This window comes from Gymnoscopelus braueri (genome assembly GCF_963280865.1).
Source record: "Gymnoscopelus braueri genome assembly, chromosome: 10".
Lineage (NCBI taxonomy): Eukaryota > Metazoa > Chordata > Actinopteri > Myctophiformes > Myctophidae > Gymnoscopelus > Gymnoscopelus braueri.
Genome location: NC_137611.1, coordinates 15,951,942 through 16,024,030, shown reverse-complemented (window position 1 = coordinate 16,024,030; position 72,089 = coordinate 15,951,942). Strand labels below are relative to the sequence as shown.

The window sequence follows — 72,089 nt, the reverse complement described above, 5'->3', positions numbered from 1 at the left end:
TCCTGACTAAAACACTCCTCTTCTCCCTAGCTTTTGATCCACCCTAGATGTTCTCCATCCAGCCTGCACCCCCTATGCACCCCCCCCCCCTCCCCCATGCTCTTATCTTGTGGTCATTGTTTTTACTTTTGCTGTTTTGAAATGTTTTGCAATGCTGTTTATTTTTTAAGTTGTTTTTTATCATGCTGTACAGCACTTTGGTCAACCTGGTTGTTTTTAAACGTGCTTTATAAATAAATTTTACTTGACTTGACTTGGCTTGATATTGTCCTTCTATGTGTGAGGAGACCGTGTTTTTTCAATTACTTTTTTCATTAATTTCTTTATTTGTTTGGGAAAATGAAAACAAATGAATAAATAAAAGAATATAAAAGAAAAAAGTAATTGAAAAAACATAGTCTCCTCAGGCATTAGAAGGACAATATCAGTCACCAGAACCAAGAACGGGTGTTTTCAATGAATCTAACATGGTTAAAATGGAGTTTGAGGTTACAATAGGTTTGTATAGGAAGGGGGCGTGTCTGATAAAATGAATATCAAATCTAAATAAAAACTGTCTGGGGTGTTCACAAAAGTCCAAGTAGACATTAAAATTAACCCAACCATGTTTGAAAGTGAAATATCCCTTTAACTTACTTTTCTTTAATTTTCTTTACCATAAACTAATATTTTAAGCACTTACAAAAGTTTCCCAGTGCAACTTGCCAAGCTCAGAAAGTGGTAAAAATTGAGTCTTACCTTAACAGAAGCATATGTTGTATTTGGCATGTCGTATTTGGCACCTCTATTCCCTTAAAAATCTGTGGTACAATCAATTCTTAATACCTGCTATCTTTAATTCACCCTCTTTAAGCCTTCATTCAGGGTTTTATCCACCTAACTGTTTTTTGTAGTGGTTTTTTTTTCCATCCTGAAAATGCAGGTGCTCTCTTCCAAATTATAACTCCATTTTTAATATGTTAGATTAATCAAAAACACCCGTCCTTTGTTCTGGTGACTCATCCTGCCCTCCTAATACGTGAGGGGGCCGTGTTTTTTCGATTTCGATTACTATTTCTTTTAATTGTATTTAATTATTTCCATTTTTTTTTTAAGATAAAAAATAAATGAAAAAAGTAATTGAAAAAACACAGTCTCCTCACGTATTAGAAGGACAATATCACTCACCAGAACCAAGGACCGGTGTTTCCGATGAATCTAACATGGTTAAAATGGAGTTTGAAGTTACAATGGGTTTGTATGGGAATTGTATAGGAAGAAAAATAGTGTCTGATAAAATGAATATCAAATTTCTAAATACGGAATCAAGCAACTTAGAAACGGTGTGGGGTGATCCCAAAAGCCTGAGTAGACGATAAAATGACCCAATTTTGTTTTGAAAGTGAAATATCCCTTTAATGATCTATTTTAATATTAAAATGGTAAAAGTACAGAACCCACTGGAACTTACATTTTCTGGCAGCAATGACATCAGCTCCACATAAGGCAGCTATGACAGCTATGACAGATATGCACACCACAGATATGACAATAATATGTGACCTGTCATAGTTGCCAGAAAATTGGTTGAATTTACTATGAAACCGTGCTCGGGTTGTGTCTCTGTGTCTCTGTCTGTGTCTCTGTGTGCACTGCCTGCGTGCAGCTCCTCTGAGATAAGTAAATGTCCAATTTAGACGTACCATACATCAAATGAAAGGTCTTTGAAAACTGAACACACCTGTCAAGGTTGCGTTTAAGCCCGCCCCTTCCCCCGGAAGCCACGCCCCGGAGAAGGCTCCTAAAAACTCCCCATTGAAACCCCATGTTAAATGAAAAGTGCCCGAATCGCTCCGAAACTTTTTCTACCCCCCCTAAGTGGGGGTCTACGAACAAATACTTCGGGCTCGGATTTTGGCTCCGCCCCCCGGAAGTGGGTGAAACAGGCACTTCAAACACTTTGTTGAATTGTTAAAAAATATTCAAAGTTTTTATTTTGTGAATTTGTATTTTTCTAAAATGCTCCTTTTAACGCAGATTTGTTTTGTATTTTTTTGTATTTTTTTATTGGTTACTTGGTTATTTATTTAATTTTTTTTGCGTTCGCTTCCCGCGTTCGCGCGTCTTACTTGTATGTAAGTTATTCCATATTGAGTCACTATCTGGAGGTGGCAAATAACATTACTTTAATACTGTAGCTTCACACATATTTTTTATCAATTAATATTTGTAAAATAATATGTTTCATTGCGCAGGAAAAACAATAGCCTATCTATGAAATTGCCCTAACCCTCACCGTAACCCACTGAAAGAAATAAAATAAATAATGATAATAATAACTGGGGATAACACCAGGGCAGCAATTTCATAGAGGACATGCTGCCCCATGCCTCCGTCTCTTTCCTGTAGTTTCCACAGACTACATCCTGCTTCTGTAGAACAGGACGTGAACCGTTTGTGGTCAGAGAAGTACATATACTACAACTGAACTATAGGCCCTTACAAGAGCGTAGATTGACGAAAAGGTGACAAAAGGGATGATAAGCCAGTCATCTGCCAGGTGCAAAGGCAACTCAGGCAGTCTATGTGACTTTGTTCTGAGACACTGCATAGGTGAAGTTCCCGTTTGTATGCGAGAACTTCTGGGAACTCAGATTACCGTGTACGTGTCAAATAGAACATAGTGTACAGTATGTCACATGCACTAATATTGCACACGCTTTTGGGCCAGCTGCTATACAGGACATAAGGTCATCAGACTTCACACACACACACACACACACACACACACACACACACCACGCGGCGCGCGCACTGCACCCACCCACACACACCCACACACACCCACACACACACACACACACACACACACACACACACACACACACACACACACACACACACACACACACACACACACACACACACACACACACACACACACGCGCGCGCAAAGCAGTTATTACCTGACACCCTAGCAACAGGCTCTTGCGCATATTAGCCACTCTGATCATGAGGCAGGGCCGTCCTTCCTGTGTGGACACCACAGCATGCTGACTGAACTTCACCGTCTCACCTCGCTTCTTTGGACGAGCAACCTAGCCAAATAAATATACCCCAGTCAGTATGAGGCAAAACAATCAAATAAAATAGAAACAATTCAAACTAGAAAAAGTGCTCCTCGGAGCACAGGTCTCCGCCAGGTCAGGTAAGTTATTGTGGCCTCCTGGTGGCGCTATAATAGGCCAATGTGAAAAGGGTGGCATTTCTTCCTCGGCCTACTGGGAATGTGCGTGCAAATTTTCACGGAAATCGCACGCCACGTTCATGATTTCAGACATTTTGTTCAAAACGGACCAATCCTGCAAACTTTGGAAGTCAACCTTAGCCAATCAGGATGGAATATGAAATATCTGACAGATGCGTCTTGATCACATGACTATAGAGATACATTGTACCGATGTGCGTGATGTTTGGATAAAATCTGAAGGATTAATATCCAAAAATGTATTTGACATAAGTCGGCCTCCTGGTGGCGCTGTAAAAAGCAGATGTGAAAAATGCAGTGCAGATGTTTTTCCTTGGCCTCTAGGGAGTAGGCGTGCAAAGTTTCACGCAGATCGGTGCAGTTATAGTTAAAAATGCAAATCGGCCTGTTATAGCGCCACCATGAGGCTGATGTGAAAAGTTTTAAGTGCCATTTCTTCCTCGGCCTAGTGGGAATGTGCGTGTGCAATTTTATGGAAATGGCAAGCTGCGTTCATGATTTGAGGCAGTTTGTTCAAAACGGACCAATCCTGCAAACTTTGGATGGTAACCTTAGCCAATGAGGATGGAATATGGGAAATCGGACAGATCAGGGTTGATCACATGACTATAGAGATACTGTGTACCGATTTGCATGAGGTTTGGTTAAAAACTGTAGGAGTAATGGGGAAAAATGGGTTTTGCACAAATCGGCCTCCTGGTGGCGCTATGACAGGCCTATGTGAAAAATTTGAGGCAGAGGTTCTGAATTGGCATCCAGGGAGTGTGTGTGCACAGTTTCGCAGCGACCGGGCCAACGGTGCCTGAGATTTGGTGGTAACACACAGACAGGACACATGGACGGACGGACACACACACGGACACACGGACGGACGGACAGGGGCGAAAACATACTCTCTCGCCATGCCTTTCGGCCTGGCGGAGACAACTATCAGACAACTCATGTTGACCACATACGATATAGTGTATGTTTCAGCATCTTGGGTACTACAGCCCAACAGTTAGAGGGACTGGTTCATTCCCCTTCCACTAAAATATAAATGTAACCTATGCCAAAACAATAGAAGCTTTCGCTTAATATAAAATAGAAGATGAGTCCAACATTATGATGGTTCCTATTCATAAATATAACTATGAACATTGCATTTTATCTCCACCAGGTTTGTCCACCGGAGTGGCAGACATTCTACACAAACCTAATTGACATAACTAAACGAGGCATTTCAGACTAATTAAGAGCTGGGATATGAAATAAATACAGATCACCTATAGAATACTAGCAGCATTCAAGGTTCCTGGAACCGTAGTTGAATACTACTGAATACACTTAAAAGATGGGATAAAATACATTTCAGGGGTGTCACACCACAGCAGGATTGATTCTGCACACCTTGGCCAAGAAGGTCCCAGTGATGAAGATCTCCAGCAGCATGGTGATGACGAGCTGGATGATGAGGAGGATGATGGCAGCGGGACACTCCTCCGTGATGCAGCGGAAGCCGTAGCCGATGGTGGTCTGGGTCTCCAGGGAGAAGAGGAAGGCCCCTGTCAGGGTCTGCATCTGCATCACACATGGTGTGTGGTTGGAAGGAGGGTCGAACTCTGGGAGGACAGCAGAGTTAAGTTAAGTTAAGTTAAGTTAAGTTAAGTTAAGTTAAGTTAAGTTAAGTTAAGTTAAGTTAAGTTAAGTTAAGTTAAGTTAAGTTAAGTTAAGTTAAGTTAAGTTAAGGCACTATGTAACTTTCTTCTAATGAATAAAACATTTAAATGTTGTCCAATCTGTATGGTAGAGTATGTTAATACAATATAACTTATACAATTGGGGTGGTTGTATTTTGTCTCCCTGCTCTTCTATTGACACATTTAGATCGTGTCAAAGGTCATGTCTCACCTAGACACAGGATTTGGCACAAATTTTGACCTGAAGGTCAAGATTCAATTTATCCCCTGAGCAAACAGGCAGGCTCTATTAGCTCAATGGTAAAAAAAAATCAGCACTTGCCCAGGAAACCGGGTTGAAATCCGGGGTAGAAGAGGAAAGTTACATAGTGCAGCTTTAAGTTATAGGTCAATGTATGCTCAAACCTCGCATTGTGATCGGATGAGCCAGGTCACCGTGCGAGATTGGACAGGCTGGCATTGTGTTCAGAACTCAATATAGTCCAGACTTCCATGAAAATGCTTACATTGCAAACACAACAAACCAGCCCTTATTCATTCCTAGTACCAGAACATTAACACATGTTTGCCAGCAGTAAAGTCATGTCAACTTTAAAATAAGGCGCATAAAAATACCCTCCCACATACAATACACAGTGCTGTTGTGCAAACAACTTCAAAACACAATCAGAATAGGAGATCCAAACACATGAGAGCCAGTTAGGTAGATACTGTAGGTAGTTTTTTTTTTCACAAACAGCATCACTTCCTTCAGTTATACCACAAAGAACCATACTAATTTCACACCCACTTACTTTGTTTGGGTGGGTGTTTCCAGTGAAATTAAACAGAAAGGAGAGTGGGTTATGGGGAGGGGGGGGTATCATAAGCTACCGCAAAGACTCTCTCTCTGTGGCCACAGTGATTGGTTCCCCATGCCGTTTTGCCTTATGCCAGACCAGTTATACAGTCCTTGATGCAAATCTGTTGCAGACATGTATGTTAGGCACATTATGGGCTTATTATTAACCTAGGTATTAAAGAACAACAACAAGACCTGAGTGCAAAGTCTTCAGAGAAATAATAGTCCCTGGAACACACAACATATATTTAACAAGCTTTATTTTAAAAGTGCAGCCTTGTAGCCACTTTAAAATAAAGTATTTTTTAATAATAATAATAATGCCATTATTTTCTGAGTGCCTTGTTAGACCTACCTCATCTTGTTTGGAATTAATTAACGATCTTGTGTTTTACAGAGCAGAATCATCTTTGGGATCATCACATTTCTGTTAGATCTTTCATTATGTCTCATTATAATGGCTGGTGTTTAGTCTTGTCTGCAGAAATGGGTAAATGTTTTGTGGTCATAAAAGATAACACAACACCACGTTGATTTAACAATACACCAAATGCAACATTGCATTTACTGTAGTTAAGTGTATGTTATCTCATTCAAAAATGATTTGAAGTCATAATTTTTTTTTGCTCTTTTTAAAGAATAAGGAACTTTGAACCGTTAAAACCGGGATAGCATTTGAAAAATCTTGAAAGTGTGAGAACTACTGGTTTAGAAGGCATTTGTAGAATCGGCCTCAGGTCTTAATGGGTTAAAAACCCTCTGGGACATCCGGATGATGCAGGGGTGAAGCTCATGCCCACCACCACCACCATGGAGAACTGGTGTTTCCACAGGGCCTCCAGCTCACAGATATACAGGTATACTGCTGTAACTGTATAAGGCGGCTTTCCATATGCATGGCCTCACCCTACCCCACACCACACCGTCCACTTGTGCCTCGGTTTGCACTACAACGAAGTGGGTAGAGTGGTGTGTAAGTGGTACTAAACTGGTGCCTAAAAAGTACCCAGTCCTGGGTAGGTCTGAGCTAGGCCAAACGGTGCCAAACACTTCATAATGACTGATCACTCACCGACTTTTTATTTAGAACAGGATATAGTTGTAAAACATTGTAATACTTTATAGATTATTATATATATAGCCTATACTGTAGATACTGTGGCTCATTGGCCACTGCTGTTCATTGTAGCGACGCTTCAACAGCGCCACCATATGGGCAGGGACAATTTTGTCTTCTAATGCATGTATGATGACCCATGTGTGTCTCACTGTCGGATGAGAAGAAGTGGTTGACAGTGACAGGGACTATACACATGGGGTTTGGGAGATTGGGGGGGATTGTCATAAGGACAGGATTGGGAGAAAATGAAATGAAAGCAAAAATGAACAATAAAATCCCCTCTATCCTCTGTCTCTCACTTTGCCAACTTTTCTGCCACTTTTCAACCACGTTTCGATCCACAGTGGATCGAAACGTTGTCAGCTAATAAAGAAGTATCTTTTACCTGTTTTGGTGTGCGGGCTCTACCTTTTTGAACTGAAGCCTCTTTAGCCCAGCACCCACCAGTCGATGTGCGTTAGCTAAGTTCCCTTTCAAACCATCTAGGTATACAGTACCTGAAGAAAAGTCTAATTACCAAAATACAAATTCGCAGTAATTTGGAATAAATGTGCATGTTCTGATAATATTTTGTGACTGTGCATATGACAGTTGGACACCAAGTCCACTTAAATCTCTGAGGTCATGGAGCCCATGCAGCAATTCTAGCACTGTGACTACAGTAATTATGAGGAAGAAATGCGCACGATCTAGTGCTGATGGTGACAGTGGATGATGATTATCTGCCTATTCTCACAGCCTGTGGTCTGTTGCTGAGGAAGTTGTGAATCCGGTTGTAAGTAGGCTATAGCACTTTACCACGGTAATGCAGCAGGAAGTTCTTGCTTCAGAGGAAGGACTGCACATTCACTATGAATTGAGTACATAAAGGACCCCATTTGAAACAAGCCATTATGCTTTCATGGCCTTTTTAATCCTATTTTGCTGACCTTGTATTTAAACTGTACTTTCATGTGCTTTTTTTCTGCAAACTAAAACTAAAACATTGCCATAGCAACCAATGACATAGGCCTTTGGTCATAGATGTAAATAGTAGTGGAGTGGGTCACTGCCAGCTGTAGTGGTCTACATCTGATTATTTGACTCAGGTTCACTTGCACAACCTATCAGGCTGAGGACGTAAAGTTACTAATTTAGCTTGTAGCCTAGAATGAGCTAACTCTAACTCTCTACCCTCCAGGTGACAGGGAAACTGCTCCAGACAAACCTGACCAAGGAGGGGGAGACAGTGCGTCTGGATCAGAGGAACGTACCTTTCCAGGTGGACACGTCAAGTGACAGCCCCTTCCTCATTCTGCCCCTCACCTTCTACCACGTCATCGATGACACCAGTCCCCTACGAGCCTGGGCTGCTAAGGGTAAGGGTGGGTTTGGACATCGAGGCATGGCTCCTTAACTCTTCCCCTCTTTTTGAGGGAAGAAAGTCAGCAATATCAGACAGACAGACAGACAGACAGACAGACAGACAGACAGACAGACAGACAGACAGACAGACAGACTTGTCTTATGTTCTGTCCATCCTCCCCTCCCGTCTCTCCCAGGTGGCGGGTGGTCAGACCCAGAGCTGGCCGACTTTGAGCTGCTGGTGATCCTGAGCGCCACGGTGGAGCCCACCTCCGCCACCTGCCAGGTGCGCACCTCCTACCTGCCCGACGAGATCCTGTGGGGCTACGAGTTCCCGCCCGTCGTCTCCCTCTCGCTGTCGGGCAAGTACGTGGCCGACTTCGCCTTCTTCGACAAGGTGGTCAAGACCAGGACAACGCCTGTTTTCATAGCGTCCACCGGCGGCACTGCCCCCCAGCAGCACGGGTACCAGCAGCAGGGCAACGGCAGTGGGGTGACGCCCGACAGCGGAGACCCAGAGAAGATCCGCTTAGAGCAGAGCTACCGGGAGACCGGAGAGGAGCGTGGCCGTGCCAGAGACAGCAACCCGCTCAGTGTGCGCATCAGTAATGTGTGAAGGAGCAGGAGCTGACAGATAGATGCTCATACTGTACATTTTATAGTTTTTACCTTGTTTTGTCTGTATTATGACTCGTCAAGGGAATACTTCATTGCCTTTTGCCACTGTGTGTTTATGGGAGTGTGACTGCACACTATACAGTCAAAACACACACACACACACACACACACACACACACACACACACACACACACACACACACACACACACACACACACACACACACACACACACACACACACACACACACACACACACACACACACACACACACACACACAAGGTGCACAGACACACACACAAGGTGCACAGACAAATACACATGCACTGTACATTTTAATTATGTGCACATCACACATTGTACCGAGGTCAGTTTATCGCTACATGGCCTCAAAGACAGGAAGTGGGCCAACACGTGATGGAGTTTTCAGTTAAATAGGAGAAGCTCAACTTCCCGTCATTCGTCATGTGATATTTCTTTTTCTTCTTTTTTTTAATTATTGTTGTCTTACTCACCCACGCAAATGTAACATTGAGCTTTTAATGTGTATGGTACAACAAGGTACAACACTGTAATGTCTTAGCTAAAGCACTTTTGAGAAACTATCTAACACAGCACTGAATGAATTGTAGACATATTATGGATGGAATGTGCTGTATTCAAGGTGCTATGTGTATTTCCCAATAGTGTCAGTAAGCCTTGTTTTCTGTATGCACAGAGAAAAGTAGCACTTTACATGAGTACATTACCGTATGTACATTTGCACCTGAGGAAGTAGTAGCATTTATAACGGGGATTAGTATGTGAATGTATAATTTCTTTAATGCTACTAAAAGCACTTTAGTACATATAATATCTACTTTATGAAAACACTGAAACACTGAATTCCCCCAATGAACAAGAATCCTAATTGTCCTGCTGCGATGGCTTTAAGCAAATCATTTGATACAAGTGAGGTATTGTTTATGGATAATCACAAAGAGCCACTGTATGTATATGAATCAATGCTTGGATGGACGTGTGGGCATATCTAGTTGGTTATAAAGGGTTAAACCTACATTTTTACAGATGTATAGCCATTGTACACACACACACACACACACACGCGCGCGCGCGCACACACACACACACACACACACACACACACACACACACACACACACACACACACACACACACACACACACACACACACACACACACACACACACACACACACACACACACACACACACACACACACACACACACACACACACACACACACACACCAGTTGAAGCCCACTTCTGTGGGTGAGGATTGTGGAACTAACATAGAACAATGTTGGAGGATACATGAAAGGGCTTGAAAATGTTGCAATGGTTGGAGTTTTGAGTTTTAAGACCACGACAATGGTAAGGTATAAAAGATTATTGATGTTGTATATCATTAACAATATTTTCAATATGATATACAGTATCTTTTTTGATGGTGAATGAGCAAGTAAGGTTGATGATCAATTTGGATTATGTTGACATGGACTTGTACGGACTTGTAAATGTAATACTTTCTCCATTTAATGTCAAAACCCCACTAATAATTTTGTACTTATTGTTGGTAACCTCTAATGATGTGTGGTGGGCGAAATGTTTTGGGCTCTGGAAATAAATGATGATCTTATCAATCAGGATGTGGTCTCGCTCGTCAAATATGAGTGACGATTTCCTCATCGATTTCGCAAGACTCCGCGAACAGTACATACCATGGGGGACCCGTTCCTTTTGTGTGCGATTCTTCTACTAATTCTAAACCAAGGTAAAACTTACAAATTACTGTGTGGTTTAATATTTTTCATATTGTACTTGACACAAGTTAGTCAGAGATGAAGAAATCCGGATTTAAATACTAGATACAGTTGGTGAAGAGTCCAGGGTATTGGAAATGTAACCTGTTAAATGACTTGTTTTATGGTGAAAACAAAAAGCTTCAAAAATGTGTGTTGTTTGTATTTATTCAGATACAGTTGGGAATAAAAAAGAAAAAAAAAAGAATTGGCAGCTGAGCAACTTGCGACCAAATACGTAGATGACAGAGAATCCATCTGTGGAAAGTCTATCTTTACTATAACCAAAACACAAAATTAGAAATGTTCCACACTGAAAAAGTAAATGGAGTCTTTGATTCAATTAATTAATAGAATCAGAGTAAAGAAAAATACATAATTGGTTTCACATGGGTTGTTTTACATCACAAATATTTCAAGAGGAAGTAAATATTTTAAATATCATCACCTCAGATGAAAAATAATGATCTATATAAAAGATTTATAGAGTACTCCTGAAAACTAAGTTTAGGCTTTATAAAACTGAAGAAAAACGCACAATGACATATTCAAACTAGAAAAAGTGCTCCTCGGAGCACAGGTCTCCGCCAGGTCAGGTATGCTATTGTGGCCTCCTGGTGGCGCTATAATAGGCCAACGTGAAAAGGGTGCCATTTCTTCTTAGGCCTTGCACGACAATCGGACACTGACGGCATTCATGATTTGAGGCATTTTGTTAAAAACATGTGTTTCGCCAAATTAGACCTGTTGGTGGCGCTATAACAGGCCAATGTTAAAAGGGTGGCATTTGTTCCTCAACATAGTGTGAATGTGAGTGCAAAGTTTGAGCGCAATTGGACGGTGCGTTCATGATTTGCGGAATTTTGTTCAAAACAAGCCAATAATGCAAACTTTAGATGTCAATCTTAGCCAATCAGTATGGAATATGAAAAATTAAACACATCCGTCGTGATCACATGACTATAGAGATCATGTGTACCGATTTGCGTGAAATTTGGATAAAATTGGAAGGAGTAGTATAAAATAATGTGTTTTACATAAGTCGGCCTCCTGGTGGCGCTATAAAAGGCAGATGTGAAAAATGGAGGGCAAAGGTTTTTCCTTGACCTCTAGGGAGTGTGCATACAAAGTTTTACACAGATCGGTGCAATTATAGGTAAAAATATGAATCGGCCTGTTATAGCGCCACCATGAGGCTGATTTGAAAAATGTCAAATGGTACTTCTTCCTCGGCCTAATGGAAATGTGCGTGCAAAATTTCACGGAAATTGCATGCTGTGTTCATGATTTGAGGCATTTTGTTCAAAACGGAGCACTCCTGCAAACTTTGGAAGACATTTTTAGCCAATCAGGATGGAATATGAGAAATCTGAAAGAATCTTTTCGTTTAATGACTATAGAGATACTGTGTACCGATTTGCGTGATTTTTGGACAAAATCTGTAGGAGTACTGTCAAAAAATATGTTTTGCACAAATCGGCCTCCTGGTGGCGCTATAACAGGCCCATGTCAAAAACTTGGGCCAGAGGTTCTGAATTGGCATCCAGGGAGTGTGTGTGCACAGTTTCGCTGCGACCGGGCCAACGGTGCCGGAGATTAGCTGTTCAAAGACAGATGGACGGACGGACACACGGACACACGGACACACGGACGGACGGGGTGGAAAACATACTCTCTCGCCATGCCTTTCGGCCTGGCGGAGACAAATATGAATTGAAGTGTGAAATAAGAACATTAAAACTTTTAATTATGGATATTTTGGACTCTTCCTCTTGAAGATGGTCCCCCATATTCCACTTTTTGTGTGGTGCCTTAGAATAGTGAATAACAGCTATGTAACAGATGTTTTTTAGACCTCAAGCGGCATAAGACAAGGATAGCATTTCCTGTTCAGTACAATCTCACTTCCTTATTCAATGTGTCTAACACTTCCAGTTAGACATATGGAAGGGGTATCTCACTTTAAAAAACTTGTGTCATTTTATCATTTCCATGGTTATGGTGACTGATATTGTCCTTCTAAACCCTGAGTGGGACATGTTTTTTCAATTATGTTTTCCTCTTCATTTTATTTATTTTCCATAAAAAACAATCCCCCCCTCAAGCATTAGAAGGACAATATCAGTCACAAGAAGCAATAGTACAGTATGTGTGTATCCTATCCATGGTGTCAGTATCCTGGTGTCAGTATCCTGGTCAGTATCCTGGTGTCAGTATCCTGGTCAGTATCCTGGTGTCAGTATCCTGGTCAGTATCTTGGTGTCAGTATCCTGGTCAGTATCCTGGTCAGTATCCTGGTGTCAGTATCCTGGTGTCAGTATCCTGGTCAGTATCCTGGTGTCAGTATCCTGGTGTCAGTATCCTGGTCAGTATCCTGGTGTCAGTATCCTGGTCAGTATCTTGGCGTCAGTATCCTGGTCAGTATCTTGGTGTCAGTATCCTGGTCAGTATCCTGGTGTCAGTATCCTGGTGTCAGTATCCTGGTCAGTATCCTGGTGTCAGTATCCTGGTCAGTATCTTGGCGTCAGTATCCTGGTCAGTATCCTGGTGTCAGTATCCTGGTGTCGGTATCCTGGTCAGTATCCTGGTCAGTATCCTAGTCAGTATCCTGGTCAGTATCCTGGTCAGTATCCTGGTGTCAGTGTCCTGGTCAGTATCCTGGTGTCAGTATCCTGGTGTCAGTATCCTGGTCAGTATCCTGCTGTCAGTATCCTGGTGTCAGTATCCTGGTGTCAGTATCCTGGTGTCAGTATCCTGGTGTCGGTATCCTGGTCAGTATCCTGGTCAGTATCCTAGTCAGTATCCTAGTCAGTATCCTGGTGTCAGTATCCTGGTCAGTATCCTGGTGTCAGTATCCTGATCAATATTCTGACACATGCCATTAATGTAATATTTCGCAATAAATCTATGAATTGACTTATCAAGGTTACAAAGTGCTTTACATATAAAAGAGCAGCATAATAACCACACAGGTTAAAAGAACATACATAAAAGCAACACATAAAATCAATAGGTAACATAATCAAAACAATTAACAAAGAAGAAAGAACAATTAAAAACTGATAATATGAAACCCGAAAGCACAAGGCAAAACAGCTAAGAAAAGGCTTTAACATAGCATAGGATTTTAGAAGTGATTTAAAAGAAGACACAGATTTTGCTAGCCTCAGCTCTATGGGCAGGGCATTCCAAAGCGTGGGCGCCCGGAATGCGAAAGCCCGATCGCCCCGGGTGACGAAATTAGACGTAGGGACTGTAAGGAGAGCCTTACCCGTGGATCTAAGGCGGCGCCCAGGTTCATAGGGGGGCAGCAAGTCTTTGAGCTGGGGGCCAGTCCCTGCCGGGCTTTAAAAGTTATCAGTAAAATCTTAAAATTGATTCTGAATCTAACAGGTAACCAGTGAAGTGCAGCTAGGATGGGTGTAATGTGATCACGTTTCTTAGTGTTTGTTAGTAGTCTTGCAGCTGAATTCTGTACCAGTTGGAGGCGGGAAATGGCTTTTTTTACAGAGGCCAGAGTATAAAGAGTTACAAAAGTCCAAACGTGATGAAATGAATGCGTGAATTACCTTTTCAAGGTCTGCTGGTGATAAAAAGGGTTTAATTCTGGCTATGTTACGTAGCTGGAAATAACATGTCTGAACGACGCGTGTGACTTGCGGATTAAAAGAAAGGTCTGAATCAAAAATCACACCCAGGTTGCGGGCTGTATGCTTGACATTAGACAATACGCTACTAAGCTCTGACTGGAGTGAAGATGTGGAGTTAGGGGACCAAAAATGAATATTTCAGTTTTTGTCTGATTTAACTGGAGGAAATTTTGAGCCATCCATTCCTTAATCTCTGAGAGGCATGAAAGTAAGTTGCTCATATTGCCTGCAGTACCGGGTTTTAATGGTATATGAAGCTGCGTGTCATCTGCGTAACTGTGGGAATTAATATGGTATTTACGAATAATATTTCCAAGGGGGAGCATGTAAATTGAGAACAAAAGGAACAAAAGGGGACCCAGAATAGCGGCGAGCTGCAGCCTGATCCCCTCTATCTTGTCCACAAAGTGGAGAAGGAACTTTTCACACATCTCTGAGGTGGCCTCAATAGGTACACTGGGAGATGGGTTGATGGCAGCCTCGATAGCCTGAAACAGCACTCTGGGGTTGTGGGGTTGAGTAGCAATAAGATTAGAAAAATAAGAATTTCGGGCATTCTTTACAGCTGTCTGGTAGGCAGACATCAGATTTCTTAAAAACAGGTGAGAGGAGGTGAGCTTATCCTTTTTCCACTTTATTTCTGCTCCTCTGCATTGCTTCTTAATTTCCCTAGTATGGTCATTGAGCCAATGCAGGGCGTTTGATTTTGTATATTTAATTTTAAAGGGTGCTATGGAATCAAGGATTTCAGAGCAGGTTTTATTAAAAACACCAACTAGTTCGTCGACTGATTGCTGAGTGCCAGCCGGAATGTTGGAGGGGACAGCTAAAAAGGCCTGACGGAAATGGAGACTAGAGTTAGTTTTAAAAGCCCGAGAGCGGGAGGAAGAGCAGGGCTTGGGTGCAGGAGAGGGGAAGGAAGTCTGAAACAGGACAGCTTTGTGGTCAGAGACAGCAAATTCAATTATCTCCATGTTATTGAGAGAGACACCGGTGGAGAGCACAAGATCAAGAGTGTGACCCTGTGAGTGAGTAGGGCTAGTGACAGACTGTTCTAGATTAAAAGATTCATACAATGTTATAAAATCCCTGGCTATAACAGATGAAGATGGACAACAGATGTGAATGTTAAAATCCCCAGCCACAATAACCCTGTCATATTGGGCCATAATAACCGATAATAATTCTGAGAATTCTTCCAAAAACCCTGAGGACAATTTTGGAGGCCTGTAAATAATCACACATAAAAGGATAACTGAAATGAGGTTGGTGTGACTGGCTGTGAGGCTCACATTAGGGGAAAGTATATGTAATGGACAGGGACATTTTGGGGAGTCAGGAATATAACACACAGCAGCAGGACCCACCAAGTTAGGGCTAAAAACTGTGGGTGAGATCTGCTCCGGATCATGCCGCGGCTCATATCAGGGATTAAAAGCTATGAAATTAATACAATTGTCCCGCAGTACTTTAGTTCCCTTGCTGTTTAAGTGTACACCATCATTCTTATACAGGTTAGACATGCGCCAGAAATAATAGATAAATAAAAATGGTATCCCAAAGCATTGCAGAAATGCTTAAAGGGGAAATCCACCCATTTTCAATATTTAACTATGTCATTAATATAGCATAAAGGAGTTGTGTGGAAATAAGAAAAAATTAAAAAAAAAATTAACATTGCAAAAAAATGTAACATTGCAAAAAAATTAACATTGCAAATTACACTGTGATGACTCATCATGGTGTAATTTGCAATGTTAATTTTTTTGCAATGTTAATTTTTTTTGCAATGTTAATTTTTTTTTTAATTTTTTCTTATTTCCACACAACTCCTTTATGCTATATTAATGACATAGTTAAATATTGAAAATGGGTGGATTTCCCCTTTAAGCCACAGGTGGAAACTATAAAGCCTACTAAAATGTTCCGGTTTGTTGGAGAGAGCGCTGCATGGTGGCAACCATTTCCCTCTTTACCTGCCATTGACGAGATTTCTCGTTTTTCTCTGCATGGCTCATCCCGCATTTTTTTTTTTTTTTTTGTCATTTTAATTTTCCGTTTATCACAAAGGAAGCAGGAGATAACGCGATGCAAAGATTTTCTGCTCCATTCACTTCAATGTTAAAAAATAAACGGAGACAAAATTCACACCTATTTTTGCAATGTATTGTCTCTGGCAGGGAAGGGGGTAGATTGTGTATAACTCTGGCAGTTAAAGAGATGACGCAGTATCGTGTAAGCATAGCAACCAAAAATAATAAATAACATTTATTGTGAAAATGGAAATCCTTTGGTTATACAATATATTTATATATATATATATTTTGTTGCAATATTTATGTGTTTTACAGTTTTTAGTATGACACTATTAAAATGTTGATAATGTTGTGTAATTCATTTCCAGTGGTGTCCAGTGATGTGAAGCAAGAACATGTTCAGACGGGAAAGGATGTACATCTACACATCCAGCCACCTGACCTAATACAAGGCGCTTACGGACTTAAGTGGACATTCAACACCAATATCAATGTAGTAAAATACGATTTTGGGGACCAAAACCCTTTCCACTTTCCAAAATACCAAGGAAGGGTTACTTTTTCTGTGGGAAACGGTTCTTTGTTATTGAAGAATCTAACTAAACGTGACAGCGGACTTTACACAGCAACAATAACTAAAGATGAAGACAAAACTGTTACTGTCAATGTGACAGTTCAAGGTAAGTTCCTTAAAGTAATCTAAAAGAGGGACACATTTGTTCAAATCATGTAATACCTTGGTAAATCTGGCATGGTTCTAATGTTCTATTTCCCTGCTAAGAATGTAAACGACCTCTGTTTTTATCAATTAAGACAACTGCATATGAAAGCAGGCGGCTTACTTTAATGCATTATGCATTAGACAATGCATTAGTGTCCTGCAGATGCTAATCATAATCAGTGTTGGGGGAGTCTTGCAGAGCCAGACAACTATTCCACAATCTCTGAATGCTACATACTGTAGAGTCTAGAACTACGCCTCCTGAAAGTGAAGGAGAAGAAACGGAAGTTGTCATCTGTTCGACAGACACACACAGGTTTCTGCAATTTATAGATAGACTAGTGCACGCCCTCACCCACGTGCCGTTTCATAGTGCAAGGAGTCTGGAGAACCACTCATCCGATTGACTTCACAGTGGACATGGCTCTTCCTTGGGTCATCAAACTTTCAAATCAAATCAAATCAGATGTGATTAAAAGTCAAAGAAAATAAAAAGTCTTAAGTAAGGACTTAAAAAACGTTGAACTGGGCGTCCCCCAGGCTCTGTTCCCAGGCTCTGTTCCAGAGACTGGCACCCCTGCTTTTCTTTCTATTTGCATTGGGTCATCAGCACTACACTTCTGTTAACATCCACACCCCCCCCCCCCCCGCCCCTACTCCGTAAGGCAGCAGCTTGAATCACTAACTTACAGAGATTTGTGGCATTTATAGTTAGAAGTCACACATCTTCTTTATTTGAAGAACCATGTCAACATAATACGACACATAGACCGGAAATAAAATGGATATCAAATGTAACTAGAAAAAGTGCTCCTCGGAGCACAGGTCCCCGCCAGGTCAGGTAGGTTATTGTGGCCTCCTGGTGGCGCTATAATAGGCCAATGTTTAAAGGGTACCATTTGTTCTTAGGCCTTGCACGGCAATCGGACACTGCATTCATGGTTTGAGGCATTTTGTGCAACTTTTTTTTGTGCTAAATTAGACCTGCTGGTGGTGCTATAACAGGCCAATGTTAAAAGGGTTGCATTTGTTCCTCAACATAGTGTGAATGTGCGGGCAAAGTTTGACCACAATCGGACGGTGCGTTCGTGATTTGCGGAATTTTGTTCAAAACAAGCCACTACTGCAAACTTTAGATGTCAATCTTAGCCAATGAGGATGGAACATGAAAAATCAAACACATCCGTCTTGATCACATGACTAAGGAGATCATGTGTACCGATTTGCGTGAAATTTGGATAAAATCGGAAGGAGTAATATAAAGAAATGTGTTTTACATAAGTCGGCCTCCTGGTGGCGCTATAAAAGGCAGATGGGAAAAATGCAGGGCAAAGGTTTTTCCTTGACCTCTAGGGAGTGCGCATACAAAGTTTTACACAGATCGGTGCAGTTATAGGTAAAAACATGAATCGGCCTGTTATAGCGCCACCATGAGGCTGATTTGAAAATTTTCAAATGGTATTTCTTCCTCGGCATAGTGGAAATATGCGTGCAAAATTTCACCGAAATTGCATGCTGTGTTCATGATTTGAGGCATTTTGTTGAAAATGGAGCACTCCTGCAAACTTTGGAAGCCATTTTTAGCCAATCAGGATGGAATATGAAAAATCTGAAAGACAAGTTTTGTTTAATGACTATAGAGATACTGTGTACCGATTTGCGAGATTTTTGGACAAAATCTGTAGGAATACTGTCAAAAAATACGTTTTGCACAAATCGGCCTCCTGGTGGCGCTATAAAAGGCCCATGTGAAAGATTTGGGGCAGAAGTTCGGAATTGGCATCCAGGGAGTGTGTGTGCACAGTTTCGCTGCGATCAAGCCAACGGTGGCGGAGATTAGCTGGTGACAGACGGACGGACGGACGGACGGACGGACGGACGGACGGACGGACGGACGGACGGACGGACGGACGGACGGACGGACGGAGGGAGGGTAAAACATACTCTCGCCATGCCGAAACAATAAAAGCCAGTGTCCTTGTGCTGGGTTGTGCTTTTTCATTAAGCCCACCTTTTTAAATCATTAGCTCCAGCTGCACTGTTACCACTCAAACTTACAAACCCATCTAAATTGACTGCCCTCAAAATTGAGGTCAATGTCTTGTTAAATAAAAACTTCTAATTTTTTCCCCAGATGGAGTGTCTCCAGTAAATCTGACAGTGGCTTCAAAGTTCCCCGGCCTTGATTCCTGTAACCTGACAGTGACCTGCTGCAGCCAGAACTCTTCTGTCACAAACACTTTTACATGTGACAGCAACCAACACTGCTTTCAGGCGGGAGGAGAGAGTTCAGAGGTCATGACCTCTACTGGTCTCCTCTCTGTCCACATGTCTGAGGGGTACGTCATCTGTAACCATAGCAACCAGGTCAGCTTGAGCAAGGAGATAACACCTCTGTGTCAGCTGGATTCAGGTAAAACATGTTTCACTTTTCATGTCATGTCTTATTCATTTTGTTACTAATACGTTCAAAAGCTAAACAATAAGAGTCCTATTTTGGGGCAGGTGGATTGGCAAATTGACAATTTATAGAGGTGCAGAGGTGTGTTTTTCCTCGCCTGTTTTTGTTTGATATTTTGGGGCCTTGCCATGTGCTGGTGAGGCAGGAGAGTTGCAGTAGAGCTGTGTTGTGTGCAAATCAGCATACAACACACCGTCTGATGCCCATCTGCTGGTCTACCAACATACTTAGCTCCTTTCGGGGCCCTGTTTACCTTTTTTGTATTTTGGAAAATATAAAAAAGGTATACAGGGTCCCGAAAGGGGCTACCAACATACTGTACTTGTCTATTAGTATTTTTGTTACTCTTGTCTTTAGTTGGTGGAGGCATTCTAACGCACACGTGACAATGATTAACTGCTTGTATAAAATAAATGAAAAAGATTAAAATATGCTCTCTCAGCATCAGAGCCATCCCTTCGGTGTCATGTATGTAGAAGGCTGTATGTGTCACTATGCATCACTAAGATGTCACATTTTATCTGGCCTGTGTGTGGACTATGTCGACTTAATACAAATAGTGGCATTGAAAACAAGGCAGTTGCTACGACAGAAGTAACATTTAGCCCGTTGGGCACGCCTGAGCGAGGCATCAGCTGATAAAGTGCCATTGATTAGCGGTGTGATAGGTTCCAGGGAACATAACAGAGCTTAAGGAACATAGGTAGGGCTATGGGAACATACTGTTGGGTTGAGGAAACATAGGGCAGAGGCAACATAGGGCAGAGGGAACATACTTCCAATCAAAACAGGGAGACATCATTGAACTGTTTCTTAAGGTGCTTAAAAAAGGGAGCAGACATGCACTTTACTGTACGTGGATGGAGAATCCAGCGATTGTCTGCCTTTCATTGTCCAGTGAATTGGAAGATTAGAATATTCAGAGTACTAGTCCTATTTTATATAGACAACATTTCTTGTGGACAAATCACAAGGACAGGTATGCATGGACAAAAAAAAATATCATCACTGCTGCACGGATCTTCTAGGCGGATATCTGCTGTGCTTCATACCGGTTTATAGTGAACCAAAATAGTGAACCCCAAGCACTATAAATTCATGATATTGATAACTATATTGTTCATCATTGTCTTTGTCATAGTTGTGGTGTGGAGTCATGCCACCACTTGTGTTAGAACGATTTTTAAAACTATACACTGAAGGAATAATATAGCTACACACACAATAACAAGGTACTGTGGCACTAGAGGAAAGCCCATGTTGTCACCAAAATCAGTAGGTTAATTCTCCATGAATACACAGCAAGTTTAATGGCAACACAAACAGACATACACACAATTTGATTTAAAAAAAAAACTTTTAAACATCAGAACATTTGTCCAATCATCTTTTGTTCACAGTTCGTGCTGGCAGTAGCCACCAAAGCAGGTTACATATTGGTATACTATCTGTGGTGGGTTGCATCTGTGGAATTGCTGCCATTGCCATCGGCATTTATCGTCGAAGAAGGTGGAGAACGCAGAGAACATGTAAGTTCCAGCGTGTACTTTTACAGTTTCAATGTTAAATATATTCGATGTTATATATATATATATATATATATATATATATATATATATATATATATATACACACACACACACACACACACACACACACACACACACACACACACACACACACACACACACACACACACACACATATTTCCCCAATGAGAAAGTGGGAATCTCATTAAGAATTGATTACCACTGTTTTAAGGGAATGCAGCCATCGACGTGCCAAATACAACATATGATTCTGTTCAGGTAATCACTCTCTGAGCTTGGCCAGTTGCACTGGGAAACTTGTGTAAGCATAATACAATATTTATTTACAGTAAAGTAGAAAAGTACGCACACAGGTTAATACACTTTAATAATTTGAATACATAAATAATGGACAGTGAACTATATATAAAAAAAGGATGTGTGTTTTGCTCTAGTTTCAGAACAGTGATCCAGCAATGACAAATCCAGACGCTGCTAATGGTCAGCAACCTGAACATGGAGATACTTCATTGACCATCTACAGTTTGCTCCAGCATCCCTCCGGCTCCGTACCTACAGCCACCACTGAGACCAGCAACACCACGCCCACAAACCCTGAGTCCCTGTATGCTCAGGTTCAAAAGCCCGGTAGAACATGAGTGACAGTCACGCACCCATCAGCTAATTGATAAGAGATAAATTACCAGCAGTGGAGAAGGTGAGAAAAGACAAAAAAGTGCTTGTAACCAAATAATGTTATTTTAAGATGGTTTATCTTTCGAGTAAACCATATTCAGTTTTTTGTGTGTGATCGCTAATGTTGAAGGTTTACTGTGTGTATGTGCTGTGTTCAGTGTGTGCATGGTTGTCTGAAGACAACACGAGTGAAAGATTGGGTGGGGAATGGATGGTGGAAGGTTTATTGATGTGCATAATTAGGGACCCTGCCTGTTAACCCCCTGAGACCTTTTGGGGTTTCCTATGTGTCATGTGTCATAACAGACGTACTGAAATGGCCCAAATTAAACTTACCGATTTTAGGTAAAGTTATTGAGCACCTCACCCAATTCTCATGGCTGATGAGTGGTGTTTTTCCCCACTATTCTGTAAAGTTATTGAAAAAGTTGTTCACAAACAACCTAACTTTTTAATGTTGAACAATTGGTTCGATAACAGAAACAATGTTCAAGTAAGACCTAGTAAGGTTTACCCACCGCCTTTATTTCCAGTAGATGGGATTATTGCAATGGTCTGTTCACCGTGCATCATCCTGGGGCATCATCACACTTTGACATCGGGCAGGGCTACTCCATTACACTTTTTACAAATCACTCTATGGCTCTGGGCTCAAATGCCTCTCTGTCATGCTTGTACCATATGAATCCTGTATGATATCTGGTGCTGGCCTAATGGTTATCCCAAGAGTTAGAACAAAACATGGTGGTGCAGCATTTTGTTATAATGCAACACAGACCTGCAATAACCACCCAGATGATAATAGACAAGCCCCAACTCTGACCACTTTTAAGTCAAAGCTAAAAACATTCATGTTTTACACTGCCTACTCTACCCAGTAATGGATAGAAAAGTATCATTTCAGTTTAGCCTTTAAATAGTCTTGATTTCAATTGTTTAAAAATAAAATATCATCATATTTGCTATTGTGCATCTAAAAGTGGGAGCATTTGTTGTGCTCTTTTATCATTCTTATCTTTTTTTTTCTTCTGATCTGTACTTTTACATTTCTGAATTGTAAATCTTCCACCATTACGGTATTTTTATTACTGTATTTGTATTATGTAAAGCACTTTGGATTGCCTCGATGTTTGACATTTGCTGCTGTACATAAGATTGCCTTGTCTTGCCATGCCTATATTCTTACATAAAAATAAATGAATGGATTCATCATCATATCGTTGCTGTAGGTTCAAAACCGTTACTTTTCAGAAACGAATATGTTCAGAAATATAGCAAAATTAGCAGATTTACAAGCTCACAACACATCGCGAAGCGAAATGTTGTGAGCTTGTTAATCTGTTATTTTCACTACTTTTGCTTGAGACTCTTGTAGAACTAAGTAGGGCATTAAGTGACAAAATAACATAAAAAGTTGAAATATGGAGCTGCGCGGTTTCTGCCCGACAGCAACGATATTCAGGATGAAGCTTGAAAACCTGATCAGTCTGACTTCTTCAGAGCGAGAAAAGTAACTAGTGTTGAGTGAGTATAATAAGGTGGAGAGGATCCTTGAAAAATGTGCATATAACATATTTTGTTCATTTTAGCAACCTGTTACATTTCCATAAAAAATGCATTGACACATTAACTGACTAACATCAATGTCACACAGTTTGTTATACATCATCACAGGCAGGATAGTGTTAAAAGCAATACGATCATAAGAAATGAGGAGTCAATATGTTGGAGAATGTAGTGTAAGGACATGACACAGCATTTAATCCTATAATCAAGCTGGAATGTGTCAGTTTGGACCTTAGACAGGTATTAAGCCACAAGACATTCCTCTTTATTATAATATATGTACCTGTTAAGGCTACAGGACTGTAATGGTGTTGTTGGGGACAGGACTGATCATATCTGACATGCAGAGACTTTATCAAATGACTATTAAACATGCCAATAAGAACAGAATGATTTTGAGGCAGCCTCAGACACATTATCCAGACCTGATGATTTTCTGGGGTTGTGTTGAAGATGTAATTTCTTAAGTTCATGTTCTTTAATGTCAAAGGTAGGAGAGTCTGTGGTGTGTTTTTAAAGTAGGTTCTTTGTTTAAATTAGCAGTATAATTCATCCAAGATCAAGTATAATGTTTTCTTACAAAACAATTTGGTACTTTCATTTTCTATGGACAGTGTTTCTGCTAAAAGCACAATAATTTAATCACAAGTCCGGAATGTACTTTGTTTGACTCAAAGACAAAGAGTTACTGCGTAGTCAAATACATTTTATTTAAAAGAATGAATAAACATAGTTATTTAACACATTTGTTTCTGTAAACTGAAGCCATATTAAGTAAATACATAAAGAAATATTAAGTATAAGGATATGGATATGGATATGAAAAAAGTCCAAGTCAAGCATTTAACAAACGGTTGTATGGTAGAAAACATTTTTAACATCACCACTACTATTAACAAATACTACAATTCTAAAGACAATAATGACTGTTTGTATAGAATTTTAACACAGTTAAATAATGCTGTAACTGTAAAATAACAACAAACACATTAATATACAGTGAACTCTAGGAAAGTAAAGACTTTCATCAAAGTATAATAGCATAAACCCACTCTGTAAAAACACTGGACTTCCAACAATCTTTCACTATTCTAGTGAGTTGTACAGTATGAACCAAAAACATCCATATTCAATATGCATTGATATTGTAAAATGTTCTCTTACCACTTAAGCCCTATATAGCCTACTTTGTTGTATGACAAACAGCAAAGATAGCTGTTCCACATGCTCACAATGCATCACATCACAATGCACTGTGAGCTTGCAGATCGGATTTCTGAAACTTTTAATAAACAATTTGAAAATATTGTATAATGTAAAAAACTAAAATATTGATGCCAGGGTTAAATGTGGCTAATTTTGTCTACTGAAACACTTCTGAATTACAGAGGTTAGGAGGAGAGGATCTAGGTGAATGGTTTTGTCATAGGCGAGAAAAGGATAAACTGATAATAGATTTGTCAATCTCATATAATATCATAATGCTATCATGTTATGCAACATTTGGGCAAATGATACATAACAATTTAAATAAACATAAGCAAGCTAAAAACATGGAGAGAGAGTCAGAGATCGAGTTGTTGTTACTTCAGTCCTGCTTTTGGCGTCTTTCCATGATGTTGACGGTGATGACAGCAGACACCATGATGATCAGACAGACGATGAACAGGACATTCTTCACCAGACACAGAGAGACACTGTCAGAGGAACCCTCTGGTCCAGGATCCACAAGGCAACATGCATGGAGAAGAAAACACAACATAGTCGTTAGAGTCTCACAACCTGCAACACTGTGAGGTGGTTGCATGTTCTGTAAAATGTTAAATAATGATAAAACATAAAACAAATGAGAAATCCAGATGAAGACATGATTGTTGTTGGTAAAGTCAAAGTCATTGATGAATGTCAACCCATTAAGACCTGAGGCTGATTCTAAAAATGTCTCCCTGAAAACCGTATGTTGCTATATCAGTGGTTCTGAAACTTTTTCATGTCAAGGACCCCCAAAATCATATGTATTTGGCTGCGGACCCCCCCCCCCCCCCCCCCCCCGCCATCTCAAAATATTTTGTACCAGGGACTCCGGAAGCAAAGATTTGAGTTTAAAAAGAAGTTTGCTTTAAAAAATATGTATATTCAAAGATTTGCACACATTTCCACGATTTCTTAAAAATAGCAGATCTACAAGCTCATAGCACGGCACGAAGTGACACGCTATGAGCTTGTATAACTAAAATAAAAAATTACACAGATGCTTTCCCGGTTTTAATGGGGTATGGAAGGTTTTAGCCGTTATCGTTAACTTATTATGTTTTACCTGAATCCAGCTGACACAAAGGTTTAATCTCCTTTGTGTCATTGATCCAGCTGACTTGGTTGCTATGGTTACAGATGACTGATCCCCCAGACACGTAGACAGAGAGGAGACCAGTAGAGATCTTGACCTCTGAACTTTCTCCTCCCTGCTTAGAGCAGTGTTGGTTGTTATCACATGTAAACGTGTTTGTGACAGAAGAGTCCTGGCTGCTGCAGGTCACTGTCAGGTTACAGGAATCAGGGCTGGAGGACACTGGGTCCACTGTCATGTGTACAGGGGACACTGCACCTGGAAAAAAGGTTTTTTATATGAAAACAGTAGATCCACTCAGGGATATAGGAGCATTAGAACATCAGAACCCTCTTAGGGACTTAAGAAACAATCTGCACTCACAAGGTAGTTTTTCTTTGAATTTGTTAATTTACCGCAGCAGCAGTCTCAGACAAACGGACACTTTTCGGATACTCAGGCCTTCATCAGAGTTTACGCTGATGAAGGCCCGCCTGAGTAGCCGAAATGTGAGTTAGTGCAGAATGTTTCTTAAGACTGTTAGCTGAGAGTCTGCACCCGTCTTTCCTTCTCTTAATCCACGGACAGTAGAGCACGCTTAGACTTCTGTCCCATAGTATTTCAACCCTCTTTGGGAAACATTACAGTAAGAACATAGAACATTAGAACCACGACAGATTCATCAACTTATCACATTTGAATGTATTACGATAATTGTTTTGTTTTATTACATTAAGGAACCAACAGTACCTTGAACTGTCACATTGTACCGTGTTACAATAATTTCTTCATCTTTTGTTACTATTGTTGTGTAAAACATTAGAACCATGATGGATTTATCAAGGTATTACATGATTTGAAAAAAAAAAAAAATGTGTCCGTGTCCCTCTTTTAGACTACTTTAAGAAACCTACCTTGAACTGTCACATTGTACTTTGCAATAAGTACGTCTGTACCGGTATCTTTAATCATGAATGCTTGGTAAAGTCCACTGTCAGATTTGGTCAGATTCTTCAATAACAAAGAATACTCTTTCTCAAAAAATTTAGCCCTTCCTATGTAATTTGAAAAGGTGTCTTCAGTTTTTCTGTTGAAAGTGTATTCTAGTATATTTGTTTTGTTGCATTTCCAGATAAGTTTTGCTGACCCATTTCTTACATAGTGAATATGAGTGGAAAGATATGGGGTCACCAAAATTAGTTGGGTTCATTCTCCAGGGAGCATGAAGGTGCACTGACATACCAATCAACCAACTGGTGCAAAGATAAAAAACAGCAGTCATTGACCTTCTTAACGGGGAAACAATAAGGAACATAGAACATTAAAACATGACAAATTAATCAATATATTACATATGAAAGTAAAGAGAAGAGAAATGTGTCCATTTTGTAGATTACGTTAAGAAACCTACCTTGAACTGTCACATTGTACTTTGCAATAGGTACTTCTATATCTTTAGGCACCAATGCTTTGTAAAGTCCAATGTCAGATTTTGTCAGATTCTTCAATAACAAAGAATAATCTTTCTCAGAAAATGTAACCCTTCCTTTGTAATTTGCATGTGGAATGTGTTCATTTTTTCCGCTGAAAATGTATTCTACTATAATTGCTTGATTGAGTTTCCACGTAAGTCTGTAAGCGTCTTGTATCAGGTCAGGTCTCTGGATGTGTAGATGTAAATCCTTCCCCATCAGAACATGTTCTTGCTTCACATCACTGGACGCCGCTGTAAATGAACATTATCAACATTATACAGAAAATCACTGTAATGTTATACTAAAAAGAGTATCTGTGAACTGAATAATGTTTGACTTTCAGTTGAGGAGAAATAAGGGTGAGGCCATGGTTCAATTACTCTTTATGGTTGCATCTACCAACGTTACCAACCAAATATAAATTATGTTGGGAATGTGAATGCAATTTAGAAGTTCATCATACCTGAAGCTGCTATGCAGATGAGGAGTCCCACTACCATAAAAGCAGACATTCTCAACATCAAGCTACTCTGTGTGGAATACAGCATGTAAAAAGGAAGTACGATGTGCTATTCTGTTCTTATAAATGTATGTGACGGTGGTCTGTAGTGCTTTGTCATGTTTAACATGAAATACCACTTCCTGTTGTTTTAGCACCTAGCTTAAAAAAAGAGTCTCTGTCCACTTAATTGTTTCACTTTATAGTCTCTCTTTTTCACACACACTCACGCGCGCGCACACACACACACGCACACGCACGCGCACGCACACGCGCACACGCACACGCACACACACACACACACACACACACACACACACACACACACACACACACACACACACACACATACACACACACACACACACACACACACACACACACACAGACACAGAGACACACACACACACACACACACACACACACACACACACACACACACACACACACACACACACACACACACACACGTACTGTAGGTTCTTGTGGGGATGTCAAAAGCAATTAAAAATGCAATTTAGTTTTACCATATTTCCATTTCTAATACTACTTTTGGGGTCCGATTCGTCACACGCTATAAGCCCTAGGGTGATCTTCTCCCAAAAATACACAAATCCCCAGAGAAGTGGACAGTCCCTCACGGTGTTACCCCCAGCCGAACGATCATCAGTGACTGTGGTTCAGAGACCTACCACATTGCTGAATACTAGGGGTGTAACGATACATTTTAACAACGATTCGATACGTATCACGATACACGGTCAATGTATTCAGTGAATACATTGAGTATTACATTAATCCATTGTCTCTCATACACCTTAGATAGAGGTCTCACCACATGCTTTCTTGTTCTCAGTGGACATGGATGGACTGCCTCTACAGAAACATTGACACTTCCCTGATTCTGTGGGCCGTCGAACTGTCAAACCGGATGCATTCATCCTTAAATTCCTAGAGATGACATTACGACAAATGGCTTTGATTCCAAGAGCCAACACTTGTTACAAGTCTGCGGGGTGTGTGCTAAGGGAAGAAAGAATTCACCAGCTCACGCCAACATCTACCTTGCAGAGAAGGAACAGATGACCGTTTTAAAGTGTTTGAAACTTCTCACTCTGTATCGACTTAGATAACTTGAGGCCGGTACCGGCAGCCACAAAGGTGTATTTTAAGGAAACTGACACGTTGCTTCATAGCAGCCGTTATCACCTTATGTACACATTTAAGGGGACCACAACAACAACACCGCTGTCATCCATAATCACCAGATTTGGCACAATCATGGGGATGAATTCATTATACTTTTACAGTATGACACCAAAATGTGGAATGTCCTCACCAGCCATCAAAAAGTGCGACTCCCTACTACCCTCCTTAAACGGCATAAAAGAACATGAATTGAATACATTGGAACAGATTGGAAACAAGCCCTCAGGGTTATCCTTTTAGCATTATTGTATAACTGTACCTCTGTACTTTTTGCAAGCCGTTAATAAAGTATTCAATCAATATGTTCATGACATGGGACCAGTTTTTCCTTTTATTTTAAGTAATGATACGATTCTAGATCAGCAGTCCCACTCTGACTTGATACATACTGTAGCCCCCCTGTTATTTGGCGTTTCAGAATGTTCTGTTAAACTGCATATATATTTTATAATTGAGACACACAGTTCAACTACTGAAATAGGCTACTGTTTGTGGATTTTTGCTAACATTACACTGAGATGATAAGAAACCACACAGTATTATATTGAAATGTATGCTCACGCGTGCTCACATGAAATGAACTAAACTAACTGCTTTGCATGAAAAGCTGAGTAGTTGGTTGATTGACTGATTGATTGATGAGACAAAACCATTTGGAACTGTGGTGCGGTGTGGAGAGTGCAGTAGGCCTTCTTAAACTGATAAGGTGCATTTTTCCATGGATTTTTCCTGCATCAAAACACATCCACCATTTCCGTCGGTCTTACCGTTAGGCCGCTAGGGACAGTTGAAATTAATTATTTGGTTTATTATTATTTATTTATTTTTTGTCTGGAGAGGGCACTTTTTCATTTCATCACAAAACTCAACACTTCAGACAGGCACAGGAAGAAGAGGAACCTCTCAAGCTGCTATGCACTCATCACAGCCATATACGGCCAACCGATCAGAAATCTACAGGATGTCCTGGTATACAGCTATGACTAAGAGAAACGTTAAACCATAATGACTTCCCTTGTTTTGCAGAGAAAGTAGATGGAGGAAAATTGTGTGGGAACGGGAGCCCCCATCTGGAAATTCTTTAACAATGACACTAGCAATGTGGTTTAGGCCATTGAATGCAGGTGCTGGGCTTTGAAGTACTGTATGTAGGTGAAACTTTCTACCATAATGTACCAACATCTCAAAAGGGCAGTAAAAAAAAAACTCCTGTATATTTCAATAACATACAATCAACAGTTTTCAGTCCAAGGACTCCTTAGCTGACATAGATGAAGCATGGGTATTCAACAGGGGGGCCGTGACCCCTCTAGGATCCTCAGAGTCACAAGATATTGTTGATATCTTTAATTGGACTGACAATATGCATGAATCAGACATATTATTTGAAAAGAAAAAATACTACCCAACATAACCACCCCCACTGTATGGAGGACAGTAGCAAACACTAGTGAAACTAATAAATGTAGACCCATTCAAGCAAAAGTGTAGATAGTTTATATTGTACTTAAAATATGAATGATAATGATTCATAGATAATCCCTAAGCCATCCCTAATTAACCCGGGGGTCAGCAAACCTTGGCTCTGGAGCCACATGTGGCTCTTTAGCCCCTCCCTAGTGGCTCCCTAGTAGCTTTGCAAAAAATATATGGAAATTGACATGAACTGAAGCCTTTTCTCATCTCCCTGGAGAAAAGCCTGGAAACGGGCTCTATTCAGAGCCAGATTTGAACAAACCACTAATTAGGGATTTCGGACTAGGCAAGAGGCGTTTCCCCGCAAAATTCGGTATTCTATGGCACCCCCCTCACCCGCCAAACACCTGAGCTACCCGTTACATTATGCATAGGTGTGGTTTGGGCGTTACAATGATAAAACCAATCACCGTGCCAGAAGCCATTGCCTTTAAGAGAAGACTGCGCTAGCCGTCATCCCGATCCAATATATGCTCTAGCCTATCTACCTGTCTGCACTGTTGCCTGGTCTGATTATTATAAGCCACATTGGGCTTGTTTTCCTTCTTTTTTTTTTTTTTATCCAAATAAATTTTTATATTAATTTGTAGCCTATTGTGTTCACAATAAGCTTGTCATATTAGTCAGATCCGGAATAGTATATGAAAGCCATTTAAAATATGTATACTATTGGTACACACTGGCTGCTCCCAAATAATTAATTACATCATGTTGCGACAACGCTCCTACGTGGTACACAGACAAACAGTAGCACATGGGTATAATAAATTGGACAGTTTTAGGAAAGGTCTATAGCCTATGTACTCACGTTGGCTGTTATCGTTCTATTTCCACCGTTCTAATGGATTCCAGGGGTGTGTAAACATCTCTGAAGTTGCTCCCTAGTTTCCTCTGAAGTGACGCAAAGTTAACTTACATCCATATTGTCCCCGTTATCTTTCATCATCCACCTTTGTTCAGTAATCCCGAACAGAGCTAAACTTTAAGTTTACATCAATCAAAGCCTCTCAAACCCAGACACATTGCTGCGATGCGTATGTGCGTCGCCTACCCAAAATAACAGACATACAAGCTATCAACGGCGCTGCGTCATGTCGTGTCGACAGTTACAGATCTGTTATTTTGGGCAGCATACAATGAGGCGCGCGCGCGCCACGGAGTAGCCTATCACTAAACCAAAAACATTACATTACGTGGTCAACAACATACTAGACATGTAACTTGCTTGGAGCTTTTAATGCAGTGGTTCTCAACCTGTGGGTCGAGACCACAATGGAGCACCCAACGCCTGGCGAGCTTGTAGATCTGCTATTTTCACAATATTTATCTGTGGAACCGAGTCAAACAAAATGGGGGGGTCCCCAGTTCAAATATGGTTATTTTGGGGGGTCATGAACGTAGCGTTTGCATGGGAGGCGTTGTGAGCTTGTAGATCTGCTATTTTCAAATAGCTGATGTATATGTTAGAGTGCTCATGTGGCCCATAGTCGCTTGACTCGCTTCTTTTGGGCTGGTTTTCCTAGACCTGGTTGCTTGTTAGTTGTTTTTCCTCACAACACTGGCACTGATGATAACTAGACGGCAGCCGTCATAGAATCAAAATGACCCCGCTGGGAGTGGTGGTGGCGTTTGTGGTAGAGTGACCATGGGTTTGTATGAAGAGAGATAGCGCATTTGCGGTAGAGTGAGCATCGGTTTATATGAAGAGAGAGAGCACATTTGCGGTAGAGTGAGCATGGGGTTGTACAAAGAGAGAGAGGCATTTGCGGTAGAGTGAGCGAGCATGGGTTTGTATAAAGAAAGAGCGCATTTCACACACAGATCATTCATATATTACCAAGATTTAATGAGAAATAAGGCTTCTTTAGAAAAATGACTGACGGGCTGGGCTGGGTCTAATTTGTCAATTATTAGTCGAGCCGGGCTGAAATATTTAGGGGATATGAAAGCTCTAGTTAGTAGTTTGAAGTGCTCATGTGGCCTTAGAGTTGCTTCTTTTTGTTTTCATAGACCTGCGGACTGCGGTTGCTTATTTCTCTCCAAGGCTGGCAACACGGCTCATGGTCCAACGCACAAAGCCATTGTAGTGTCTGTGTGCACTTGACGGGTGATTTTATAAACCAGCGGGTGCTTCTAGAATCCACTATCCCCCGTCCCCAAGCCGTACCCATGTGTGTCTGTAGAATTGCAATGTGGGGGATATAGCAACAACACGCCCACGGGCACACCTCCACGCGCAAATAACGGCGTCGGCATAATAGTGACGGGTAGAGCAGGTGCTAGAATAACCTATTGGGGCGGCGCAGGTCCATTATCCCGATTTAACGGGGAATTTTTGGCCTGAGAATGGGGCCCGAAGTGTCTGTAAGGCGGGATGTATCCAATTCCCCCAGAAGTTGTCTTTTTCAACCAATCGCAAGCAAAAGCAAGTGAAATTAAAAATGGCCACTTTAGCTATTAACATAAAGCACAAAAAGGACATCATAAAAATGTATAATTTGGTACATAATTGGTCCATATTATATCCTGTAAGGGGTGCCCCAAAAAATATTGAACAGGAAGTAAGAAAGGGACCTGTTGAAGAAATTCCAAATGGCTGTTTAAACAGTTTTGCAGTTTGCATATTCTAACTTATTTGCACTTTGCATATTGTTTACATCGGCACTCTGTATCTTCTATTTTATCAAAATCTTTGCATATTCTTATTTATTTTACTCTCTGCATCTTATTTATCTTACTTTCTACATATTATTTATTTTACGCTCTGCACATTATTTATTTTACACAATCTTCTTGATCATTACTGTTTAGTACTGACTCATGTGTGCCATTTGACGTTCTTACTAGACTGCCTCTCTACCCACTAAGCTACGGCCGCCCCAAAGGACAATTTGATATACTTCCAGGAACTACAGGCATCTAATCTATAAACTGTAAACATAGCTCAAATTAATTTGGTGCAAATGTGTGTGCATGTCTGTGTGTGGGGACACAGGGAAAGTGTCAGAACCTTCCCTAAAACATCTGGGACAACGCTCCATACGTCCCAGACTTCCAAACTGTGGAACAAACTCCCCATTGCAGTTAGAACTACAGACTCACTCCCAATTTTCCGCCGTAATCTGAAGACACCTCTTCAGACTCCACTTTAGCCCGTAGCACCTGACCTAGCCTTGACGACCATGCTGTCTATAGTTTGTATTGTTTCAATGTACAGATTTTTTTATTTATTATATCGTATTGTTTAGAGTTTAGACTAGGATGCTAGGTTCTTGGTTGACCCATGATCATATTAGTGAGCCACTACACTGTCTCTATGCATTTGATGTATGTGTTTTCCTTGCTTATTGTAAATCGCTCTGGATTGCCTAAATTGTAAACTGTAAATTGTAGGTCTGTTTTGCAAACCATACAGTATGGTACTGCACAGGAAGACAAAAGAGAAACAACTAAGTATTACTAAGTTACAGAAGTGGTAACTTAGTCAATATTTACAAATTAAAGGGCCCCAGCCTGATAATCTATACTGCAAGACCCCTACGGTCTGTTTTGCCAAACAGTATTGTACTGCACACGGCTTATGAAACTATCTCATATTTTTTACGTTTACGGGAGGAATTTAATTGCAAAAAGATAAATTAAGAGAGAAGTGAGCAGTTACAGAAGTGGTCAATTTCATCATCAACTTTATGTTGAAATGTGTGGACCAGTAGATCATTATCTCACACTAGATATACTGTAAATGGTGATGAATAGCAGTAAAAGTGGTTCTCTGGCTGTGTGTGTGTGTGTGTGTGTGTGTGTGTGTGTGTGTGTGTGTGTGTGTGTGTGTGTGTGTGTGTGTGTGTGCGCATGCGCGCGTGCGTGCGCACGTGCACGTGCACGTGTCCACTATGCAGAAACAAGAAGATACGAAAAAGGAGGCATGGCTGGTACAGTATCAGTAGTGCAGCAAATGTGTTGCAAATATTCAGATGTATTGAAAAACGTATATATTTGTGACAACACTAAAACTGCAGACTAGAAGCAAATGTATGAACATTTTCCACTGAAAAAAGAATACATTCACACACACACACCACCACCACCACCACCACCACCCCACACACACACACACACACACACACACACACACACACACACACACACACACACACACACACACACACACACACACACACACACACACACACACACACACACACACACAGTGTGCATTTCAAAGTCTGTTAAGGAGGAGAACCACAATTTCCCCCCAGTCGTCACATGGTATTTCTGCATTTCCTATTTCAGATAGGTATATAGTTTCCTCTCTGTTTCTGCCTGTCATTTTCTCTCATACTCTCTGTCTCTGTCACTCAGACACAAATGTAATATTGATATACACATTAATGTGTACGGTACAACAAGCCAGTTAAATGTGGGGGATGTATTGAAAAACGTATATATTTGTGACAACACTAAAACTGCAGACTAGAAGCAAATGTATGAACATTTTCCACTGAAAAAAGAATACATTCACACACACACACCACCACCACCACCACCACCACCCCACACACACACACACACACACACACACACACACACACACACACACACACACACACACACACACACACACACACACACACACACACACACACACACACACACAGTGTGCATTTCAAAGTCTGTTAAGGAGGAGAACCACAATTTCCCCCCAGTCGTCACATGGTATTTCTGCATTTCCTATTTCAGATAGGTATATAGTTTCCTCTCTGTTTCTGCCTGTCATTTTCTCTCATACTCTCTGTCTCTGTCACTCAGACACAAATGTAATATTGATATACACATTAATGTGTACGGTACAACAAGCCAGTTAAATGTAACGTCTCACCTAAAGCACTTTTGAGAAACTGTCAGAAACTGAATGGAATCTAAACATATGAATATTCTGTATTCAAGATCTGTAGTGGCAGGAATTATAAGTATAAGTATAAAAAGTAATTCAAACAAGGGTAGAGTGGAATGAATTAATGTGTTAATAACAAAAGTCAAGAGCTCTTGGAGACATGCAATGCAGCCTTATTCCCTTTATACACAACAAGAGAACACAAATAGACAGAGGTTTGGTTGGTGGACGGATCCATACCACGCTGACAGACTACCAACAGGTGAAAACATGGTTTGCTCACAAAACTGTGAGTTGTAAATAGACCTGCACAGCTGACAGGTGTCCTCTCAGTTGAGGCTCATAGTTGCAGTTTTAGCGGAAATTAAGGCATAGACGTGAGAGGGTAGACTGAGGGGTATTATTTATTTATTTAGTTTTAATTATTTGTATTGTGCATTATTTATATTTTATTTTCCTTGAAAAGTAATGTAGGCTACTATTTTCCGCATGCTTTGTATTATATTTTTTCTTGGATTGATTATGTTTTGTTAACGTACAATAATACCATTCTACCCCTGGGCCCACATTCCACACAATCTAAACACCTGAACTATGACAGCCGTGTCAATCACCATCTCTGCAAGCGTGGACACGTCATCGGGAGCCAGTGCGAGCGGAGCGGGTCGGAGTTTTCCCCGAATGAATGGGAGAGCGGACTCATTAAAAAAGGGAACACAGACAGAGAAGCATGTGAATGAAAGATGGGGGTAAGCAATCTCATGCCACAGATACCGAGACAGAAGGCAATGGGCTCGGGCGTGACCGCTTCCGTGAACAAAAAAACCCTTGAGGATCCAGTGGCGTGCCCAGGTACAGCCAGCATAATTCAAGTCTTCATATACGCAGCAGAGAGGTGCCTGGAGTGAGACGGTGACGGAGAGGTGTCCGTAGTGTTGCACGCGCAACCAACGCATAGACAGGGCTCATACCCTGCCTCCGTTGTAAGTACCGGCCTATGCAACACTCGTCCTTAACACCTGTCAAGACCGTAGCCTGTAGTGTAGTAGCTGTCTGGAAACAGATCAACTGGCACCCTGCTTTGTACTTACAGATTTGTGGTGTCGGTTGAAGTAGATGTGGTCCGGAGCTTCCCGGCCTGGCCTCCTGGGCTCCCCCAGCATTTTCACTTTGACAGTATTTGCACTTTGACAGTATTTGCACATTGCTAGCATTTGCATATTACTAGTATTTGCACTTCTATGGTATTCTAATTGATATTGCATTTTAGTTAGTCAGTGGTCACCATAGGAGGTTAGGGATTTTCTTTTGTTTTTGCATTTTTACGGCGTAGAGGCCTCTGTAAAGGGACAATCTAAATAAATGTATACTTACCTTTTTCGAAACTGTTTCTGTGTCAGGTCTCTCCTGGGTTAAAAGTGTTACTCTCCTTACCTGGTATCAAATCTGAATCTGTGTGTCCTGTGAAATTAAGCCTTCTTTTTTACATAGGGGACCCATCCCCTCTAACAAAAGTGGCGTAGTTGACAAACTGTCTTTTTATTGGGGTTACAACAGTTACTCACTTTGCACTTTAACGGTGTAATCCAAATTATTATTGTTGTGAACTCAGTAAGGCTGTTGGTCACCATCGCATATACTATAATCAAACACAAAACATTGTTGTATTGTCATATCTGGTCATGATGGGTGCTACCATGTATTTCCTGATAGTGTCTGTCAGTGGCGTTCCCAGAAATTACATTTAGGGCAGGCGAGGGTTCTCGGGGGAAAATCTCGGGGGAAACGAGTTAACAACACAACAACACTACCTGACTACAAAACTGAAAAACGTTAATAAAAACAATAATAAGTATAATCAATGTATGTATTTTTATTCTATAAAAAGCAGCATTACAGAAAAGGCGAACATGATGTCCTGCACAAATTATTGACTCATTTCAACATTGCGATTACAACAGTAACAATAACAGCCAAATCAAATAGTTTTCAAGCATGTAGTGATGTCTCAAAACATGAGACGACGGAGCTTGCTGCACTTGAAAATATCTATAACTGAATCGTAGTTCAGACCTTCAGTTAAATCTCTCTCAAACGCTAGGAGACACAGACTAGGCGAGAGGTTGTCATTGTACTTCTGCGTGTACTTTCTATGCCAGGTGAGTAGTACAGGTGATGGCCCAGACCCCCACTCCTGGCACTCCTAGTACCCCATGAAGACAATGGCATACATGATTTGCATCACTATAGGCGCGGGTCGCTCTGCTGAATGGATACGGTAGTGATGGCTGCCTGCCTGCGTGAATGACGGCCACTGTCTGTCAGTCTTTTACTTTATTTTCTAGGGGTGGCGAGATTTTAGTTGGGCAGGCGGCCGCCTGCCTTGCCTCTATGGTGGGTACGCCACTGGTGTCTGTAAGCGTTGTTTTCTGCATGCACAGTATGTTTAAACAGTGAAAAGGAGCACTTTATAACTACTGTACATTACGTACATTGTAATGGACACTTTTGTTTTAGGGTGGGATAAACTTGTGTTGTTTATCTATCTATCTGCTTTCTTTAATGATACTAAAAGCACTTTAGTACATTTAACTTTTATGAAAATCCTTAACTTGAACAACATGTCTATTCTGGATGTGTGTGATGGCTGACACAGCAGCCACACATTGAGCCGATATTGTATGGTGATTCCTTTTGGTTTATTTATTTAGTTGGTTTATTTTCAGTTGTACATTATACACAAATGCCATCTAATATATGTAACCACACACAACCAATTGGAATAACAGTTTATGGTTTAGTTGTTTTTCTGTGACTTTATTTGCATTTGATTTGACTGAGTTTTCTTTGAGTTACCAGTGCTGTGGGAGGTGGCTGACGGACATATATGGACATGATGGGCTGGCCAAAGCAATGGGGATCAGCTGCTCCAGATCTAACAGCTAATCTGGAGAAATTGGACTGCACCACAGTCCCTCTGTACCATGGGGTGGGGCAGGGGTTTTGAGTGTGTGTTTCTATGGTAGTCTTTGTCTTTTCCCCCTTTTGTGTTAACAGTGGTCTGACCCATCCCTATATATGTCCACCTCCTGTGTCATTCTGGTTAGTTGAGTTTTCAGTTCAGTTGTGTTGTTTGTCTGTTTAGTTATTTAGTTTAATTTCCTTTTTGTGTTGAGCACCTTTGTTTTGTTAAATCATTATTTGCAACCAAAGAAAAAAGAAAAAGAAATAAAAAGAAATAAAAAAGAGAACAATATTTTAAAACCCACAAAGTTTTCCCTGTGTCTCTCCTTCCGACCAACTCGGTCCCTGACAGATGGTGGCAGTGGTGGGACAGCACAGGTTTTTTTCCCCCCTTTTTCTCAATACATTTTTTTTTCCAAACCCGGATGAGCAATGAATCGTGGCAGAGGAGGAAGAGGACCACCAAAACCGAGACTGAGAGGAGGATAATCCAGACTCTAAAGGAGCCACTGGAGGGGACGTTGAGATCAGTGTTGGCCGAGAGCCAACACTGGGAGATTTGGCCGGTATTTTTCAGGCCCACATAGACAAACAGGAGGCCCGGGATGCTCGTCAGGAGCAACGTTATGAGGCACTGAAAAATCAGTTCCAGCAGATGCAGCTGGAGGTGCAGGCTCATACTTCCCCAGGCCCAGAACGCAATGCAGGTGGTGAACCTGGTCCACAGGCCGAAGCAACAGCGTCTCCAGAGGGCCCTCCAGACGTCGCTACAGGTCGGTTTCGGTTCTCTCCAGAGCCTAGATTGGAAAAATTAACCGAGAGTGATGATATTGAACACTTTCTAATGACGTTCGAAAAAATTTCATCAGCATATAGGTGGCCTAAATCTGATTGGGTTTTCCGCCTAATTCCACTGCTTACTGGTAAGGCGAGAAGTGCCTATGTACATATGGATGTTGATGAAAGTCATGATTATGAGTGTTAAAAATGCCATTCTAAGAAAATATGACATTAATCCAGAGTCCTATAGGCAGAGATTTCGCTACACAGATATTGAACCGGGGGAAACCCCCAAGGAACTGTATGTAAGGTTAAAGGAGCTGTATCAGAAATGGATCCAACCGAAAGATAAAACTGTTAATGATGTTGGTGAAATGATCATTTTGGAGCAATACTTACGCATGCTATCCCCTGAGCTACAGATATGGATCAAGGAACATGATCCTCCATCGGCAGCAAAGGCTGCGTCACTGGCTGATGTGTTTGTGGCCGCCAGGAGGAAAGGACAGCCATGGAGCTATAACAACTGGAGGGAAGCAAAAGAGAACCGCTGGCCCACCTCTCCTCAATACCACCAGGATGCAACACCAGGTGTGGGTAAGGCTCCCATCCGGGAGAACCAGCCAACAAATACACCAACGAAACGGTTTAATAGAGTACCCACTTGTTATTTGTGTGGACAGGAAGGCCACATACAACCAAATTGCCCAAAGAATCCACTCAAGCTCACTCAAATGTGTGTGGTGCCTCGTAAAAATGATTTACAAACTAATAATGATCAGTACATGAAGATGGCAACCGTCAAAATTAATGGAAAGACTCTGAAGGCCCTGATTGACACTGGCAGTGATCAGACCCTGGTGCACCGGAAATTCGTGCCACCCAATGTTATTTGCACTTCAGAGACAATTCCCATTTGCTGTGTGCATGGAGATAAGAAGCCGTACCCCACAGCTGACATGTACATTGAAGTGCAAGGACAAACTTACCTGTTGAACATTGGAGTGGCAGACAATCTGCCCTTTTCAGCCGTGTTAGGTAGTGACCTGCCCGTCTTGTTTGATTTGTTACACAAACCTCACAGTTGTAATGTTGCAGTAACCAGAGCCCAAGCCAAGTTGGTAGATGAGCCATCAGTAACACTCAGTACCCTGCCTTTTTATGATGCAGACCTAGACCAACAGCCCGGGAAAGCCCGAAAACCACGCAGACAAAGGAGGCAGGAGAAGTTCCAGCATACTGTGGTAAAACCCTCAAAGGAGGTAGCTCCAGATCTACCACTGGGTTTTAAGGTGCCCTCAAATATGGTGCAGATGCAACAGGATGACCCCAGTTTAGCCACATTGTTGCAAAATGCTAAAGAGGGGGGGAATGGGTTGCAGAACAGTTCTAGAGAGGAGTATTTCCTACAGAAGGGTATGCTCTACCTTCAACATGGACCAGTTAAGCAGCTAGTGGTTCCCAGGTTAGCCCGAGAGTCAGTACTTACCTTAGGCCACTCTGTTCCCTGGGCGGGCCACCTAGGGAAACACAAGACCATAGCGCGCATTAAACGACACTTTAACTGGCCTGGTTTACAGGCAGATGTTGACCAGTTTTGTAGGACTTGCCCTCAGTGCCAGAAGACATCAGCCAGAAGACCCTCGAGAGCTCCACTTCAGCCTCTCCCCATTATTGGCACCCCCTTTGAACGATTAGGTATGGACATTGTTGGTCCGGTTGAAAAAAGTAAAGCCGGAAACCGTTACATGCTGGTGATTACAGATTACGCTACTAAATATCCAGAAGTGTTCCCTCTAAAATCCATCAAAGCAAAAGTTGTGGCATTCTCCTTGGTGCAGTTTTTCTCCAGGGTGGGTCTTCCGCAGGGGATTTTAACGGACCAGGGCACTAATTTCATGTCCACCCTTCTGAAACAGGTTTACCAGCTGCTCGGCATCAAGGGTGTGCGAACGACCCCTTACCATCCGCAGACAGATGGACTAACGGAGAGGTTTAACCAGACCCTTAAGCAAATGCTCCGTAAGTTTGTCGATGACACTGGATCTGATTGGGACCAATGGCTACCTTACCTCCTCTTTGCATATAGGGAAGTACCCCAAGCCTCAACTGGCTTCTCTCCATTTGAACTGTTGTATGGTCATGAGGTGAGGGGACCTCTGACTTTGCTGAGGGAGGCTTGGGAAGGGGACCAGGGGGGGGAGGAGGGAGCTGTTGATGTAATAACCTATGTGGTTCAGATGAGAGAAAAGCTGCAGAAGATGACGGAACTCGCCCAGCAGCACATGGCCGAGGCCCAACGCTATCAGAAAACGTGGTATGATAAGTCAGCACGACAGAGGTCCTTTAGTCCAGGACAGAAGGTTCTGATCATGCTACCCACCAGCGACAGCAAGCTGCTGGCAAAGTGGCAAGGGCCATTTGAGGTGGAGAAACAACTTGGCCCTACCACCTACCAGGTTGCAACCCCAGGGCGGCCACGTTCCCGTAAGGTGTTGCATGTGAACCTCCTCAAAGAATGGTCTGAGAGACCAGAGAAGACGGCAGGGGTTATGCTGATCAGAGCGGTGGAGGAGGAAGAGGCAGTAGATGACCAATATCTGCCCTCACCTGCCCCCGCAGTGCTTGATCTAGGCCATCTGTCAACGGATCAACAAAATCAGGTGAAAGCTTTATGTAATCCTCAAATATTTCAAGAATATCCAGGACGCACAAATATTGTTGAACATGATATTGTCTTAAAAAAAGAGGCTGACGTAAAACGTATGAGTTACAGGATTCCAGAACGCCTCCAGGGCTCCTTGAAAAAAGAGGTGGACCTGATGCTGTCCCTGGGCACCATTGAGGAATCCAAAAGTGAGTGGTGTAACCCAGTTGTTTTAGTCCCAAAGAAAGATGGCACCATACGATTTTGTATTGATTTTAGATACCTGAACTCTGTGTCAAAATTTGATTCTTACCCAACACCACATATTGATGACCTGATTGAGCGACTGGGCAAAGCAAAGTACCTGACCACCATTGACTTATGCAAGGGCTACTGGCAAGTGCCTCTTTCCAAGCGGTCTAGGGAGCTGACAGCCTTTCGCACTCCATGGGGGCTTTTCCAGTTCACAGTCCTGCCATTTGGGTTGCATGGGGCCCCGGCAACCTTTCAAAGATTGATGGATCAGGTATTGAGAGGATGTTATGACTATGGATGTGCATATCTTGATGACATTGTGATTTTCTGTGCCACTTGGGAGGAGCATCTCCAACATCTGGGGGAGGTTCTGGGGCGAATCCAATCTGCGGGCCTGACCATTAACCCTGCAAAGTGTGTGTTCGCCAAAGCTGAGACCGAGTATCTGGGGTTTGTAATTGGGAATGGGGTCATCAAACCACAGGTCCACAAGGTCCACGCTATCAATTCCTGTCCCCCACCTAATACCAAGAGGCAGCTAAGGTCCTTCCTTGGCATGGCGGGCTTCTATCACCGTTTCATACCCAATATGTCCGATAGAGCTGCTGTCCTCACAAACATGACCGGGAAAACACGGCTCCGGTGGACGAAGGAGACATTGGTAGCCTTTCAAGACATTCAGCAGGCTCTGGGTAAGAACCCCGTCCTATACAGTCCAGACTTTGAAAAAGCGTTCATTTTACAAACTGATGCCTCGGAGAGGGGGCTCGGAGCTGTCCTTCTGCAGGGCCCACCGGAGGACCAACATCCCCTGGCGTTCATCAGCCGAAAGCTGGAGCCAAGAGAGGTGCGGTATTCTACAGTGGAAAAAGAAGCCCTGGCCATCAAGTGGGCCCTCGACTCGTTCAAGTATTACCTCCTGGGGAGGGAATTCACTATCCAGACTGACCATAAAGCCCTCCAGTGGATGCAGCGGATGAAAGACACCAATGGCCGCATCACAAGGTGGTACCTGGCCATGCAACCTTTCCGATTTACTGTGCAACACATCCCCGGCAAACTCAACGTCACGTCAGATTACCTCTCTCGCTGTTTCAGCGAGAGCTCTGAAGGGGGGGAGTGTGTGATGGCTGACACAGCAGCCACACATTGAGCCGATATTGTATGGTGATTCCTTTTGGTTTATTTATTTAGTTGGTTTATTTTCAGTTGTACATTATACACAAATGCCATCTAATATATGTAACCACACACAACCAATTGGAATAACAGTTTATGGTTTAGTTGTTTTTCTGTGACTTTATTTGCATTTGATTTGACTGAGTTTTCTTTGAGTTACCAGTGCTGTGGGAGGTGGCTGACGGACATATATGGACATGATGGGCTGGCCAAAGCAATGGGGATCAGCTGCTCCAGATCTAACAGCTAATCTGGAGAAATTGGACTGCACCACAGTCCCTCTGTACCATGGGGTGGGGCAGGAGTTTTGAGTGTGTGTTTCTATGGTAGTCTTTGTCTTTTCCCCCTTTTGTGTTAACAGTGGTCTGACCCATCCCTATATATGTCCACCTCCTGTGTCATTCTGGTTAGTTCAGTTTTCAGTTCAGTTGTGTTGTTTGTCTGTTTAGTTTAATTTCCTTTTTGTGTTGAGCACCTTTTGTTTTGTTAAATCATTATTTGCAACCAAAGAAAAAAGAAAAAGAAATAAAAAGAAATAAAAAAGAGAACAATATTTTAAAACCCACAAAGTTTTCCCTGTGTCTCTCCTTCCGACCAACTCGGTCCCTGACAGATGTGCATAATCATTTACAGTAGGAGGTGTGCAGCTTTTTCATAAACGATGCCTCAAATAGGAAGTGCTCTCATTCAACAGCATTTCCTGAACTACGCACCATGAGGTTCCTTTTGTGTGCGTGTATTCTACTAACTTTAAATCAAGGTAAAGCCTTCTAAAATTCACTCATTATACGCATTATAGTTAGCAAAGAGGTAGACAAACTATAGTAGAATAGATTTTTTCCTTGATATGATCAGATCATAGGTTTATAACGTTATTGATGATAATTCAGGGTAGTGTGAATTTAAACAATCACATAAACTAATGTAAAAGCTTTATTCACATGGAAATTCACATACAGTACACTTTGGGATAATCAAGGAAATTACTGTGTCCCCTCAAAGAAGTATAAAGGATAAAAGGAAGCATTATGTTAATGTATATCAAACAGGCCTGGAATTTCATCATTTTAGGGGAAAAGCCACTTGGCCTTTGGTGTTGTCCATTTTTTGAGGGCACAAAGGCCAAATGCCAGGGCAGGAAGGCCATCAAATTAAACTAGATTTTAGTCCATTGAAATAATTAATTGAATTTAAAGGTTAAGGATGATTTTAAATTTAATATGTAGACTATCTGCAGTGAAATAAATACATTATGGTATTTACAATCTGATCCATACTCAGTCCTGCACCAATCAAAGTAACTGGATTGGTTTAAAGATGGGGACTCAGAGGAGTTACAGAATCTCAACAAAAGACACTGGTGTCTACATGACAAGAAAGAGACACTGGTGTCTACATGACAAGAAAACTGGTGTCTACATGACAAGAAAGAGACACTGGTGTCTACATATTGACAAGAAAGAGACAGAGGAGAAAGTGGTACAGTCAGCTGGGGCATTAAGGCCACTGTGGTGTCAGGGCATGCCATTTTTTTGCCAGGCCAAACTGAGGGGCAACGACGGCCATGGCCTTCGTGGACTCACTGAAATTCCTGCCCTGATATCAAAGCAAATTAATTTAACTTAATTCCAATTAATGGTAGTCAAAGCGCCACTATGTAACTTTTTTTAATGAATAAAATGTAATTTAGTCCAATCTGCTTGGTAGAATATGTTAATAAAAATGTTACCTTTGTCTCCCTGCTCTTCATATTGAGACATTTAGATCCTGTGTCTAGGTGAGACAAGACATTTGACACAATCCTGTTTCTAGTTTGACAGGAATTTTGACCTGAATGTCAAGATTCAATTTATCCCCTGAGCAAGCAGGCAGGCTCCATTACTGTAGCTCAATGGTAAAAAAAAAAAATCTGCACTTGCACAGGAGACCTTGGAAGTAATATTTTCATTGTAACCTCAGAGTACACCAGAGTGACACATGCAGGTGTAAGATAGTCAACATTTGTAACAGAAAAACCCAGGCCTTCTGGCCAGGCAAATAGTTTGTTGTAAAGCAATTTGTCATTTCAAATTCATGCACTTTAAACATAATTCTGCACTTTGTGTTTAAATTCAGTTGTCCAATGTGTGGCCTTTCTCTCACTTTATCAAAGTCATATGGCCCTCTGAGGGGGAAAAAGGCTGCCCACTTCTGTAATGTTTACTGCTTTTATTTATCTTAGATTAAATCCATGGAATTCGAATGGAATAAAAAATACAAAACTGGTTTCACCAGAAAGGTTTAATTTGACAATGATTTTTTTTTAATTAATAAGGAACACCATGTGTAGCAGTCACATTATTTAGTGTGAGAAGAGAGTCAAAAGAGAGTCTATGCAATCATTTGCAAACCAACTCAAATGGAAACCACACTCTTTCCTGTTCCGTATCTCACAATCTCACTTCAGTTTGACACTTCAGCTCAGAATTAACCATTTATTGCAATACTATTATTGCATTCAGTTTGGTGGTGTGACTCTGCTCCTGTGATAGGCTACTACAGATTATCTGCACACGCATGGCAACAACTTTCTGACACTCAACCAAAAACTGAGATTATATTATTCGACCACAACACCGTCACACCCCCCAATACAAGGTGCAAAGACTATCTTAAATATACATAAGAATTAATTAATATATCAAGGGGTGACCACCTGGGCCTTCCTGTGATTAACTGACCATTTTATGTACCAGGAGCTGCGAATCAGCTCCTGCAGCAAAAAGTGATTGCACTATGGTTTCTATCATCCCTCAAAATCGTTTATAAAGTGAAGAAAGAAGCATAGAAACCACCTGTAATAAAGAACATTTATCATGGTAATGATAATCCACACACTACAGTATGTAATTTCATAGGCATGGTCTAAACCAGTATGCCTCCAGAATATTTAGTGTGGTTGCCCGAATGGGCAACCAGACTATAGTACTCTCTCTGACTTTATTCTTCTTCTTTATTCTAGATAAACAATACTTCGGGCTGCTACTCCTCCCACAGTTTTTATCCCCCAATGTCATATGTCAAAATGACCGGCTTGACCGGGAATCGTGCACTTGTATTTTGTTAAGAGATTGGTTAAATAGTTTAATTGATATTGATTTATTAGTGCATTAAATGTCCCCATCCACTTTAATGGAAAAGTGAAAAAACTCAAATTCAAGTATTTTTTTCTCAGAAATCGTAAGAGCTAGAGCTACCACATTTGGAGGGGAGGTTCATAATTTAGTTCGAAATTATTAAAAAAAATATCACACCATTCAGCCTCATGGTGGCGCTATAACATCCCACTCTACGTTTTGGCCTATAACTCTTGAACTGTAGGTCGTAAAATCAAAATCCAGACGCCCGTTTGCGTCTGGATAGATTTTTTTATATTGATTTTATTAGTGCATTAAATTTCCCCATCCACTTTAATGGGAAAATGAAAAAATGCCCATTCAAGTATTTTTTTCTCAGAAACCGTAAGGGCTAGAGTTACAAGACTTGCTGGGGAGGTTCATGATTTAGTGCGAAATTATTAAACAAAATTATACACCAGTCGGCCTCATGGTGGCGCTATAACAGCTCCCTTCACGTTTTGGCCTATAACTCTTGAACCGTAGGTCGTAAAATCAAAATGTATTTTTCCCTGGATTCATTTTTTGATATTGATTTATTAGTGCATTAAATTTCCCCATCCACTTTAATGGGATAATGAAAAACTCAAATTCAAGTATTTTTTTCTCAAAAACCGTAAAGGCTAGAGTTTAAAAACTTGGAGGGGGGGGGGTTTATACTTTATTGCCAAATTATTAATAAAATAATTACACCAGTCAGCCTCATGGTGGCGCTATAACAGCCCCCTTTACGTTTTGGCCTATAACTTTTGAACCGTAGGTCGTAATCTCCCCATATAGGCCACGCCCATTTGCGTCAGGATAGATTTTCCGCCATTTTGAATTTTCTTCAAAACACACTTTTAGCTCCTCCTCCCACATATTTTGCCCAAATTTCACAAAAATCGGTTCACATGATCTCTGGACCCATGCGATACTCTGGACCGAAACAGAATTTTGATAGTCCATACCGTTCGTCCGTAAATGGCTTCCAAAGTTAGCGGGAGGGGCCCGTTTTACAAAAAAGCCCACAAATCACGAACAAAACGTCCAGTCAATCCCAAATTTTAATCACATGTCAAGGGTGGTTTACTCAACAAATCCCCAAAACAATTTCCACTTTGATCCATAGGGGGCGCCACAAATGCTCAAAATGTAACCTTTTGATGCAAAAAACATATGTTGGGGGGACCAATCCTCTCAAAATGAAACGCAAGTGATCTCAGGAGTTGCATGACAATGTAATTGGCGCAGTCTCTGACGGTATTCCTCCCAGCGTATTCCTCGAGTCCCGGCGGCAGCGACCCGCGACTCACGTCGGCGCAACCACACTCTGCAATTGCCCTGAATTGTGACGCGTCTAGTTATATTTGTTTTACACTTTCAGTTTACAATTACATTTGCTGTATAATGTTTATAATACTTCCTAACAATTAATTTCCAGTGGCCTCCAGTGATGTGAAGCAAGAGCATGTTCTGATGGGAAAGGATGTACATCTCCTCATCCAGACACCTGACCTGATACAAGACGCTCGCAGACTTACGTGGAAATGCAACGAAACTGATATACTAGAATACACTTTCAACGGAAAAACTGAATTCACCTTTCTAAATTACAGAGGAAGGGTTACATTTTCTCAGAAAGATTATTCTTTGTTATTGAAGAATCTGACAAAATCTGACATTGGACTTTACCAAGCAGTCTTGTCTAAAGATGAAGAGGTGTCTATTGCAAAGTACAATGTGACAGTTCAAGGTAGGTTTCTTAATGTAATCTACAAAATGGACACATTTCTCTTCTCTTTACTTTCATATGTAATACGTTGATTAATTTGTCATGTTTTAATGTTCTATGTTCCTTAATGTTTCCCTGCCAAGAAGGTCAATGACTGCTGTTTTTTATCTTTGCACCAGTTGGTCCAAAACAAAGTATCTGTATGGCAGGATTACCATGTAATGTGCACCTTCATGCTCCCTGGAGAATGAACCCAACTCATTTTGGTGACCCTTTCTACTCGCAGCAGAACCACCCTGTTACAAATCGCTCATATTCAATATGTAAGGAATGGGTCAGCAAAACTGCTAACGTTAATACTGCTAACATGGTTAGCAGTTAACAATATGGTTTCTACAAACCACAGATGCAGTGATGTTTCTGGGCCCAAAAAACATTCCATATCAACATTTTAGGATGCGAACCATGTTGAAAGTAATGTACAAATATGTACATATTACAAATAAGCGCATAATATATATATATTCAATATAAAATGTATTACTCATTTTGACATTACATTTAGTCAGTGGTGTGTCCAGGGGGTCACCCGAGGTGCCACCCCATTACACGCTGGAGTGCACACGCTGGAGTGCACCTGGGGGCTCTCTGATCGTTCGGATACAGAGTGCTCAGAACATTGACAATTGAAAATTCTGAGCATTGCTTTACACCAGGGCTATTCAATTAAATTGTTCAGGGGGCCACATTGTCATAAACCCAAGGGGCCGGGGGCCGGACCCCCCCCCCTCCCCCAAGCTATTTTACACTGACCGCTTTGAGTGAAAAGCCAGGTTTTCCTAGCATCTGAACCATCTCCATCCTTTTGTTTTCAGACATTTATAAAGAGGCATCAGCGATGCTCTCTATCTGTCAGGGCTCTTATGCGTCTGGTTTGAGGGTGCACAGGCACACTTGGCCAACAACTATGTAGTGAAGTTACAGTGAAGTTAGTGAACAGTTAGTGAAGTTCCTGATGTAGGCGTGTCAATCAATTGCTATGCTATTTGCTGGGGCGGCAGTGGCTAAGGAGTGGGCGCTTGGGGTTAACCCCCATCAAATATTAACATTGATCAACATTACTTTACTGTCTTTTAAAATTAAACCCTTCATATCTTTCTCCAGATTTAGTGTCCCCAGTAAATGTGACAGTGGTCCAAGTGTCCTCCAGCGGTGATTCCTGTAACCTGACAGTGACCTGCAGCAGCGATGAATCTTCTGTCACAAACACTTTTACATGTGACAACAACCAAACCTGCTCTCAGGAGGGAGGAGAAAGTTCAGAGGTCATGACCTCTACTGGTCTCCTCTCTCTCTACATCTCTGACAAGTCAGTCGTCTGTAACCATAGCAGCCAGGTCAGCTGGAGCAATGACACAAAACCTGTTTTTTGTGTTCTGAATGATCTGAAAGGTAAAACATGTTTCACGTCATGTCTTATCTCCGCCAGGCTGAAGGCAGGGTGAAGCATACTGCGTGTGAGTGTGTGTGTGTGTGTGTGTGTGTGTGTGTGTGTGTGTGTGTGTGTGCGTGCGTGCGTGCGTGCGTGCGTGCCTGCGTGCGTGCCTGCGTGCGTGTGTGCGACGCACACTGTGCGTGCCTGCCTGCCTGCCTGCCTGCCTGCCTGCCTGCCTGCCTGCCTGCCTGCCTGCCTGCCTGCCTGCCTGTCTGTCTGTCTGTCTGTCTGTCTGTAGCTATTGCAAACTATCACAACGATTAGCATCATGTGCACACTGCGAGCAGGCAGCTGAGCACAAAAAATAAGTATATCTTTGGTGTCTCCCAGCACAGCGAATTGGCTGGTGCCACCAATGCCATAGGCTATAATCTGGCCCAGATCATTAACTATTTTTGAATGAGAGTGATGTGTTGAATTTGGATGGACTTTGATTGTAAGGAGTATGCGTGCGTTGCGAACCCACCTATATACAGTACATCAAATTAGTGGTACTGCATTTTTTTCACTGCACCAAATTGCACTGGGTGTAAGATAGGGAGTCTAAAGCTACACCCAATCCGAACAAAGTGCTTTGAACCGCCTGACATTGCCATCCTTACAGCCTTGCGCTCTCACAAGTAAGTATTAATAGTTCCAGAAATTGAATTTATAATTGTATATTCACTGGAGAAATTAGACATAAACAACAGCAAAAGATTTAAAGTGAAGGTTATGGTTGAAATAAAGTACTGTAATAATATTTTAACTAGAAAACTAGACAAGTGCGCTCTTCTGGGCACAGATATCTGCCAGGCCAGATTTGCTACCTAGGGCCTGCACATTTTGTAAGTCAATCATAGCCAATCGGAATGGAATATAATACATCTCTGGCACAAATGGATGAAACCTATATGGAGTTCCATGATCCAAGGAATCCAGGGTGAAAACATGTGCCTCTGTAGGTCAAACTAGATGGCTAAGCCTTGTAGCAAAATACAGAATGTCCATTCAAAGTTAGGAACTCCCAAGACCACCCTCCTGTTTACTGTGGAATATGATGTCCCGTGTAGTGTGCCTATGTAAGCCAGTCCACTGTCTTAGCAAATGTACAGTTTTATCATTCAAATCACATTCGTGAAATATGTGCGCACGCATGCACGCTCGCGCTCGCGCACGCTCACAAACACACGCGCGCACGCACGCACGCACACACACACACACACACACACACACACACACACACACACACACACACACACACACACACACACACACACACACACACACACACACACACACACACACACACACACCTATATGGGGCACATATAATAAGAAGTTAGCATACAACAGTTAGCATACAACATTTATACACTTTTCTTTCTTTTGTTCACAGGTGTTAATATTATCATCATCGTCATATCTGTGGTGTGCATAGCTCTCATAGCTGCCTTATGTGGAGCTGGTGTCATTGCTGCCAGAAAATGTAAGTTCCAGTGGGTTCTGTACTTTTACCATTATAATATTAAAGGATATCATTAACAAATCCTATATGAGGGTTAAGGTCTTGGTGAATGTATGCCTTTACTCAACAGGCTTGAAACAAATGTCTCCTTTTCTGAGACTATTTGGGAACTATATGTAATATCTATTATTGTAATGTATGCAGCTCTATATATTTTGTCAGGAATCCAGTGGTACATTACATCCCAGTGTTTAGAACCTTTCCCTTTTCTCCATAATCTTGTAATTACGGTGTAAATCTAATTCAAATCATCACAGGAATCTTTTGCATGGAGAGGTCCGTCCTGCCACAAGGGACAACAGTTCCCACCTGGACGTCTCCATGCAAAGGAATCTGGGGTTTTAACAATTGACTTATTTATAGTTGAGAAAGGTGTTTTCATTAGAGACTTGTGAGCCAAACATAGACTTGTCACAGAATGTTTGTAGTTTTTTCACCAGTGATTATTGGGAACACAAAATAATCATCTCTTGATGGTGAAACAGGTAATAACATCACAATAGTTGACACTCCTCCAACATGGTGGCATGTCCCCTTAAACACTCTCTAAACCTTCAATGATGAGTGTCAGTGCTATGTCTGACACTGGAATTTATCCATATTATGTTTTCTACTGATACAAGTGTAGAGCTGACACTTTCTTTAGAGAAGAAAACACTAAGGGGCTGTGTCCACCAAGGTGTTTTTTTTTGTGAGTGCAGGGTATGTTTGGAATTGTTTTCAATGGGAGCGCTGAGTATTTTCGCTATGCTTCTTTGGAAGAGAGCACCTGCATTTTCAGGAGGGAAAAAAAACTACTAAAAACAGTTAGGTGGATAAAACCCTGAATGAAGGCTTAAAGAGGGTGAATTAAAGATAGCAGGTACACATTAAGAATTGATTGTATCACTGTTTTTTAAGGGATTGGAGGTGTCAAATATGACGTGGCAAATACAACATATGCTTCTGTTAAGGTAAGACAACATTTTTACCACTTTCTGAGCTTGGCAAGTTGCACTGGGAAACTTTTGTAAGTGCTTAAAATATTAGTTTATGGTACAGAAAATTTATGAAAAGTAAGTTAAAGGGATATTTCACTTTCAAACATGGTTGGGTTGTTTTTAATGTCTACTTGGACTTTTGTTAACACCCCAGACAGTTTTTAGTTGCTTTATTCAGTATTTAGATATTTGATATCCGTTTTATCAGACACTCCCCCTTCCTATACCAACCCATTGTAACCTCAAACTCCATTTTAACCATGTTAGATTCATTGAAAACACCCGCTTTTGTTTCTGGTGACTGATATTGTCCTTCTATGCCTGAGGAGACCATGTTTTTCAATTACTTTTTTCTTTTATATTCTTTTATTTATTAATTATTTTCCCCAAAAAATAAAAAAAATTAATGAAAAAAGTAATTGAAAAAATACGGTCTCCTCACGCATTCGAAGGACAATATCAAGTCAAGTCAAGTCAAGTCTCGTCGCTCAGTGGTCCTTCTGGTCGATCTTCTGGACCCACAGTGGTGGAATGAACTCCCCACTGATGTCAGGACAGTAGAGTCATGACTTTTGCCGCATGCTGAAAACCCACCTCTTCAGGAAACACTACCCTTCCTCTTTGCCTTGCCTACTTGTTGTCAATTAGTTGTACGAGCTCTTGTCTTATTGGATCTAGTTTATTCAATACACTTATTTGTTTTAGCCCTTGCTCATTTGATTTTCCTATTTGTCTCATCTGTTTAAGAAAGTAGTGATACAGTATATTGCATATTTTACCTTAGCGCTATACTGTAGCATACCTACAGTACACTGTAGGTATACTCTTAGTTGCTTGTTTTAGAAGAGAATGCACTTAAAACTTCTGGTGATTAGTAGTTTCCTTGCCTACCTACAATATGTTGAATGCACTTATTGTAAGTCGCTTTGGATAAAAGCGTCTGCTAAATGACTGTAATGTAATTTAATATGTAAATACTGAATCAAGCAACTAAAAAACTGTCTGGGTGCTCACAAAAGCCAGAGTAGACGTTAAAATGACCCAAAACATGTTTGAAAGTGAAATATCCCTTTAATACACAGGTTAGTTATGATGCTGTAATAAATAAATAAATAAATTATCATAAACATTATACTGTAGATACAAAATAAAATAAAACCGTGTTTTGCTCTGGTTTCAGACCAGTGATCCAGCGATGACTAATGCAGACAGTGCTAATGCTCAGCACCCTGATCATGGAGATATGACCATCTACAGTGTGGTCCAGCATCACTCCGGCCCCGCTCCTACGGCCACCACTGAGACCAGAAACACCACGGCCACGACCCCTGAGACCCTGTATTCTCAAGTTAAAAAGCCAGTACAGTCAACTAATTGACGAGATATGACAAGAGATCCATGTACATCTATGTACAGTATGTGTGCACTGCGCAGTGTGTGTATATTTATTTACAAAGTGCAGAAACTACGTTTTTGGACACACCAACTTATTTGTGTATCCCAAAGGTCAAATTAGCCTTCGTGATTTTGGGGGATAAACAATTACCTCAAGAACAGATATACAATTAGTATAATATCACTTATATTCCGATAACTCGTTTGGCTGACCAGTTGAAGCACTTTTAAACCCATTTATTAGTTATTTTTCCTTTCGTAGTTACTGCACTTTGGCTTTGTATCTCTATGTGTGTAGGCTACAGTATGTATATTTACATTCTGTGCAGTGTGCATGTTTGTGTATGCAACAGGGCAGGAATTTCAAAGAGACGTGAAAGCCATGGCCACCATGCCCCCTCAGTTTGGCCTGATACTTTTACAGTTTTACCAAAAGTAAAAGTACCAAAATGTTTGAAAATAGCAGATCTACAAGCTCACAACGGGTCGATATGCAACACGTTGTGAGCTTGTAGATCGGCTATTTTCAAATAGCCTAGGTATAAAATATGGCTAAAGTGGTTAATGTATGTTTTATAATGTAATTATTTATATCTGCAAAGTAACTAGTAACTAAAATGTTCAAATAATTGTAGTGGTGTAAAAGTACAATATTTGCCACTGAGATGTAGTGGAATAGAGAAGGAAAAGTATAATTGGAAATACTCCAGTAAAGTAACATTTCCTCAAAAGTGTACTTAAAGGGATATTTCACTTTCAAATAAAATAAACATTAAAAAAAAAAAAAAAAAAAAAATGAAAGAAGTTATGGCAAAATCACGCCCCCCTCACACATTAGTAGGACACTCTAATGCGTGAGGGGGCCGTGATTTTTCCATTACTTTTTTCATTTATTTTTAATATATTTTTTAAATGTTTATTTTATTTGAAAGTGGAGTATCCCTTTAAGTACAGTACTTGAGTAAATGTACCTTGTTACACCACTGCACGTCAGTGAAGAAAAAACGCTGGGTACATCCCTATTTACCAGCGACTTTGCAGGGAAAGTCGCTTATAATAAGCAGACCTGGCAACACTGGCAGTCCAGCCTACCAGTTCTAAACACATTAGCACAACAATGTGCGCATCGGCCGACTGCTTATGCTGAACTAAATGCCAACTTTTCTCTCTACTTTTGCCAACCGACTACCAGTCTGTTGGCAAAGTATGAAGTAGTCTGAAGTACTGTAGTATGTTTGGTGGAGAGTCACCTCTATATGCCCTTCAAAAAAAGTATAGGTCTATGCCCTGAGGCCACAGTGGCCTTGATGCCCCGCCTACACTGTCCCAGACAGTCTCTTCCTGGCCATATGGTTTTTAGATACCAGTGTTATGACCCTAGGGTCATATGTATTTTCCCTGTGTGTGTGTGTGTGTGTGTGTGTGTGTGTGTGTGTGTGTGTGTGTGTGTGTGTGTGTGTGTGTGTGTGTATGTGTATGTGTATGTGTATGTGTATGTGTATGTGCATGTGCATGTGCATGTGCATGTGCATGTGCATGTGTATGTGTGTGTGTGTGTGCGCGCGCGTGTGTGAATGAGTGGTGAGAGTGAGGAGTGACTGATTGAGTACCAGCTGGTGTGAATGGTAGCTGAGTGTCTGGCCTATTACTAGGTGGAGCCTGCTGGTGATTGATTGGCTCCTGTGACTAGGCTTGGGACTATAGAGTACAGAAGTCCTGACGTCACTCGTTCATCCCCTGATTCGTAATGTAATTTCTCTATGGAGAATAACATTGTAATAACATTCTTATTTGACGTGATATTGAAGACGTCTATGGGAATTCAGAATGGGGGTGGAAAACCGCGAACCAGGTAGGATGTGTAAATTACGTCAGACTTCGGTGCTCTATAAGAATGGCTGTCCCCAGTGGCTTTGTTGTCTTCCTCCTAGCCAGCCTCTAAACACCAGCATTCTGTTGTTATAATGTTCATGGGTAATGATTTGTGTGTAGGGGTTGGGTGACCTCTTTTGTGTTATTAGTTTGTCTTCTGTTTTGGAGTTAGGCTTTTATGATTCCACCCTGAGGTAATGTGTACTTTGCTATGACTTATCTTAAATTATTAAATAAATCCTTAATGCTTGAGATTTTAAACCTGTTTGGCTTGGCTGTTTGTGGACTGGGAAGGAGGGAGTCCATTAGCTATGTTACACCCAGAGACCCCTAGCCTGGGTCGTAACAACCAGTATCTTTTGAATAGATTCAAAATTCTTAACTCCCCCTGACTCCCCATCTTCAAACAAGCAAATTGACTCTTATTAGTCCAGGGCTGAGAAAGCATGTATGAACTTTTGACTCAGGATTTTGTACAAATATTGGTAATTTGTAAATACCTATACATTATTATTTGAAATACCAGCTTATTTATTTCACAGATAGATGGATACCTTCACACCCTTTGACGTCGGGCAGGGTTACTCCGTTACATTAATCAGATCACTTTGAACTTCGGCACACAACAGTGTCATGCACCCCACATAGCCGATCTACAAGCCCACAATCCGCACTGTGGTGTGTGGGCTTGTAGTTCGGCTATGTTTGGCATGTGAAACCGGTGTACGACAAAGCATAAATCAGGCACAAGTCTGTTACACTTAACAAATCAAATGGGCTCAAATACATCTTTGTCATGCTTGTGGCTTATGAATCCTGTAGGACCCTTAGTAGGACCCTTAGGACATCTGATGCTGACCTACTGGTTATCCCAAAAACAGAATTACCTCCCAGATGATATTAGATACTAACCCTAGCCCAGACTCTGACCACTTTTAGGTCAAAGCTAAAAACATTTTAAATAGCCTTCATTGTAATTGTTTATAATGATAACACGTCTGTTGTTATTGTTAGGGTTATTATTATGATGACGACATTTTTGTGCATTTAAAAGTGTGTTTGTTTTGCTCTGTTATCTTTCTTATCTTTTGTACTTATCTGTACTTTTATACTTTTGAATAGTAAATATTTCACCATTGCTGTATTTTTATTACTATGTGAAGCACTTTAGAATGCCTTGAAATCCACAAAGAAGGATGCCTTGCCTACATTCGTATGTGCAAAATAAATTAATGGATGCATCATCATATTCATGAACTTGATCAGTCTGACTGCTCCAGAATGAGAAATCTAATGTCATCAGTGTTACCTGAGTGTAATAAGGTGTAACAACAGCTTTTATTAGTGTGTTCTATTTTTGTCAGTTTACATTAGGTTAGATATTTATATTTTATACTTTGCCAGGTAAGAATAGGTTTAGTTTTGTATTTAAGACTTGATGGTCCCACCCTGAGATAATGTGTTCATGCTTTATCTGAAATACAAAATAAATCCTTGTTTCTTGGGATTTTAAACCTGTGTGGCCTGGCTGTTTGGGGACGGGGAAAGAGGTCCATATTGTATGTTGCACTTGGTGACCCCTAGGCCGCCTAAGGCCGGGTCGTAACAACATTCTGTTGTACATGCCAGAGACATAATAACCAAGTTAGTAATAACTGATTTTAAGGCATCTCCAGACACTTTATCCAAACTTGACTATTTTCTGGTGTTTTGTTGAAGATGTCATTTGTTTATTATCAAGGAGAGTTTGTGGGGTGCTTTTAAAGGAGGAGTTCACCCATGAAGCCTTGAATTCATGGGTTTATTTTTGTTTTTGTCGCATTTCTAAGCCAACAATTTGATGACCGTGTGTATTTCCGGTAGGAGACACAAAGAATCTACTTTGTGTCTCCTACTGGATACATTAGTCGGTAGGAGACGGTAATCAAATTATTAGCTTAGGAATGCAACAAAAACAAAAATAAATCCATGAATTCAAGGCTTCATGGGGTGGGCAATTGATAGAAAATAAGTCATTTTTTGGGTGAACTACTCCTTTAAGGGGGTTTCTTTATTGAAATGTTAAGTGTAATTAATCCAAGATCAAGTTTAAAGTTTTCTTACGAAACAAATTGGTACTTTCATTTTCTGTGTAGTGTTTCTTCTAAAACCACAGTAATCTAATCACATCGGAATGCACTTTGACTCAAAGACAAGGCTGTTACTGCGTAAAACACATGAATGAACATAGTTATGTAATACACATTTGTTTCTGTGAAGCCACATTAAGTACATACATAAAAACATATTAAAGTATATGAAAAGTCTATGTCAAGCATTTAACAAACGGTTGTAGGCCTATACTGTAGCTCAGAAAGGGAGACCTAGTCGAACCAATAGAATACTTAATTGTCTTTTTAACGCCACCACTATTAATACAACAACTAATATAATTCTAAAGACAATAATACCAGTTTGTATAGAATTCTAACAGAATTAAATAATGCTGTAAAATAACAAACTCATTAATGCACATTACAGTGAGCTCTAGGAAAGGAAAGACTTTCGTCAAATCATAATGGCATAAACCCACTCTGTAAAATTAAAAGAAACACTGCACATCCAACAATCTTTATTGAGATATTATATTTATGAACCAACAACATCCACATTCAATATGCATCGATATTGTAAAATGTTCTCTTACCACTTAAGCCCTAAATCAGGGGTCGGCAACCTTTTTGACATGAAGTGCCATGTTTTTATTTTCTTGATAGTCGGTGTGCCATACCAACATTACATTTTATTATGACACCACATCAAAATAAAGATGTTTCCAACAGATTCCAATTTTCCATAATACATAACAACCTTAACTTTATTTTTCCCTTTTAAAATATTTTCTTTCACATCAGGATGTAATGATCATTAGACTCAATAACTCACTTATCTCCCAGACTCCCACGCCATTCAGTGTTAGGAGATTGAATGAATGTAGAATTATGTGCAGGATGTCATTTGCATACAGATGTGAGGGGATTTAATTTAACTGACTAAATTTTTCAAAATATTTTATTTTAAAAGAAAAATCCTCTCTCACACTTATGCCAGTGTGCCTGTGATCACCCTCCCCTGTGCCAATGTTGGCACCCATGCGTAAGGTTGCCTACCCCTGCCCTAGATACTTAGCTGTACAACAGATAGCAAAAATAACTGATCTACAAGCTCACAATGCATTGCATCACATTGCGTTGTGAGCTTAAATCGGCTTCCTGAAACTTTTAATAAACAATTTGAAAAAAAAAGAAAAACAATTATAATGGATTTTTCTTTTTGAAAATTGCCCAAAATATTGATGCCAGGGTTAATATGGTTAATTGTGTTTTGAAATCATACTTCTGAATTAGAGAGGTTAGTAGGAGAGGATCTAGGACGTGAATCATTTTGTCCTAGACGAGAAAAGGATAAACTGAAAATGACAAACGTTGCATAACAATTTACATAAACATAAGCAAGCTAAAACATGGAGGGCCGTCAGAATGTTGTTACTTCAGTCCTGCTTTTGGCGTCTTTCCATGATGTTGACGGTGATGACAGCAGACACCATGATGATCAGACAGACGATGAACAGGACATTCTTCACCAGACACAGAGAGACACTGTCAGAGGAACCCTCTGGTCCCGGATCCAAAAGGCAACATGCATGGAGAAGATAAAACAACAAGGTGGTTAGAGTCACACAACCTGTAGTCTGGGAGGCATTGCGTCGGAGCTTGGACAGCAGGGGCGCGGCCACTGCGTTGTGATTCAAATCAACAGCCAATGAAGAAAAGGGGGCGGGATCCACATGCACTGGGTGTTGCATCTAAATAGGATCGACGGGAAGCAATTTCCCCCTGAGAAATTGCGGCCGCCATTGTTGTGTACTGCTGTTTGCCTCTCGTCAGACTTTTTAGACGAGTTGCACAGCTCTCAGACCGGTAAGAGGCGTGTCCGCTCAGATTCTGAGCGTAAGTTACATCCCGCCCACAAATACCAGGGCTCTGGCCCAGAAGTTCCTCGCCGAGCTGGCGAAAACTTCTGGGAACTCAGATTACACAACCTGTAACACTGTGGGGTGTTTGCATGTTCTGTAAAATGTAACATTATAATAAAACAAATGAACAGTGGTAAACTAAGTGCATTTACTCAAGTACTGTACTTAAGCACAATTTTGAGGTACTTTTACTTCTACTCCATAATTATGTACTTTTACTCCACTAAAATTATTTGACAACTTTAGTTATAGTTGCTTTGTAGATTTGGATTATTATTACAAAACATACATACTCTTTCAGCCCTATTTTGGCTATTTGAAAATAGCAGATCTACAAGCTCGTAGTGCAAGCTTGTATAGCTCTGCTATTTAAATTTAGTTTTTTTTAATATACTATAATACCAAACTTTTACAGATTATTTTTACTTTGTGGTATTGATACTTTTACTAAAGTACTTCCATCACTGCAAATGAGAGATCGAGATGAATACACTGTTGGAATGAAAGTCAAAGTCATTGATGAATGGAGACTTTTAACCGTTAGGTACTTATTACTGAAAAAAATAATGAAATGACCTGAAAAGTGAAACATGTTTTACCTGAATCCAGCTGACACAGAGGTTGAATTTCCTTTGTGTCATTGAGCCAGCTGACCTGGTTGCTATGGTTACATATGGCGGACCCCTCAGACACGTAGACAGAGAGGACACTAGTAGATGTCCTGACCTCAGAACTTTCTCCTCCCTCCTGAGAGCAGTGTTGGGTGTTGTCACATGTAAAAGTGCTTGTGACAGAAGAGTCCTGGCTGCTGCAAGTCACTGTCAGGATACAGGACTCAGGGCTGGAGGACACTGGACCCACTGTCAGATATACGGGGGACACGTGCACTGCATCTAGAAAAACAACAATGAGGTTTTTTATATGAATACAGTACATCCACTCACGGAAAGAAACATTAGAACAATAGAACCCTCTTAGGGGAAATTAAGAACATGGAACATTAGAATAATGACAGATTAATCAAATTATTACATTTGATAATTTTTTTGTTTTTAGATTACATTAAGAAACGTACCTTGAACTATCACACTGTACTACTGTACAACAGTTGTCTCATCACTGTCTTTTTCTACTTTTGCTACGCAAAGTCCACTGTCACGTTTTTGTAGATTCTTCAACATCAACATCAAAGAATATGTTTTTTTAATAATAAAAAGAGTCTCTGAACTGAATAATATTTGACTTTCAGCTGAGCAGAAATAAGGGTGAGGCCAGGTTCAATTGGGCTTCATGGTCGCATCTACCAAAGTTATCAATCAAAAATAAATTATGTTGGGAATGTGAATGTATTTTAGAAGTTCATCATACCTGAAGCTGCTATGCAGATGAGGAGTCCCACTACCATAAAAGCAGACATTCTCAACATCAAGCGACTGTGTGGAATACAGCATGTAAAAAGGAAGTACGATGTGCTATTCTGTTCTTATAAATGTATGTCACGGTGGTCTGTAGCTCTTTGTCATGTTTAACATGAAATACCACTTCCTGTTGTTTTAGCACCTTGCTAAAAGAGTTTCCTCTGTCCTCTTAATTGTTTCACTTTAGGTCTCTCTAGTCTCTTTTATTCACACACACACACACACACACACACACACACACAGGCCGGCTGGCCTAGCGGTCCAGGCGCATAACACATACGCTGATAATCCAGTTTTACAGGGTGTCGTGGGTTTGACTCCCGATCCTGACGACCTTTGCTGTGTGATAACTCCCCCATCTCTCTCCCCGTTTCCAGTCAGCCTACTGTCCTGTCAAATAAAAAGAAATCAATTTAGTTTTGCCATATTTCCATTTCTAAGAGGGGTCCCGATTCGTCACACACTATAGGGTGTTCTATCTTCTCCCATAAATACACAAATCCCCAGAGAAGTGGAGAGTCCCTCACCTGGTTCCCCCGGCTGACCGATCATCAGTGATTGTGATTCAGAGACCTACCACATAGCTGAATACAGTGACTATTACTTTAATCCATGGAGTTGGAGCCAAAAATACCTTTCTATTTATTTTGTTTTGTTTGATTTGAATTAATGTTGTAGCCTTGGTAACAATGATGATGATGTCATGTCAATCACAGTGGGTAGTTCTAATTTATACCTGGCAGTGGGTGATTGTGGGCAGGTGTGCAATGAGGGAAGGCCACACAGTTTTTGACCGTGTTCATGCCGTGCCAGGTCGGCGTACACGTCATTTCGTTTTATGAGTTTTGTCATCTTTATGGATTTACTTATGTTAATAAACGGATTGACATATCCAGAGATATAACAACAGCTCTGGACATTGAATCAATTGCACGCGTCAGACTAAAGTCAACCCAGTTGACCCTCGCAGTAGTACCTAAAGGTAAAGGGTCTACACATTGTCTCTCATAGTCACACACCTGAGATAAAGGTCTCACCACATGCTTACTTGTTCTCAGTGGACACAGGGATGGACTCCCTCTATAGTCCAGGGGCCAAGCCATATTTTGGTACCACCTAAGGTGACCGTAAAGTTTTTGTATTTTTGTCTTCCTACATGCAATTGATAGAAAATAAATGATTTTTTGGGTGAACTCCTCCTTTAAGTTTCCCAGGGGGACTCTCTACCGGGTAGAATGGGTAGAGTCTACCCATTCAGCTATGACCACCCTAGACTGAAGGAGGGTCAACTTTTACAAGCTTATGGAATGCAGTCTTTTTGCAAACACCAAAAATCTGAGAAGTTATCAATTGCACACCACATGAAGCCTTGAATACATGAATATATTTTGTTTTTTGTCGCAATAATTTTGATACTCCGGTAGGAGACACAAAGATTCTACTTTGTGTCTCCTACCGGATACATTAGCCGGTAGGTAGTGATAACTGCCATTAAGCTACAAGATTGGAAGGGCTATCATACCAAAATATAAACTAGAGACTTGTAGGAAGACAAAAATACAAAAACTTTACGGTCACCTTAGGTGGTACCAATTTGTGAAAATATCAGTGTTGGCCCCTGGACTACTACAGAAACATTGACACTTTGCTGATTCTGTGGGCTGTCGAACTGTCGAACAGGCCTTCCGACATGATCCAGACAAGAGTAGACCAGATGCATTCATGCCGAAATTACTAGAGATTACATTTACTACCCGTGAATTACGGATAAGGGAGCTGGCTGTGCATCTGGAGCACCTTCCTCATTCTACCCCTCACCTTCTACCACGACATCGATGACAGCATTCCCCTACGAGCCTGGGCTGCTAAGGGTAAGGGTGGATGGTGGTTGGGGATATGGAGGCATGGGTCCTCAACTCTCCCTATTTTCTTTAGCCCCACGAGCGACAAGGATTTAAGGATGGCAATGTCAGTCAGTCAGTCAGTCAGTCAGTCAGTTGGTTGGTTGGATGGTCCATCCAACACTTTACACACAGTGAGAGCACATAACGTGTATGGTATTCCCATGGAAAAAGTACACCAAGCCAGATGATGGCCCCAACAGCTGTGAATGACGCGTGATTTGGGAACTAACCGGAGCTTTGGGAAAACCAAAGCTCCGGTTAGTTTTCTCTAGATGGAGATGGCCATCTTGTGCATCCGTTTGTCAACTGTTGTTGTGAAAATACGCTAGTCTGTTATATAGGTTAATAATTGCTTCTCCCCCACCCCACCGCCGCGGCTGCCGGGGATTTTAGACAGAACAGAACACAGAAAACAGCCCAAAGCGGCGCATTTCGGTATATAAACCAAGAGGACAGTGGCATACGGTACAGTAGTTACGAGGTCTAGGCGTGTACCTCGCCTCTTCTGACTTCCAGTGTTGCAAGATTTAGCGAGAGAAACAATAATGACATTTTATTTTTTCATTATTTTATTTTACCGACGGGTGGGCCCCAAATGGCTCTGGGCCCCAACGCAACTGCGTTGTCTGCGTCACACTAGTTACGCGACTGAGCAGAATTGCATTGAATTGAATTTAATTGAATTTAATTGAATTTAATTGAATTTAATTGAATTTAATTGAATTTAATTGAATTTAATTGAAATATAGAATAATATTCTCATTCTCTCAATATATTATATTGAGAGAATGAGAAGAATATATAATTCTGCCTCTAAATGGTTGCTTTCATTGATGTTTCCTCAGCAGAAAATATACCGCAAACTGTATAGGAAAATAGGGCATGTTACTGCACAAATGCACAAGTACAGCAGTAGTTGTTTTCTTTAAAGTGTCCTGACTGCGTGGCATAACATACAGCATGGCCTATATACACTATGCTCTAATTAAGGGAACGTTTAAAAAAAAAGATATAGGATTAGATTATAAAATAATGCATCATTTTCTAATACCATACCACCTGAAGTCATCAAAGTGATTAGCCTCCATCCATTCACATGCACCTCCTCTTAAAACAATTATATACTGCCTGAATGACATCATAGTGATTAGCAGAGATGAGGCATTATAATTGTGAAAATAGGGAGGGAAGGGAGAGTTGAGCCGTGTGGCCGGTGGCAGTGTCAGAGACAGCAACCCACTCACGTGTGCGCATCAGCTGCTCATACTGTATATTTATGTTCTGTAGTTTTTATATAGAACATAATGCATGCACGCACGCACGCACGCACACACACACCCTGTATATACAGATATGTGCATACTCACAATCTTGAATGCAACTATGAATTACTCATCAAAAACAAATACTCCAGTGAACATTCCGAGGTCAGCTCATCTACATGGCATCATTATGAGAAAAACACAAAGTATGCAACATGTTCGTGAGGGGAAGCACAACTTCCGTCAGGTGGTATTTTTGTATTTCCTCAGATACGGTTCACTCTGTCTGTCATCTTGTTCTCATGATCGCTCTCTCTTTCACTCACCCACACACATAACATGGAGATTCATGTGTATGGTACAAGCCAGTGCACGGTATATGTCTTATGCTAAAGCACTTTTAAGAAACTGTCTAACGCAGCACTGAATGAAATGTCAACATATTATGAATGGAATGTACTTTATTCAAGGTACTTTGTGTATTTCCTGATAAGTCAGTAAGCCTTGTTTTCTGTTTGCACAGTATGTCTGCTGCTGCTGCTTAAAAACAGAAAAGTAGCACTTTACGTACATTAAGTTTGCACATGAGGAAGTAGTACTGTAGCATTTATAACTAGTATGTGAATGTATGCTTTCTTTAACGCAACTAAAAGCACTTTAGTACATTGAATATCTTTCTTTTTTAAAAGCCCTTAAACACTGAATAACACTGAATTATCAAAATCATGCTCCCTGCTGAACCAGAATTATAGTTGTCCCAATCAATCACTGTGATGGGTTTATGCAAACCACTTGATACAAGTGAGAGATTGTGTCTGGATAATCACAAAGAACCTGTGGATGTATACAAATCAATTCTTGAATGGATGTGTAGGCATATCTGGTTATCATAGGTTAAACGTATTTTGAGGCCCTCGGTTGTAGAGATGTAAAGTCATAGTAGTTCTCACTTCTTGCTACACTCTTGTTGATGTATATTGCTTGATGATGGTTCCAACAGTATGAAGTTTTGTTTTGTTTTATATTATTTTGCAGAAGTGTACAGTAGTTCCTGCCTGTACTGTTTGTTACGATTGTATAATTAACATCTAAATTTAAGTGTCATTTTTTATTATGGAAGATACATAAAGGGGCTTGTACTGAATTTATGGAATGTTTGTACTGGAGGACTGAGGCAGTTTTGAGTTTAAAGACCACAACAATGGTAAGGTATAAAAGATTAATGATGTTGTACATCATACTTTAGTTATGTTATACATTTTGATGGCAAGTTAGCAAGTAGGTTTGATGTATGTTTTAGTATATGACTTGTAAATATAATATTTTTTTCACTTAATGTTGAAACCCCACTAATTATTTTCTACTTCTAAAGATGTTTAGAGGGTAAGATTTGTTTAGCTTTGAAATAAATTATGCCTCCAACAGCAGGATGTGTTTTTTTGTCGTCAAAAGAATACACCATTTCCTGATCAAGCTTCCTGACACACGTCAGCCTACTACACACACACACACACCATGAGGCACCTGCTCCTCTTTTGTGCGATTTTTCATCTAACTCTGAACCAAGGTAAATTCTTCACAAAAATTAATGGTTTTATAGTTCTCTCATTAGTTAGTCAGAGGTGAAGAAATCCACATTTAATTCTAAAACTGGTACAAACAATACACTTACTTTTTTATGATCATATCATAAGCTATTAACCTTACTATTGATAATAATAGTACACATCAAAGGTCCAGGGTATTGGAAATGTAACCAGTGACTGTTAATTGGCTCATTTTGTAGAGAAAACAAAAAGCTTTATGAATTGTTTCTTTTATTTCAATGTTGGTTCTAATCCACATAGTTTTGGATGCATCCATTTAATATCTAGCACTGTGCTTTTTAAAATGTCAACACTTATAAATAATGCATATCAGACAACTAAACGTTACTTTAGTGGATTGTTTCATGTAAGTGATATATTTATTTTAAGTTAACCTCAGAGAGTAAAAAATGATTGTGCTATGAAGCAAGGAGCAAGGCATTCTGGTCTGGCAAAAATCTATAGTAAAGCAATCTGTCATGCCAAATTCATGCACTTTAAACTTCAAACTTTAAACAGTTTGTAAATCCAAAGTCAGGTTCTAAACCAGTTACCTTCAAGAATGCCTAAAAAAATGTATATGTAAATTAGTTTTACACTTTTAGTATAAACATTACATTTTGTATATCGTGTTGATAATGTTGTGTAATAATTAATTTCCAGTGGTGTCCGGTGATGTGAAACGTGTTCTGAAGGGAGGGGAACTACATCTACACATCCAGAAACCTGACCTGATACAAGACCCTGACGAACTTGAATGGACATTCACCAACAACAACACCAACAAGGAAATCAAAATAGTCAAATATTCTTTCAGCGACAAAAAACGAAACATCGAAATTATGCCGAAGGAAGGGTTAATTTTTCTACAGAAACATATTCTTTGATGTTAAATCATCTACAAAAACTTGAGAGTGGACTCTACGAAGCAATAGTAGAAAAAGACAATGAAGGGACATCTGTTGCACTGTACAGTGTGACAGTTCAAGGTACGTTTCTTAATGTAATCTAAAAAAAAGGACAATCTTTACTTTCATCTGTTGATTGATTGATTGATTGAAATTTTTATTAGGCAAAAGAATGTAAAACAATACAGTTACATTTATAATACTTTTGTCTAAAAGGTCCGACCAAAAATGTTCCTTAATGTTTCCATTCAGTATAGTTTTAATCCCTTTTTAAAGTTGGTTGGCGATAAGTTTAGTCATTATTTTGTAAAAAGGCTTAGTTTCAGTTCAGTTTTTATAAGCTTTTTGTTTTTGTTTTTTCCATTGCATTGTTGTGGGATATTTGTCAGGGGGCAAGATTCAAAAAGGTTAGAAAACGTATTGTAAAAAAACCAAAACTATTCCATCAAAAAGTTTTTTTTTAAACTGAATATAAACTGAAAGATATTTTTATCCACCCAAAATGATAGGCTTATGTATGGAATATTCAAAGACCATACAAATAAGATTTCTTCATGATTTTAGTTTGTTTTAGTTAGTTTTGTAAACACACTATAGTTTCAGTTTTACATACAGACATACATGTGAATTACATCAATAATTATGAATGACAGATTCATATGGTAGAAGAGTGCAATTTATGACAATAAAGCACAGAGATGTTTCGTTTTTGTAGCCCACGTTTGTGTGTGAAACTGTAGAATTAATAAAAAGAAACTTCTCATTTATTTTGGATAGTAATTATTCTGCTATTCTTCATTATGCTCATTATAATATAATATTATATATTATCTTCATATAACTGGTCCTCATAATGCTCATTATAATGTATTTTGGATAGTAATTTAATGTATTATTCTGCTATTCTTTATTATGCTCACATAAGCTATTTAGAAGGAATAAACTAAACTGTGCATTCAGGAGAAATTGCATCATGAGTGAAACGGCTATAGTCCTTGGGAAACTATAAACCTACGTAGGCCTACATCTAAATGAGTTACCATATTTACTTACAAATTTCAAATTACAAAGCCTTATAAGCTATATATTTCTGGGATGCATAGTAGCTGAAACTCCACAAGATACCCACAAGATATACTATATGCGCTGCTCGCGCACCTGAAATGCGCGATGGAGACCCGCCAATGTTTCATGACTGATAGACATGAAAGAAGGCCCTTCACAGCTAATAGAGAATTTTAAATTTTAAGAATCGGTTCAGAATTGAATGAGTAAAATTGTTAGAAAGGCTCCCATATAAGTTGATTATTATTTCAATTGTTATGTTCCACCTTAAGAGTAATATGCACCAGCCCTTTAAGTGCGCAATGCATTCTGGGGCGTTTTCATTCATTCAGTAGCACCGGCTAGAAGAGCTGTGTTTTTGTTGGCTGTTTTTGTCGAGTTTATATACCGTCACCTATTCCAAATAGCGGGCCACTTCCGTCTAACGGTACGCTTGCTTTCACATTGCAGCTACCGTACCCGAAAACGCATGATTCGGATCCGAGACTGCCTCCCGAGGTGGTTTCGGGAACGGAACGGTGATCCGTTTCGCGGGTCGATTCGCTACATTCACACTAGCCAAGCGGTCTGGAATGCGCACCCGGGACCTGAGTGTGAAAGCGAAGAATTGATTGTACCATTTTTTTTTTAAGGGAATCCAACCAATGACGTGCCAAATACAACATACGATTCTGCTCAGGTAAGAAAGACCATTTTCTCATCACTTCCTGAGCTTGGCCATTTGCACTGGGATAACTTTTGTAACTTTTTAAAATATTTGTTCATGGTAAAGTAGATGAAAGAAAAGTAATAGGCTGCACAGGTTAATACTCTTTAATAAATAAATAAGTGACAGTAAACTATATTAAAAAAAGAAAAAGGATGTGTGTTTTGCTCTAGTTTCAGTCCAGTGTTAGCCTGGTAAACCCCCTCCCTCCGGAAATCTCATTTGCATTTGATTTCAGGGAGGTCTGGGATTGCGAAGGGAGTAGAGATGGCCGAACACTGCGTGTCCGAACCAATCAGCGGCTGCTAGGGGCGGGATCATCCAATCACCTGCCTAGTAGCTTGAAAAAAAGAAAAACTGTCTGTCATCGATTCTGCGCCCGGAGTCTCAGATGCAAGTACGCTGTGAAACAAAATGTGTGTCGCAAGCTTTCTTCCATTTGACGGTGTCAGGTTAGTCCAGTGTTCCAGCAACGACAATTCCAGACAGTGATAATCCAGTTCAGCACCCTGAACATGGAGATACTTCAATAACCATCTACAGTTTGCTCCAGCATCCCTCAGGCTCCGTACCAACGGCTACCACTGAGACCAGCAACACCACGCCCACGACCACTAACCCTGAGACCCTGTATGCTCAGGTTCAAAAGTCAAAGATGAGTAACAGTCACACACACCCATCAACTAATTGACAAGAGATAAATTACCAGCAGTGGAGAAGGTGAGAAATGACAAAAAGAAGTACAGCTCATGGCATATAAAAAGAGATCTCTTTAAAAATCCTTTACTGCAATGCCTTTACTTTAGACACCATTGCACATTTGAATGTAAAAGTTCATTAATAAAAGTGTGTGTGTGTGTGTGTGTGTGTGTGTGTGTGTGTGTGTGTGTGTGTGTGTGTGTGTGTGTGTGTGTGTGTGTGTGTGTGTGTGTGCGTGCGTGCGTGTGGGCGTGGGCGTGCGTGCGTGTGTGCGCGTGTGTGTGTGTGTGTGTGAGAGAGCGTGTGCGTGTGCGTGTGCGTGTGTGTGTGTATGTAGTTTGATAACTTTCAGTCAGAAATAATGTTAAAGTAACACCTAAGGTTTACCCACCACCTTTATTTCCAGTTGAGGTCTGTTCACCGTGCATCATCCTGGGGCGGCATCATCACACTTTGACCTAGGGCAGGTTTACTCCGTTACATTCACCCCACTTTGACCTCGGGCAGGGCTACTCCGTTACATTCACCCCACTTTGACCTCAGGCAGGGCCCTGTTACAGTTGTTTACAAATTACTCTGTGGCTCTGGGCTCAAATACATCTCATGCTTGTACCATAAAGTATGTATGTACCATTGTATTACTCTTTTAACACAAAGAGCCCTGCTGATTTTTATTTTAATGTTTTACTAGAGTGTATGTCTGCCATTAAGGCCTGGATGTCAAACAATTTCCTCCATATGAAGCAAAGACTGAGGTGCTTATTGTTGCCTCTGACAGCATTGTTCCTAAGGTGGTTGATGTTATTGGTTCCCTCAGAGTTAATGTAACCTTGGTGTTAACTTCGATCAGTCCATGCATCTTGACACACACATCAAATCAGTTACCCGGACATGTTTCTTCCACCTTAGGAACATTGCTTTACTATACATTGCATTACTATAATAGCTGCATTATATATCAAATATCAAATATATATATTTTATATTATATATTTTATAATGTTGCTGGCCTATTGGTTATTCCAAGAGTTAGAACAAAACATGGTGATGCAGCATTTTCTTATCATGATGTAACACAGGCCTACAATAACCACCCAGATGATAATAGACAAGCCAACTCTGACAACTATTAGGTCAAAGCTAAAAACATTCATGATTTACGCTGCCTACTCTAGCCTGTAATGGATAGAAAAGAACGCTATAATTTTCAGTTTATCTTTTAAATAGCCTTGATTTAAATTGTTTAAAAATGAAACAAATTCAGTTTTTATTATTATTATTATTATTATTATCATATTTTGTATTGTGCATCTAAAAGTGGGAATATTTGTTGTGCTCTTTTATCATTATTTTTTTTGTGACCAACTTTTTTCTCACAATAACTTACAGAAGTGTATCTTTTCAGAACATAGATTGTCTGTCAGTGGTCATTAATGTACTCATACTCATATAGTTTGCCTGCTACCAGTAGTAACAGTCTCTTCCTCTGATCAGGCCTGTGGTTGCAAAACAACCCAGGCCGCTTCTTAACCCCCTTACCAGACCCCCGCGTTTGCACAGACATAATAAGAAAAAACAAAAAACACATTTTTAAACAATATAATGAAAATGAAGACCAAATAAAATCATAATTATGTTACTGGATACCCTCTAACCTTCTTATTGAAAAAATGGAAAAAAATAAAATCATTCTTTATCATTCTTTTGTATTTCTGTACTTTTATATTTTGGAATTGTAAATCTTCCACCATTACTGTATTTTTGTTATGTAAAGCACTTTGGATTGCCTTGATGTTTGACATGTGCTGCTGTACATATAAGGATGCCTTGTCTTGCCGTGCCTATATTCTTACGTAAAAATAAACGATGGATTCATCATCATATCGTCGCTGTCAGGTGGAAACCTCGTAGATCCAAAACCGTCACTTTTCAGGAAATGGAACGAAAAAGTTCAGAAATAGTGAAAATAGAATGTTTTACATTTTACAAGCTCACAACGCGTTGCAATGCGACGCGCTGTGAGCTTGTAAATCTGCTATTTTCACTACTATTGCTTGACAGTCTTGTAGAACTAAGTAGGGCATTAGACAAAATAACGTACGAAATATGGAGATAAAAGGTTTCTGCCCGACAGCGACGATATTCAGGATGAAGCCTGAAAACTTGATCAGTCTGACTGCTTCAGAACGAGAAATGGAATGTCATTAGTGTTGAGTGAGTATAATAAGGTGGAAAGGATACTTGAAAAAGGGGCTTGAAGGATATTTTGTTCATTTTAACAACCTGTTTAACATACATTTCCATAAAAAAGTCTTAAATACATTGACAGCATCAATGTCACACAGTTTGTTGCACATCATTAAAGGCAGGATAGTGTTAAAAGCAGAGCTGCAGTTGATAAAATTAATACGTACAGTATATGAGAATAATATATGAGGAGTCAAGATTTTCTGGGGTTGTGTCGAAGATGTAATTTCTTAAGTTCATGTTCTTTAATATCAAAGGTAGGAGAGTCTGTGGTGTGTTTTCTTTATTGAGATAGCAGTATAATAAATCCAAGATCAAGTATAAAGTTTTCTTACAAAACAATTTGGTACTTTCATTTTCTGTGGACAGTGTTTCTGCTAAAACCACAATAATTTAATCACACGGCCGGAATGTACCTTGTTTGGCTCATAGACAAGGCTGTTACTTAAGGCAGGTACACATTGCAGGACCTTAAAGTGCTCGGGGGGTTATCTGATCGTTAAGCATTACACACTGCAGGAGTTTATTTCTTGAAATCGGCTGTCATAATATCGTTGTGGTCTTCACAACAGGATTGATCCCCGACAAGGGCTGACACACTGTAGGATAGTTCACTAGGATGCTATCTCCAGAGTCAGACCCAATACATGTATTGGGTCTGTATGTATACTCAAATGTATGTATACATTTGAGTTTATTCCAATTCATTTTAATCGACGTATCCCGTGATATGCCTCTCTCCCTCTCCCCCCTCTCTCGCTCTTTCTCTCTCTCTTTCTCTCTCTCTCGCACGTCAAACGCAGAAGCGGTCAGTGACAGCGTTGCCATGTCCGCTTATTATAAGCGACTTTGGGCTTGTTTTTCTGTAGAGTTGCTTGTAAATATTGGTTGTTGCGGGGTGCATTTTTTGGGCTTATTTGTATAGTTGCTTATTTGGCCTTGTTTCCTAATGTTGTTTAAACCAGTGGTTTAAACAACACATAATATGTATTTGTCCGCAGACCCCCCTTCTGTAAATATGTTGTGCCATCATAGACCCCCATACAAGATTTGTGTGGATTTGGAAAATATTCCACAATTTTCTCAAGATTTTTCTTTGAAAATAGCTGCGACGCGTTGTGAGC

General features: G+C 40.5%; 5 protein-coding genes and 3 long non-coding RNA genes across 8 annotated transcripts in view; 4 read left to right on the top strand and 4 right to left on the bottom strand.

Annotated features, from left to right (window-relative positions):
• Window positions 1-1,557, bottom strand: part of LOC308093061 — a 3,410-nt gene extending 1,853 nt beyond the window's left edge. Inside the window, exons 1-2 of the long non-coding RNA XR_013933840.1 lie at window positions 1,451-1,557; window positions 739-791 (exon numbers count right to left, since the gene is read on the bottom strand). This is a non-coding gene — a long non-coding RNA (uncharacterized lncRNA). The remainder of the gene's footprint in view (window positions 1-738; window positions 792-1,450) is intronic.
• A 1,004-nt stretch (window positions 1,558-2,561) lies between these two features.
• LOC308093387 (ATP-sensitive inward rectifier potassium channel 10-like) lies at window positions 2,562-7,082 on the bottom strand (the record flags this gene model as incomplete). Its single annotated transcript, XM_080439723.1, has 4 exons — window positions 2,562-2,621; window positions 2,946-3,077; window positions 4,637-4,848; window positions 7,037-7,082. The coding sequence occupies 4 exons, from the start codon at window positions 7,080-7,082 to the stop codon at window positions 2,562-2,564; spliced, it is 450 nt and encodes a 149-aa protein (XP_080295849.1).
• A 1,057-nt stretch (window positions 7,083-8,139) lies between these two features.
• Window positions 8,140-9,132, top strand: LOC308093063. Its single transcript, XR_013933841.1, has 2 exons — window positions 8,140-8,245; window positions 8,429-9,132. It is a non-coding gene; the product is annotated as an uncharacterized lncRNA (long non-coding RNA).
• Window positions 9,133-10,032: 900 nt separating this feature from the next.
• LOC308094454 (uncharacterized protein) lies at window positions 10,033-22,977 on the top strand. Its single transcript, XM_080441115.1, has 7 exons — window positions 10,033-10,246; window positions 10,520-10,646; window positions 16,729-17,040; window positions 19,216-19,494; window positions 20,943-21,071; window positions 21,304-21,350; window positions 21,527-22,977. Exons 2-7 carry the CDS (start codon window positions 10,595-10,597, stop codon window positions 21,728-21,730), a joined length of 1,023 nt encoding a protein of 340 aa, XP_080297241.1. The 5' UTR covers window positions 10,033-10,246; window positions 10,520-10,594; the 3' UTR covers window positions 21,731-22,977.
• A 767-nt stretch (window positions 22,978-23,744) lies between these two features.
• Window positions 23,745-26,791, bottom strand: LOC308092728 (uncharacterized protein). Its single transcript, XM_080438830.1, has 3 exons — window positions 26,574-26,791; window positions 25,651-25,938; window positions 23,745-25,046 (listed from the first exon to the last, which is right to left on the bottom strand). Exons 1-3 carry the CDS (start codon window positions 26,629-26,631, stop codon window positions 24,922-24,924), a joined length of 471 nt encoding a protein of 156 aa, XP_080294956.1. The 5' UTR covers window positions 26,632-26,791; the 3' UTR covers window positions 23,745-24,921.
• A 16,890-nt stretch (window positions 26,792-43,681) lies between these two features.
• Window positions 43,682-54,129, top strand: LOC308094455 (uncharacterized protein). Its single transcript, XM_080441116.1, has 6 exons — window positions 43,682-43,797; window positions 47,616-47,927; window positions 49,071-49,358; window positions 50,780-50,869; window positions 51,809-51,861; window positions 53,069-54,129. The coding sequence occupies exons 1-6, from the start codon at window positions 43,752-43,754 to the stop codon at window positions 53,264-53,266; spliced, it is 987 nt and encodes a 328-aa protein (XP_080297242.1). The 5' UTR covers window positions 43,682-43,751; the 3' UTR covers window positions 53,267-54,129.
• A 4,407-nt stretch (window positions 54,130-58,536) lies between these two features.
• On the bottom strand, window positions 58,537-60,660 carry LOC308094459 (uncharacterized protein). The gene is made up of 3 exons (XM_080441120.1): window positions 60,539-60,660; window positions 59,770-60,063; window positions 58,537-58,809 (listed from the first exon to the last, which is right to left on the bottom strand). The coding sequence occupies exons 1-3, from the start codon at window positions 60,594-60,596 to the stop codon at window positions 58,685-58,687; spliced, it is 477 nt and encodes a 158-aa protein (XP_080297246.1). The 5' UTR covers window positions 60,597-60,660; the 3' UTR covers window positions 58,537-58,684.
• A 4,568-nt stretch (window positions 60,661-65,228) lies between these two features.
• Window positions 65,229-71,034, top strand: LOC308094460. The gene is made up of 4 exons (XR_013933952.1): window positions 65,229-65,321; window positions 66,004-66,329; window positions 67,946-67,992; window positions 68,258-71,034. It is a non-coding gene; the product is annotated as an uncharacterized lncRNA (long non-coding RNA).
• The last annotated feature ends 1,055 nt before the right edge of the window (window positions 71,035-72,089 follow it).

Coding starts and splice junctions, on each gene's coding strand:
- LOC308094454 (XM_080441115.1), top strand. CDS start 10,595: ATGGGGGACCCGTTCCTTTTGTGTGCGATTCTTCTACTAATTCTAAAC. Junction 17,041..19,215: donor TGTCAATGTGACAGTTCAAG/GTAAGTTCCTTA, acceptor TTTTTTCCCCAG/ATGGAGTGTCTCCAGTAAAT. Junction 19,495..20,942: donor TCTGTGTCAGCTGGATTCAG/GTAAAACATGTT, acceptor TTTTGTTCACAG/TTCGTGCTGGCAGTAGCCAC.
- LOC308092728 (XM_080438830.1), bottom strand. CDS start 26,631: ATGATTAAAGATACCGGTACAGACGTACTTATTGCAAAGTACAATGTG. Junction 25,939..26,573: donor GTACAATGTGACAGTTCAAG/GTAGGTTTCTTA, acceptor CCTTTTTTCCAG/GTGCAGTGTCCCCTGTACAC. Junction 25,047..25,650: donor TTTGTGTCAGCTGGATTCAG/GTAAAACATAAT, acceptor ATCCTGGACCAG/AGGGTTCCTCTGACAGTGTC.
- LOC308094455 (XM_080441116.1), top strand. CDS start 43,752: ATGAGGTTCCTTTTGTGTGCGTGTATTCTACTAACTTTAAATCAAG. Junction 43,798..47,615: donor TCTACTAACTTTAAATCAAG/GTAAAGCCTTCT, acceptor ATTAATTTCCAG/TGGCCTCCAGTGATGTGAAG. Junction 50,870..51,808: donor TGTCATTGCTGCCAGAAAAT/GTAAGTTCCAGT, acceptor CTGTTTTTTAAG/GGATTGGAGGTGTCAAATAT.
- LOC308094459 (XM_080441120.1), bottom strand. CDS start 60,596: ATGTTGAGAATGTCTGCTTTTATGGTAGTGGGACTCCTCATCTGCATA. Junction 60,064..60,538: donor CATCTGCATAGCAGCTTCAG/GTATGATGAACT, acceptor TTGTTTTTCTAG/ATGCAGTGCACGTGTCCCCC. Junction 58,810..59,769: donor TCTGTGTCAGCTGGATTCAG/GTAAAACATGTT, acceptor ATCCGGGACCAG/AGGGTTCCTCTGACAGTGTC.